Source organism: Macaca mulatta, chromosome 7 (assembly GCF_049350105.2).
Source record: "Macaca mulatta isolate MMU2019108-1 chromosome 7, T2T-MMU8v2.0, whole genome shotgun sequence".
In the NCBI taxonomy this organism is placed as follows: Eukaryota; Metazoa; Chordata; class Mammalia; order Primates; family Cercopithecidae; genus Macaca; species Macaca mulatta.
The window spans coordinates 88,678,442-88,750,530 of record NC_133412.1 but is presented as its reverse complement, the minus strand read 5'-3'; the positions used below and the strand labels follow the sequence as shown (position 1 = coordinate 88,750,530).

At 42.4% G+C, this 72,089-nt stretch overlaps 1 protein-coding gene and 1 pseudogene across 2 annotated transcripts; one reads left to right on the top strand and one right to left on the bottom strand.

Moving 5' to 3' along the window:
- The first annotated feature begins 29,446 nt into the window (after positions 1-29,446).
- FAM169B (Protein) lies at positions 29,447-70,238 on the top strand. 2 transcript variants are annotated; one of them, XM_077938646.1, is made up of 4 exons: positions 29,447-29,537; positions 56,923-57,105; positions 68,013-68,098; positions 69,419-70,238. In XM_077938646.1, exons 1-4 carry the CDS (start codon positions 29,447-29,449, stop codon positions 69,503-69,505), a joined length of 447 nt encoding a protein of 148 aa, XP_077794772.1. In that variant the 3' UTR covers positions 69,506-70,238. The 2 variants fall into 2 exon arrangements, 1 of the variants encoding a protein (XP_077794772.1); XR_013395272.1 differs by lacking the exons at positions 29,447-29,537; positions 56,923-57,105; positions 69,419-70,238 and adding an exon at positions 64,456-64,584 and having other exon boundaries at positions 68,013-68,094.
- LOC715855 (mitochondrial import receptor subunit TOM20 homolog) lies at positions 35,873-36,458 on the bottom strand (annotated as a pseudogene).
- Positions 70,239-72,089: the final 1,851 nt, after the last annotated feature.

Below are 72,089 nucleotides of genomic sequence, written 5' to 3'. Positions count from 1 at the left end.
GTCTGTTTTTGAACTACTTTTTTTGGATTTTTTTTTTTTTTTTTGAGGTGGAGTCTTGCTCTGTTACTCAGGCTGGAGTGCAGTGGCACCATCTCGGCTCATTGCAACCTCCGCCTCCAGGGTTCAAGCGATTCTCCTGCCTCAGCCTTCCAAGTACCTGGGATTACAGGCGTGTGCCACCACACCCAGTTAATTTTTAGTAGAGATAGGGTTTCACCGTGTTGACCAGGCTGGTCTCGAACTTCTGACTTCAAGTGATCTTCCCACCTCAGCCTCCCAAAGTACTGGGATTACAGGCGTGAGCCACTGCGTCCGGCCTCTTCTTGGATTCTTATTAATTGTCAGAAAGTTGTTCCTTATACTGATCCAAACTGCCTCCTTGTATAAATGTCATGCAGTCCATCCAAAAGCCCCAGTTGATCAGGGATGGGCTGGAGGGGATGTGTCTCGATTCCCCCTGGTAAAGAGACAGTGGCTCTCATCAGGTAAGCCTTAAGGCAGGCGTGATTTGGCACTAATGGAAGGATAGGTCCAGCTCAATTATAGCTCAGTTTTCTTTGGTGCTGCTCAGGCTGTGACTGAAGCAAACAGCACTTATCCACAGAGAGTAACAGGGATGATGGATGAGAGGATTCGAAACCTTTTGAGCAATGCTTGAGGAAACTAGGGCTGTTTCACTTTAGAGAAGGAACGCAGGGGTCTAGAAACTCATGGTTTGAAAGGGTGTTGAGGTCATTAGTTCCAGTGTTTTCCAAGATGATTTTAAGGAGGTGCGACTGAATTTCAGATGGAGAAAAAGGATGATCTTTGGGGTTTTAATTTTCAATATTTTGAGGAAAATGATTTTGCTTCCTGCCAATATGCCTTTAGTGCTTGACTAACACTTTTTAATCTCCTTTTTTTTTTTTTTTTGAAAAAAGAGAGTAGGCCTCCCAGCTGAGTACCCTTAGCTAGAATGCTATATTTTGTCTTTGTAAGGTATTTTTATAATTATAGCAAATGATGCCTCATTTATGGCAGGGCTAATAAGAGGACAGGTGGTGTCCAGATGTGTCAAAATCACGAAGGTGCTTTCTGGGAGGCACTGGCCTGTGGTCTGGGCCTCTGCACCCCCAGAAGCCTGTTCTATTTTGGGATACTCTGATTGTTAGAACATACTTCATGAGGAGCCCAAACTGATAGGGCCATATGCCTCTCCATTGGCCTTGTGCCCCGCCGTGGGGTCATCCAGGTAGGTGGGCGTGGCTTCTCCACTCAGGTGTGCCATATTTTCAAAGTCCTCCCATCCACCAGATCACACATCTCCCAGTCTCCAACTGCTTCTCCTGGGATGCAGGCTGCAGAGCTTGTCCCATCCTGGGTCCCTCTTTCAGGTCTAGGCTTCTTTTAGCATGACATCAGAACTTGTGTCATGGGTGCCATTGTGGGAAGCACCTGGGTTTTGGAGTAAGCCAGTCCTGGGTTCAGATCCTGGCTCTGACCTTTAGGAGTGGGTGGCCCTGGTGAAGTTCCTGAGTGTCTCTGAGCCTTATTTTCCTGCCTTGCTACTTGGTAGTGTGGCCTGTGCCCAGCAGCAAGGCATCACCAGGGAGGAGCTGGTTAGAAATACAGGATCTCAGCTGGATGCGGAGGCTCATGCCTATAATCCCACCACTTTCGGAGGCTGAGGCAGGTGGATTGCCTGAGGGCAGGAGTTCAAGACCAGCCTGATCAAAATGGTGAAACCCCTACTCTACTAAAAAAATACAAAAATTAGTCAGGCCTGGTGGCAGGCACCTGTAATCCCAGCTACTCGGGAGGCTGAGGCAGGAGAATCACTTGAACCTGGGAGGTGGAGGTTGCAGTGAGCCGAGATTGTGCCATTGCACTCCAGCCTGGGCAACAAGAGCAAAACTCCATCTCAAAAAAAAAAAAAAAAAAAAAGAAAAAAAAGAAATACAGGATCTCGGGCCCCACCCCAGACCTACAGAGTCAGAACTTGGGCTTTAACAAGATTCCTAGGTGATTTGCAGGCACACTGCAGGCTGCGAAATGCTTGTCTAGAGAACTGTGAGACTAGAGTGGTGGATGGTGAGAGTGTTCACTCTTCTTGGACTGGACATTTTGCTCAGTTTACCTGGGCATTTCCAGTCTAAGTTTGACTCACCTTTACCTGACACTTCACTCACCACTTGCGTGCCTGGCCCTGGGCTTTTCACACGAACTTGTTATTAAGACATATGACTCTCTTTCAAAGTTTGGGTAGTTGATGTTTCAAACCTAAAGATAGGACCTTACCTTTATTCCACTGTATATAAATAACAGCTTAACTGAGATACAATTCACATACCATATAATTCCTCTACTTAAGGTTTACAGTTCATGGTTTTTAGCATACACAGAGTTGTGCATCCATCATCACAACCAGTTTCAGAACATTTTCATTACCCCTAAAACAAACCCCACTCCCTTTATCTATCATGATCCCTCTACCCTCCCCAGCCCCAGGCAGCCACTAATCTACTTTCTCTATGGATTTGCCTATTGTGGACATTTCTTATGAATGGAATCATACAATATATGGCCTTTTGTGCCTGACTTCTTTCACATAGCATAATGTGTTCAAGGATCATTCATGGAAAGCATGTTTGAGTACTTCCTTCATTTTTAGGGCTGAATAATATTCCACAATACAGATACACCACATTTGTTTATTCATTCATCAGTTGATGGACACTTTGATTATTTCCAGTTTTGGGCTATTATGAATAATGCCATTGTGAAAATTTGTGTACAAGTTTTTGCATGGGGATATGTTCTCATTTCTCTTGGGAACCCAGGAGTGGGATTAATTGCGCAATCACATGGTAATTATGTTTAACCTTTTGAGGATCTGCTGTACTGTTTTCCAAAGCTGTTGCGACATTCTATATTTCCTTCAACAATGTTTGAGGATTCCGATTTTTCTGTTTTGTTTTGTTTTTTTTTTTGAGACGGAGTCTCACGCTGTTGCCCAGGCTGGAGTGCAGTGGCGCGATCTCGGCTCACTGCAAGCTCCGCCTCCCGGGTTCCCGCCATTCTCCTGCCTCAGCCTCCTGAGTAGCTGGGACTACAGGCGCCCGCCACCGCGCCTGGCTAATTTTTTTGTATTTTTAGTAGAGACGGGGTTTCACTGTGGTCTCGATTTCCTGACCTTGTGATCCGCCCGCCTCGGCCTCCCAGAGTGCTGGGATTACAGGCTTGAGCCACCACGCCCGGCCAAGGATTCCGATTTTTCTACATCTTTGCCAACACTTATTATTGGCAGTAAGTCAATAGCCACTCTAGTGGGTGTGAAGTGGTGTCTCTGGGTGTTGGTTTGATTTGCATTTTCCCGATGACTAATGATATGAGTATCTTTTCATGTGTTTATTGGCTATTTGTATATCTTCTTTAAAGAACTGTCTATTCCTAATTTTTGCTATTTTAAAATCGGGTTATTTGTCTTTTTAGTACTGAGTTGTGAGATTTAAAATCAGTCTTTATATATTCTGGATACAAATTATTTATCAGCTGTATGATTTGCAAAATTTTTCTCTCATTCTGTGGGTTGTCTTTTCACTTTCTTGGTGGTATCATTTAAAGCACAAATGTTTTTAATTTTTATGATGTTCACTTTATTTTGTTGTTGTTGTGTTTGCTTTTGATGTCATATCTAAGAAACCATTACTTAATCCAAGGTCATGAAGATTTATGCCTGTGTTTTCTGATTATGTTTTACTTGGGTCTATTATTTCATTGTGTTTAAAGAGTTGGTCCTTCTATCCAGTTATATTAGCTCCTTCTTCCTACTGTATAGCTTGTGTCATTTGAAGACATGCATTCACTTTTTTTTTTTTAAGATAGGATCTCACTCTGTTGTCCAGACTATGGAGCTATCATAGCTTACTGTAACCTCAAACTCCTGGGCTCAAGCAATCCTCTAGCTTTAGCCTTCTGAGTAACTGGGACTATACATGTGTACACTATCATGCCTGCTAATTAAATTTTATTTATTTTTATTTATTTATTTATTTATTTATTTATTTATTTATTTTGTAGAGACAAGGTCTCCCTATGTTGCCCAGGTTGATCTTGAACTCCTGGCCTCAAATGATCCTCCCACTTTGGCCTCTCAAAGTGCCAGGCCTATAGGCGTGAACCACCATGCCCAGTCCTGAAGATGTGCTTTCTTTATTTGTAATCCAAGTACCTAAAAAAATGCTGATCATTATTCATGCAATTATTATACCTTTAAAAACACACTCAACCCATTATTTAGCACACATTGCTGGTTCATCCACAAAAAGATTTCAAGAGACTTTATGAAATGAATGCCTGAAATTTAGAGTGCAGGGAAATCTGGTTGCTGAAATTGAGATGGCTTATGTTTAATTGTTCTCCTAACACTAGCCTGGGAACACTCTGAGAAAAGGAGGTAAGGTCAGTTTTGTATCATCTGGTTTTGGTGAATTCATACTGATTTTAAGTCTAGTCTTTCTTTTGTTGGTCCTTATAGACCATCTTTCACAAGTCACTCTAGACCTTTGTCAGGAGGGGATGCTAGGAGAACCAGGTTATCGCCCTATGCACTGGGGTAGCAATGGTTCATGTTTGGTCTTTTTGGCCCATTCCTGTCATTGTATAATTACAGAGAGCGGATTTCAACTTCAGCATCACATTCACAGCTTCTGCTCCCTGGGATGTGAGTTCACTGGGTCTAGAGACTTGAGCATCTCTAAAAGGAGCAAATCTCTAAAAGAATGTCCCCAAGGCTGATTAAAAATGGCAAATCGTAATTGATATGCAGTCGAATGCAGCTGTTTGGGAAATAAACAAAGGCAAGACCCTTGCCTTATACTCCAGTCCACTATTTCCAGTTTCCAACCCATTCCTAATTTGGGGACTATTTGCCTTTCCTGTGAAGATGGTCCTGTGACCATTAGAGCATCTGGCTAACGTGTGTTCTTCCTCAAGCCTCTCCTCTCCGAGTCTAGCCAGCCTACCCAGGCCCCTCACCCTGTTTTTGTGAGCAGTTTCCCAGCCTGCCTGAGCTTACTCAGCGCTCTGGTCTTCCCCACCTTATTCTTTAAGGATTGTGTCAGGCCTGGGGCTCTGTACTCAGTTATGGGCACCTTTGTCCATCCCCCACTGTAACACCTTTGTAACATCTGACCCTTTCTGAATGGACCTCTTTTCTGCAAGCTCCTGGGTCACACCTTTAGTTCTTCTAGATGGAGTCTTCCTGTTGTCCTTGTCAAGAAACTTGCTGATTTGTCTTGTCAGATTTCCTCTTATCAGCTCTCTTTCTGACAACTTTTGTTTTATATGTTTTTTTCATATGAAGCCCAGGGGTCAGATGATCTGAGAGCAAGGCAAAGAATGTTCCAGAGGCTGATTAAAAATGGCAAACTATAATTGATATGCAGTCAAATGCAGCTGTTTGGGAAATAAACAAAGGCAAGACCCTTGCCTTATACAACAACCCAAATGAACTCCAAACAGATTGAGGAATTACATGTTAAAAAACCAAACGAGATAAAATTAAAATCCTCACCCATAATATAAAAATGAATATAAAATTTCTTTCTACTCATGATTTAAGTTTCTGGAGACCTCTGCGGCAAAAGGAATTCACAACAGATCAGCTTCAGCATGTACAGACTAAAGAGTAAAAACAGCAAAATTAAAATTAAACCTATGATAGGAGAGGTATAGATAGATAGGCAGACAGGTAAGGATGAGAAAATATTCATGGTAGAATTTAGGTAGTGAGTGTGTGGGTGTCCAGTGTAACAAATGTTTGAAAACTTTTGTAATCAAATGTTTTAGAAAAAGGAAAAAAATTATAATTGAGTAAAATGACAAAGATATGATGCCACAGTGCTACAGAAATTTTCGAAATAAGGAGGCTCTTGGGTATTGATGGAAGCAGTTGGGAGCCCTCCCTGGTTCTTGGCAGGGAAGTGGCAGTCTGGCCAGTATGGGGGTGTGGAGCCAGGTAAGTTGTCCACTGCCCACTGCCCATTTCCTCAGGACCTCTGGCTCTGCCTCCTGGCGTCCAGGCTTAGTGGTGGTGCCCGCGCCTGGCTCTCGCAGAGGCTGGCTCTGTCCCCAGAACTAGGGGCTGTGGACCTTCGGCAGCAGGCCCTCCCTGCTTGCTCTCAGCCCTTGGCTGCATGGGGGGCATGCTGAAGGAGCGCTGAAAGGAAGCACAGATTTCCAGAGAAGCCTGGTGATGTTATGGGGATGGGTTGGGGATGGGGATCCTGGCTCTGTGTCTTCAGCCCTTGGCAAAATGCCCTATCCATGATTTGAAGGAAGGATGGACGAAGGAAGGACACGCCAGTGAATCTTAAGGAGGCTGCTGACAACCTGGGCAGAGCTGCTGGGGGCTTGCCTGGCAGGGGGCACAGGTTGGAGACACATGGAGTGGATTGAAAGCAACAGTGAGGAAGGTTTTAGCATGGCTAGCTGGTAGTACCAACCATGCTCGGTTATCTAGGAGAAAAAGTGTAGGGCAAGGTCAACCTGAGCTCCCATCTGAAGAGTCTGGGGAACAGCAAAAGCAGGGGGAAGTAAGATTCGGCAGCTAGAGGAAGAGTCTGGGCCTGGATCCCCCACCTGGGTGGGAACCTGTGCTCTAAGCGTGTCTGTGTTGTGGGGCATAACACCTTGCAATTATCACCTGTTGCTATTCCTCGCCCTGGTCATTGCCTGTGATTGTCCTTCTTCGGTAGATTATAATCTCTCTGAAGGGAGGAGTCCTGCCACTTACATCTTCTGGGTTCTGTTGGGTGGCCAACATCCGCAGAGGGTGTTTGCTAAATATTAGTTAGATCTCTGCACGGGGGAGATGTGGGATGGGGAGGCAGCTGGGCTGAGAAACAGAAATCAAGACACTGAGGGAGAAGGAAGGCTGAAGCAATAGTGTTTGCAGTTGTTGACTTCCCTGATTAGAACATCTATCCCTCCAGCCAACTCCCAGGACGTTTTGTGACCAAGCATAGCACTAACCCTTCAAATGACTGCTAATTGATTTACAGTTTTTGGTGATTGCACATCATGTGCACCCGGAGAAAAACAAGCAGAGAATCAAAAAATGATGATTTTTTCCTGGAAAAGCATGCCCGTTATAGCCTACAGGGACAGCAGGGGCCAAGGCAAACATTCAGCTGAAACCAGAGCCTTGGTGTAGCCTGCCTTCCGAATGGCTGTCCTGGGCCTGGAGATTGCGACATGGCGGGGCTGTGGCCAGACCCTCTCTGGGCTGTGCGGGGGGCAGGTGGTGGTCAAGAGGGAACCTCAGGGAACTTCCTTGGGTCCAAGAGGTCCTGTCTGGGCTGCTCCTCTCTGCTGTGTGGGCTGCCCAGATTTTGGGGATGGGTCAGGGATGGAGGGCTGGAAGCCAGTGGGGGTTGTGAATTTCGAAATCCCAGAAGGGGGCCCAGCTAGAGCAGCTCCTGGTCCCTGCTGGTGGGCCTTGAAGGGAGAGGCTGGACCCTCTGGTGGGATGGATGGGTTCAGTGCAGCGCTGACTAGCAGGATGAGGGCAGTTTGTGTATATCTAGTGAAAAAACAAAAAACAACGGGGGTGGTGGGAGTCGGGGAGAGGCTCGCTGACCTAGCGAAGTCTGGGTTTTGGCATGTGGAGCAGTGATTGCAATTTTTCTGGCTTTGAAGTGTGATGGCCCCTCAGGCTCATGAACATAAAGGATGCAGAGTGGAGATTTCCTGGAGCCTGCTTCAGGGACCACCTGGTTAGCAGGCACCCTGTAAACATGCCTGCAGTGAGTGTGTGGACATAGCATCTTTATGTTTTAGTCTGTGCTTTCCTTCTGGATCATGCAAAGGGAAACGTCAGTCTGAGGCAGGTCATATCCCACCCTCCACATTGGCAGAGCCCCGCTTAAGTAGGTTTGACAGTTTGAGGGAAAAGAGCTCTGGCCAGAAACTCAGGTTCTATTCAAATACCTGTGTCCCTGGGCAGCTAAGGTGCCCATGTGGCCGTGGATGTCTGGCCAGTGTTAGGTGGCCCCCAGGTTGAGTAGCGACCCAAGCCACTTCTCATACAACCGAAAGGAGCCCCAAGCTAGGAACAGAGAGATTTGTTTTCTTTGGGCCCTAAATGGTGCGAATTGAAGGGCTGGCTGTTCATAAGGGCAGCAAAATGTTCTGGAAGCACATGTTGGCTAGAGTTTGGGATTTCCCTCTTTATGGCACTTACTGTGAGTTGGATTTAAATATAGGGGAAAACAGCATCCTACATTCTTACCAAGGGACTAATGGTATTTGGAAAACAGGGAAACTCCATGGAAAATATTTCCAGTGTCAAGGACGGAGCCTTGGGCTTGGTGTGGTGGGGGTGGGCTGCTTCTGGGAGGCACGCTGAAGGTCTTATCACCGCATTTGGGGTGCTGTCTGCATCTCTCTTTGCTTCCTCCAAACCCGAGAAACGTGCCAAGCTTGCCTTGGTCCAGCCGGTGATTTTAAGACTCCTTTCCTAAATGTGCTAGCTTTAGCATGGGTTTCTTTTTGTCCCCCAAACCTTGCAGTTCAGCTGTACCTCTGGATTCAGGCACCCCACCTCACTCCATCTTCCTCTAGTTAAAATCTAGACTCATGAAAACAAAATTGCTTAAGGCAAGAAAGGCCTGAGAAACACAGGGAGGCTGATGCAAATCTACTGCAAACCAGATGTTTCCTTCTCCGTGGCAAAGAGGCGCCCAAGTTCATGGGGGCATCTGGGGAAGTGTTTGTCTTTAAGGAAGACATCTGTATGGAAGTGGTAGCCTGAGTAATGCGATGTGACAGTTGCTATGTCGACTCGCGTATTTTTCCCTCCCCTTATATTATTGGCCAGTTCAATGTTGCATAAAAGTCGTGCAATGCCTTGGAATGTGTTTATGTGCTGTCCTCTGCCAGAACTTTTCAGCATTTTTTTTCCTACGTGTGTTTTGCTTTTGGGAAGATGGCCTGTCACTTTGGTTTAACTGTGTTCTTTTTTTGCGGAACTACATATTTCTTGGATTTGTAACCGGGCAGTGGTGACTTAGACTCCAGGAGAGCAATGGGTGGGGGAGCAAAAAGGGGCAGGAAGGGGCGCTTGAAGCCCCTTCCAGACCAGGGCCCAGACATGAACAATTTGCAGGTAGTTTGAGGAGATAAAATGTGTGTGAGTGGAATGGGTCCCTCCTTGGTGTCTGTGACAGCATGGGACATGGACCCTTCTTCTCTCTCTCTTCTCAGCTCCTGGCTATGTATCCAGCTGCCTGCTGGCCTGGCTCACTTTGCCATCTCTATCAGGCATTTGGAAATGCAGCCCACACTTTCCTCCTCTTCCTCCTCCTCTTTGCTTCCTCCTGGTTAAGGCACCTGCAACCTTCTGCTGAAGCTTGAGGGCTGGCTGCACTCGCTGCTACCCTCTTTTTTTCTTTTTTTTTCTTTTTTTTTTTTTTGAGATGGAATTTTGCTCTTATTGTCCAGACTGGAGTGCAGTGGTGCAATCTCAGCTCACTACAACCTCTACCTCCTGGGTTCAAGCGATTCTCCTGTCTCAGCCTTCCCAAGTAGCTGGGATTACAGGCATGCGCCACCATGCCCAGCTAATTTTGTATTTTTAGTAAAGATGGAGTTTCTCCATGTTGGCCAGGATGGTCTCGAACTCCTGACCTCAGGTGATCCACCTGCTCCCGCCTCCCAGAGTGTTGACATTACAGGCGTAAGCCACCATGCCCGGCCACTACCCCCTTCTTTCTGCTGTGGATGAGTCCACTCCCAGCCCATATCTCTTCCCCAGTACCTCCGTCCCAGTCGGCCTGATTGCTGCCGCCCATCTCTCCTCACTTCCTGGCTGCATCCCCATGGCTTCCCATTGTTTTCTCTCCCTACAGGCTCGCCCCCATCCTAATCCAGTCTCCACCCTCAGTCAGTGTGAACCGTTTTTTTTTTTTTTTTTTCCCTTTTAAGACTTTATCTTTTTAGACCAGTTTCAGTTTCACAGCTTTAGGTTTAACAGTTTCAGGCTTAGGAAGGTACAGAGATTTCCCGTATGCCCCCTTCCGCGACACGGATAGGGCCTCCCCTGTGGTCAGCATCTCCCACCAGACTGGGACATTTGTTGCAATTGATGAACCTACATTGCCACATCACTATCACCCAGAGCCCATCGTTTACATTTTTAGGGTTCACTCTTGGTGTTGTACATTCTACGGGTTTGGACAAATGAATAATGACATGTATCCACCATTATAGTATTATACAGGCATGAGGCATTCACTCTGTTAAGGTCTTCCCTGGCTGGCCTCTCTTTTCTCAGCACAGTGCCTTGGTTTGTCCTCTCCTCATCTATTCCTTTCCTTTCTCTTTCTGCTGACCTCTCTGCCTGGGTCTGGCCCAGCTCTGCCCTCCTGTCTTTTGTTCATTCTTCATCTGGGGCATACTGCTTAGAACAGGGGCTTTGGAGCCAGTGAGACCCACTCGGGTTCACATCCAATTCCAGTGCTGCTGTTTCTAGGCAAACAATCTTGAACAGGTTTCTTTCTTTTTCTTTTCTTTTTTTTTTTTTTTTGAGATGGAATCTCACTCTGTTGCCCAGACTGGAGTGCAGTGGCACAATCTCAGCTCACTGTAACCTCCGCCTCCCGGGTTCAAGCGATTCCCATGCCTCAGGCACACGAGTAGCTGGGATTATAGGCGCCCGCCACCATGCCTGGCTAATTTTTATATTTTTAGTAGAGACGGGGTTTCATGTTGGTTAGGCTGGTTTCGAACTCCTGACCTCAAGTGATCCGGTGGCCTTGGCCTCCTAAAGTGCTGGGATTACAGGCATAAGCCACCATGCCCAGCCCTTGAGCAGGTTTCTTAACCCTCTGAGGCTCACCTGGAAAATGGAGTTAGCTATGGTAACCAGTAAATGAGATACTGGAGAACTTGGTGTGAGATGTCAGCAAGATAGCCAACTAAAAGTCTCTAGTGCTTGACCCCCTACAAAGACAGCCAGAACAACAAATAAACAACTACCTATTAATGAAAATAACTGAGAGAGAGTGTGTCAAAGTATATCAGAGGTTTAAGAGAAACCCTGGTGAGCACAGAGACTTGGGATGGCCACATAGAGAATGGAAAGATGGGCCTCCGCCACTTCTTCTCCCAACTGGGATAATCTGGGAACCAGGAGGAGCTTTTCCTACGGCAAGGAATTAGGCAAGGGGATCCCAGAAAACCCCATTACCACCTTGGACCTCACTCCATCACACCTACAGACCTCTCTGCTGGGGTCTCCTGCAGCCCTCACAGGCACTAAGCCCAGCTGAAGGGACTGCCTGGAGTCTATACAGCTATGCTCCCCACAGAGTAGGAGCCAATATTGTGCCCTGCCCCTGTACCTTGCATGGCTAGTGCGTTCTCTTATTTTGGAATTGGAAAGATGGCTTGGGTATGTCTGACTCTGGGGTTGAGTAGCCACAGCTTCCTTTCATCTCTGAGGTTAAGCTGCCACAGAACCACCTCAGCCTGATGGCCTGACATACCCAAGCGAAGTTGCCAGCAGCTGTTACACCCATCCCCATGGGGCCAAGTAGAGGTAAAGTGGCTCCACCTACCACCAGCTCTACCTCCTTGGGCTGGAGCTGAAGCAGTACCCTGCTTCCTGGGAAAATAGTCCTTGGCTGCCCAGAGCAGCCATGCCTATCAGTGCCTAATTTGAAGCAGCACCCTACATCAGGAAATGATATCTTGGCTATCCAGAGTGGTCACACATCCTAATACCTAAGCTGAGGTGATGTCTCACATCCCGGGGAATCGGTGCCTGGGCACCCAGAACAGTCACACCCCGCAGACCTAAGCTGAAGTGGTACATTGCCCTGTGGGGAATTAGAACTTTGGCTGAGCTGAGCAGCTACACATCCCAGGGCTGAGCTGATGTAGTATCCCATGTCCCAAGGAAACAGAGCAGTGACTGAGCTCATACACTCTGCTCTACTGGCCAAATAACTCTAGTATCCTGCTTTCCTGAAGCTGAACTAGATCCCTAGAGTCTGAGTTGCTGAGATACCCTTCTCCTTGGGGAGTGGAGTTATGGCTTTGCTGCCTCCTAACCTCCCCCATCCCCCAGGGCCCAAAGGACAGCTGTGTTCCACCATTCTGGGGTACTTGTTGCTCCTGCACCTGGTCTCATAAAGTCTGGAATACTGGTGAGCCCCACTATCCCAGTGTCTAGAGTCACTACTGCATGGTGTCTTATCTTGTGGGACCCAAGTTGCCACGGAACCCTGTTGACTCAGGTTCCCAAATTGCAGCTGTACCTTTCTCCCCAGGCCCAAACCTTAGAGTATCTCTTCTTCCCTGGAGTTGGGCCGGTTCTGTGCCCTGCCTCCTGTGGGTAGAATCACAGCTACAATGCAACCTTGTGGGCCTGAGCTGCTAGAAGATGCCTCAGACTCACAGATCCTGGCTTTGTGGGCAATCTTCAACCAACCCTGCCACAGAAAGTGAACCTGTACCCCAAGACCTGAGTGCCAAAATAGGTTCGTGAGACCCTGAGCCTAGGATGTTGACTCCACAGTTGCTTTAAGCACCTGAGTCTGGAACCTAGCACCACTGCAACTACTTGTAGGCCATGTCAGACCTGACATCAGAAGGGATCCCCTTGGCTGAGTCTCCACACTGTAGGGAAGATAAGCCTAGGAGGACCCCCAAATCCCTTGACACTGAGGACATTAGCAACCTACACCACTGCTGCTGCTGCCACGAACTGCTACAGCCTAGGCCACTGTGGCACCCACAGTTATTCCTGATGTTGTGCACAAATAAAGAAGCTGCATGGAGACTATAACATTGTGCCTATCTGGAAAGAGTCACCACACCCTTCCCAACTGGCACATTAAAATGCAACTGCAGGTGAAAGTCTTTCTCTACAAAATCTAGTCTAGAAAGCTTGAAAGAGGTGATTCTTCCATCAGATGCACAGACATTGTCTATAGGAACATAAGACATGTGAAAAAGCAAGCAAATTGGATATCACCAAAGGAACACAATAACTCTATAGTAACAGACACCAATGAAAGGGAAATTAATGAGTTCTCAGAAAGGGAATCCAAAATAATGATCTTAAGGAAACCAAAAAAGATAAAATAAAATACAATATAATTCAACAAAATAAGGAAAACAATTCACAATATGAATGAGAAATTCAACAGAGATAGAAATCATTAAAAAGGACCAAACATAAATATTGCCACTGAAGACTTTAGTGAATGAAATAAAAAATATGATAGAGAGCTTCAACAGCAGACTTGATCAAGCAGAAGAAGAAATTTCTGAACTTGAAGAGAAGTCATTTGAAATTAGAGGACAAAAAGGATATCAGAATGAAAAAGAGTGATGAAAGCCTACAAGACTTATGACACGTAAGTAAAAGAACAAATATTCATATTATGAGAGTTCTGGGAGAAGAGAAGGGAAAAGGCATAGAAAACTTAAAGTCCCCAAGTCTGGGGAGAGATATGGACATCCAGATTTAGAAAGCACAAAGATCCTCAAATAGATTCAGCCACAAAAGTCCCTCTCTGAGGCATATTATAGTCAGATTATCAAAAGTCAAAGACATAGAGATAATTCCAAAAACAGCAAGAGAAAAGCGTCAAGTCATATGTGATGGAATTCTCATTAGGCTAACAGCAGATTTCTCCATGGAAACCTTATAGGCCAGGAGAGAATGGAATAATGCATTCAAAATGCTGAAAGAAAAAAAAAATTGTCATCAAGAATACTTTAGAAATAAGGGAGAAATAAAGTCTTTTCCAGACAAGCAAAAAGTGAGTCTTTTCCAGACAAGCAAAACTTTGTAATGTCACCACTAGACTGACATTACAAAAAAGGCTCAAGGAGTCCTACATCTGGAGGCAAAAAGATGATAATCACTATCATGAAAACACACAAAAATATAAAACTTATTGGGAGAACAGATTCACAAAAGAGAAAGGCAAAAGAATAAAATCTTATCACTATGGAAAACCATCAAACTACAATTATAAATAGAGAGGAAGAAAGGAACAAATTACATACACAACAACCAGGAAACAATTAACAAAATGACAGGAATAAGTCTTCACCTATCCATAATAACCCTGAATGTAAGCAGATTGAATTCTCCATGTAAAAGATATAGACTGGTTTAATGGATAAAAAACATGACCCCACTATATGGTACCTACAAGAAACTCATTTTACTTGTAAAGTCACATGTAGACTGAAAGTGAAGAGATGAAAAAAGATATTTCATGCAAACAGAAACTAAAAGCAAGCAGGAATAGCTATGCGAAGATTAAATAGAGTTTAAAAAATGGTAAAAATATATTAAGAAAGTCATAATATAATGATAAAGAGGTTAATTCAGCAATAGGATATAACAATAATAAATCTATAGTCACCCAACTCCAGAACACCCAGATATATGAAGCAAATATTATTCGATCTAAAGGGAGATAGATACTATAATACAATAATAGGTGGGGACTTCAACACCAAACTCTCAGCACTGGACAGGTCATTTAGACAAAATCAACACAGAAACATTAGATTTAAATTGCACTTTAGACCAAATAGACTTAGCAGACATTTATAGTACATTTCATCCAACAGCTGCAGAATACACATTCTTTTCATCAGCACATGGAATATTCTCCAGGATAGACCACATGTTAGGCCACAAAAAAAGTCTAAACAAATTTAAAAGAATTGAAATCATATCAAGTATATTTTCTGACCACAGTGGAATAAAACTGGAAATTAATAACAAGAGGAACATTAGAAATAGTATAAATTCATGGAAATTAAGCATCATGCTCTCAAATGACCAAGGAGTCAATGAAGAAACTATGAAGGAAATTTAAAAGTTTATTGAAACAAATCAAAATAGAAACACAACATACCAAAACCTTTGGGAGACAGCAAAAGCAGTTCTGAGAGGGAGGTTTATAGCAATAAACACCCACATCAAAAAAGTAAAAATATTTCAAATAACCTAACAATGCATCTCAAGGAACTAGAAAAGCAAGAACAAAACAAACTCAAAATAAGTAGGAGACAAGAAATAATAAAAAGTAGAGCAGAATAAAATAAATTGAGACTAAATAAAATACAAAAGATCAACAAATGAAAGTTAGTTTTTTGAACAGATAAACAAAATTGACAAACCATTAGCTAGGCTAACCAAGAAAAAAGAAAAAATATCCAAATAAATAATATCAGAAATGAAAAGGGACAATTACAATTGATACCACAGAAATACACAGGATCATTACAGAATATTACAAACAACTTTACAACAAATTTGAAAAGCTAGCAGAAATACATATATTTCTGGACACATGGAACCTACCAAGATTGAACCAAATAAGAAAGAGAAAACTTAAAGAGACCTATCAAGGTTATTATTGATAGGTGAGTAATGAGACTGAATCAGTAATAAAAAGTCTCTCAACAAAGAAGAGCCCAGGACCTGACGTCTTCACTGCTGAATTCTACCAAACATTTAAAGAATAAACAATACCAATTCTTCTCAAACTCTTTCAGAAAATGAAAGAGGAGGAAATTTTTCCAAGCTCATTCAATGAGGTCACAATTACCCTGATACCATAACTCGGCAAAGACACAACAACAACAAAAAAGGGAAACCATAGGCCAATATCCCTGATGAACATAATTGCACATGTTCTTAACAAAATACTAGCAAACCAATTCAACAATGCATTAAAAAGATTGTTCACCATGATCAAGTGGGATTCTTCTCCTGGATGCAAAGACGGCTCAACATACGCAAATCAATAAATGTGATACATCAGTGGCATCAAGGATAAAAACCATATTAGCACCTCAATAGACACAGAAAAAGCATTGGACAAAATTCAACATTGCCTCATGATAAAGCTCTCAAGTTAGGTATAATAGGAACCTACCTCAACACACTAAAGGCCATATATGACAAACCCCTAGCGAACATCATACCGAATGTGGAAAATTTGAAAGTTTTACATCTAAGATCTGGAGTAAGATAAGGATGCCCTCTCTTAACACTTTTATTCAACACAGTACTAGAAGACCTAGCTATAGCAACTAGTCGAAAGAAAGAAATAAAGGTCATCTAAATTGGAAAGGGGGAAGTCAAATTGTCCCTGTTTGCAGATGGCATGATCTTATATATAGAAAACCATGAAGGCTTCACCAAAAAGGCTCTTAGAACAGATAAACCAATTCAGTACAGTTGTAGGCTACAAAAATCAACATAAAAAAATCAGTAGTATTTCAATACATCCATGACAAACTAGTGGCAAAAGAAATCAAGAAAGGAAATCCATTTACAATAGAGACACACACACATACAGACACACACACAAACTAGGAATAAATTTAACCAAGGAGGTCAAAGAGCTCTACAAGGGAAAATATAAAACACTGATGAAAAAATTGAAGACGATACACAGAAAATAGACGTCCCGTGTGCATGGGTTGGATAAATTAATATTGTGAAAATGACCATACTACCAAAAGCAATCTATAGATTCAGTGTACTCCTTATCAAAATACCAATGGCATTCTTCACAGAAATAGAAAAAAATTCTAAAATTAATTTGGAACTACTAATGACTTCAAATAGCCAAAGCAATACTGAGCAAAAAGAACAAAGCTGGAGGCATCAAACTACTGGACTTCAATATATTCTACAAAGGTGTAGTAACCTAAACAACACGGTACTGGCATAAAAGCAGACATGTAGACCAATGGAACAGAATAGAGAACCCAGAAATAAACCGATGTACTTACAGACAGTTGATTTTTGAAAAATGTACCAAGAACATTTATTGGGGGAAAGGACAGTCTCTTTAGTAAATGGTGCGCAGACAACTGGATATTTATATGCAGAAGAATGAAACTAGGAACCTACCTAGTTTTAAAAGTTTATTGAAACAAATCAAAATAGAAACACAACATACCAAAATTTGTCACCATATACAAAATTCAACTCAAAATAGATGAAAGACTTAACTGTAAGACCTGAAACTATGAAACTATTAATAGTAGAAGACAGCGTAGAGGAAATGCTTCAGGACATTGATCTGAGCAGATATTTTATGGAGAAGATCTCAAAAGCACAGGAAACAAAATCAAAATAGGACAAGTGAGATTATACTGAACTAAAAATCTTCTGCACAGAAAAATAAACAATAGAATGAAGAGACAACTTGCAGAATCAAATAAAATATTTGAAAACTATTCATCCAACAAGAGATTAACATCCGGAATATACAAGGGACTCAATTCAACAGCAAAGAAACAAATAATCTGATTAAAAACAGGGCAAATGAACTGAATACAAATCTCTCAAAAGAAGACACACAAATGGCCAGTAGATATATGAAAAAATGCTCAACACAACAAATCATCAGTAAAATGCAAATCAAAGCCACAGTAAGCTATCACCTCACCCCAGTTAGAACGGCTATTATGAAAAATACAAAAAATAACAGATGCTGTGAGGTTGTGGAGAAAGGGGAATGTGTGTACTCTGTTGGTGAGAATGTAAATAGTACAGCCATTATGGAGAACAGTATGGGGCTCCTCAAAAATCTAAAAATAGAACTACTATATGGTCCAGCAATCCCACTTCTGGGTATATATCCAAAGGAAATAAAATCAGTATGTTGAAGAAATATCTGCACTCTGGTGTTTACTGTAGCATTATTCACAATGGCCAAGGTATGGAATCAACTTAGGTGTCTATCAGCAGATGAATGGATAAAGACAATGTATATGCAAAGGAATACTATTTAGACATAAAAAAGAACAAAATTCTGTAATTTGCAGCAACATGGATGAGCTTGGAGGACATTATGTCGAAATACGAAAAAAAGCCAAAACAGAAAGATAAGTACCACATGTTCTCACTCATCTGTAGAAGCTAAAGTAGTTGAGCTCATACAAGTAGAGAGCAGAATAGTGGTTACTAGATGCAGGGAAGTCTGTTGGGGGATGAGAGGGAGGGCCTAGCTAATGGATGCAAAGCACAGGTTGATAGGAAAAATACATTCTAGGGTTCCATGGCACTGCGGGGTGACTCCAGTTAGCAACAATTTATTCTATGTTTTCAAGTAGCTAGAGTAGCTAGAAGAGTGGATTTTGAATGTCTGCAGCACAAAGAAGGAATAAATCTTCGAGGTGGCATGTAATGATTTGATCATTACATGTTGTGTACATGTATCAAAATATCAAATGTACCCCATAAATATGTGCAATTATAATGTGTCAATTAAAAAGAATACAGGCAAAAAAATGAGATACTACATGTGCCCTTGGCATTGCGCCAAGGGCTTGATGAGTGCTTGGTTGTGCTGTCGTGGTCAATGCTATTATTCTATTTTATTTTTATTTTTTTTTGAGACGGAGTCTCGCTCTGTCTCCCAGGCTGGAGCACAGTGGCGTGATCTTGGCTCACTGCAAGTTCCGCCTCCCGGGTTCACGCCATTCTCCTGCCTCAGCCTTCCGAGTAGCTGGGACTACAGGCGCCCGCCAGCACGCCCGGCTAATTTTTTGTATTTTTAGTAGAGACATGTTAGCCAGGGTGGTCTCAATCTCCTGACCTCGTGATCCGCCTGCCTCGGCCTCCCAAAGTGCTGGGATTACAGGCGTGAGCCACCGCGCCCGGCCAATGCCATTATTTTAAAGTGGTAACTGGATCATGTTCCTATCCTTTTCTGAAGCATAGTAGCTGTCCAGAGTTTGGCTCTCACAGCCTTCCTGATGGGCCTCCTCCTGCCTCCTCACCACTCTGAATGCTGGTGGCTCTGGCATGCTGCAGTTCCTGTCCTTGCCTGTCACATCTCTACATCTCTGTCACCTCCCTCACCTGGCATGGCCTTCTCCCCTTACTTTGGCCTGACTCATTCTTCCCACCTGGTTAGTTCAGTTGCCCTTGGATACTCTCTCATCCTCCATTCCAAATGACCTTCTTCTCCCTTCTGGCCCTCCCACAGCACATAGCCTGGGTCTGATCTGACTCTATTCTGTGTCTTTCTCTAAACTGTAAGTTTCTTAAGCCAGGGTCTAGTTTGATTCCTTGATTGGATGTAATATGTCTTTTGCACATTATAGCTGCTCTATATGTGGGTTGGATAAGCAATACGTGCCACAGACTTGTGACCTCCGGAAGGTCTGTGCACCGCTTTGGTACCTCCTGCTGATCTCTGTGCTGAGGCAGTTGGAGGGGGACCTCAAGCTCAACTTTGCGCTCCACTGTCCCCTGCTGGACGTTGCTACTACATCACACCACACAGCCTGGGTCTGATTTGACTCGATTCTGTGTCTTCCTTTAAATTGTAAGTTTCTTAAGCCAGGGTATAGTTTAATTGCTTAAGTAGACTCCTCCTTGCTGAATTTGTCTGCGGCCTCAAAAATCCTTCTGAAGGCACCACTCATTTTTAGTTGCCACAGCCCATCCATCCAAGGTGACAGGTGACAACCAGGTCTCTCTAACCTGTACTGTGAAAAAGTCATGCTAACTTTTTCAAAAGGATTCCTTTGCTTACTTATAGACTTTAAAAAATCAGATTAAAAAGGTTTGGCTTCTTTAAGAAGTCTTAAGCAAGACATAAAGTTTAAAAAATCTTGTCAGAGGTCCTGTTATGTGTCTGAATCCGGCACAGATGCGTGCCCACTACGTTGGGAGGGCAGAGCGAGGAATGCTGTGGTCAGCTTAACTCCTGATAGAAAAGGGGATGGTCATGAGGAAATGTGATGTGAAAAGTAAACACTCACTGGATGGGCAGATCTCAAGCTGTGAAAGACAGACATTTCTGTGTAAACCGGAGCAGAAAGATGGTTTGGATGGAGATCTCCCAGGGAGAAATGGAGTGTTACAGAACACTTTCGATTGTCTTGTTGACAATGAAAATATTACACAGCCTTTTCATACTTCATTGTAATCCCAGAGCAATGTTGGAAGCAGATGGAGGAACTTTCTAGAAATTACTGGAATGCTTCAAACACCTAAGGAAAAGCAGTTTGGCGAGGTGAACTCTCTCACCTACCTTGCTTTATAACAATAGGAGAGGATGTGATCTCCATTTGACTGGGTGAATCAAAGCTGGGGAGGGGATGGGTTTAGGTCATGCAACTAGTAACTGGGGACGCCAGAATTTGAGCCCTGTCTGGCTCTGAGGTTCCAATTCCTTTTCCTCTTCCTTTACCATGGACAGTATGTAGAGCCGTTTCTAAAATGTGTTGAGTCATCTTACTCACCATTGGCGCTGATATCAGCTGGTGACTTCCGAGTGAATGAAGCCAATGTTTTGCTGAGATGGTGTTTGCAGCCCAGTCTCTTCCATATTTAGACCTTGCCCAGCTACCCCTGCCACTTGGGATGCCCTGAACACAGCCCGGGACTTACAGGACTCTGTGTCTCTGCTCCCGGGTTGCCTGCATCAGCCTTCCCCACCGTCTCTGTCTGTTGAAACCTCACCCAGTGATGCAGAGCTGGTGGAGTTTCTGGGGATGCTTTCCCAATTCCCCTCTGCAGAGTTGACCTCCTTCTCTGGGTCCTCGTGAAACTTGATTCCAGCACCGATGATTCCCTGCCCTGTACAGGAGTAGCTTATTTAGCTCTCTCGTTCTCAGTGGGCTCTCAACTCCAAGAGGTAAGGATGGAGGCTTAATCATCAGCTCCCGGGTCCCAGGACAGCATCAGTCACACAGTGGGGAACTCAGCCATGGAGAGTTGAATTCAGTGAATCATGCTTAGCCTCAGGTGAATCCAGGCCTCTAGGAATTAGCCTTAGGGACCTCCCAAGGTCTCTCTTCTTTGGGAGACCTTGGAGTGTCATAGAATAAAATCCATTACTGACACCTTCCTTGTGGTCCATGTCACCTGCTACTCGGAGACAGGGAAATTGAATTGGCTTGGTGAGGCTGGTTCTTCACAATGCCCTCTGGATGGCTCCCGGCATGGTGCATCTCTCTCTGCAGGTGTCCAGGCTCTTCTCAGTCCTTAGGTGGTGGAAATGATTGCTCAGGACCATACTTTTTCCTTTTTAAAAACAAGGATATTGTGACTTCCATTTTCTAACCCTTGGAGGTTGCTGGCTCCAGTGTCTCAGCAGTGATGCCATGAGGCTGGCTCTGTGGCACCTGTCAGCCCCCCAGAAGCTGTCATTTGTCCTTGCTGAGCTGGGGACTGCCTCTCTCCAAGGGCTGTGCCACCATGTCTCCCTCCTGTGTTCTCTGGACAAGGTATTATACTGCATTGATCAAAAGCTCCTGCTCTCCAGAAGGCTGATTCTATTTTTCAAGATTTGGTTTTGAGGGCAGTTTGTTTTTAACCGTTACATGTGATTGGACTTCAGTTTCATTGTTATGTATACTTAGCAGTTTAAGATGAGTTTTGAAAAAAAAACAACAGTTCAGTCTTATTTGTGACAATTTGTGTGACTAATTAATGGTCTGCAGTGCACCGTGAAACTTGCAAGGCACCACATAAACACTGAATCATAACACATTTCTTGTTTGAAATTGTATTAGCAAATTGAACATCTGTATTACAGCAATACAGCATATTAGTAACTTCAACAGCTTTTATTGATTCACCTTGTTAAGCAGGAAAATAATCCTTGTAGCTTATAAAGCTCCTGGAAGTTCTAGTAGGTGCCATTTTGGAAGTGAATTGGGTCGAATAAATGAAGGCAGATGTCAAGCATTTAATTGGCTCTTTGCTCCCAGCTGACTCTGTCAATTTTGGAACCATTGTCAGAGATGATATAATTCACCCATATGAAACTGACAAGGTGAGTTCGATGCTGTTGGTCTCTAGGGAGGAGGGGCTGGCTATGCAGAGTTAGTGTTTAATACCTGGCTAATGCCACTTATATTAGTCAGGGTTCTCTTAGGGGGACAGAATTAACAGGATACCTATAGGAGATATATGTGTGTGTATGTATATATATATGAGTTTATTAAGTATTTTATATATATACGTGAAGGGGAATTTATTATTATATATATGTATAAAGGGGAGTTTATTAAGTATTAACTTACATAATCGCAAGGTCCCACAATAGGCTCTCTGCAAGCTGAGGAGCAAGGAGAACCAGTCTGAGTCCCAAAGCTGAAGAACTTGGAGTCCGATGTTCGAGGGCAGGAAGCATCCAGCATGGGAGAAAGATGTAGGCTGGGAGGCTAGGTCCATCTCTCCTTTTCACGTTTTTCTGCCTGCTTTATATTTGCTGGAAGCTGATTAGATTGTGCCCACCAGATTAAGGGTGGATCTGCCTTCCCCAGCACACTGACTCAAATGTTAAACTCTTCTGGCAACACCCACATAGACACACCTGGGATTAATACTCTGTATCCCTCAATCCAATCAAGTTGACACTCAGTATTAACCATCACACCACTGTAGCTTGGTCTTCATAGAGTTTTCTACTAAAGTTCCTTCAGTAGCAGAAGAAAGGCTGTGGCAGCTGACCCCGAGTGATCCACAACATTTGTTTTAAAATCTTGAGGCTTATGTGAAATGCTCAATTGCTTTTGTTTTCTACTCCATGTTCACATTTTCCTCCAAATCTCCATCTAAAAAGGTTTGACTGGGAAGAGGCCTCTTTTATAATTCTGTGGATTCTGGAACCCTCAGGCTCAAATACTGGCCTTGAGAGGCAGATATAAAAATGATGATCAAAGGGGTATAAAAAAGACACTAGAAAACAACCAAAGTAACTTTGGTGCTTAAAATGTGATTCTTGTACATTTTAAAATAACTAAAAGAGTAGAATCAGATTGTTTGTGACACAAAGGATGTAATGCTTGAGGGGACATATACATCATTTTTTGTCTTTCCTTTTTTTTTTTTTTAAGACAGAGTCTCACTCTGTTGTCCAGGCTGGAGTGCAGTGGTGCACCCATGACTCACTGCAGCCTTGACCTCTAGGACTCAAGTGATCCTCCAGCCTCAGCCTCTCAAGTATTTGGGATGACAGGCATGTGCCACCACACCCAGCTAATTATTTCGTATTTTTCACAGAGATGGGGTTTCACCATGTTGCCCAAGCTGGTTTTGAACTCCTGGGTTCAAGCGATCCGCCCACCTCTGCCTTCCAGAGTGCTGGGATTACAGATGTAAGTGCTCTGCTGGATACTCCATTAATATGCATTGCATGCCTGTATCAAAACATCTCAGATATCCTATAAATATATACATTTACTATGTACCCACAAATCTCATGCCTGTAATCCCAGCACTTTGGGAGGCCAAGGCAGGCGGATTACTTGAGGTCAGGAGTTTGAGACCAGCCTGGCCAACATGGCAAAACCCTGTTTCTACAAAACACAATGATTAGTAAGGCATGGTGGCTCACACCTGTAGTCCCAGCTACTTGGGAGGCTGAAGCAGGAGAACCACTTGAACCTGGGAGGTGGAGCTCACAGTGAGCCAAGATTGCGCCATTGCACTTTAGCCTGGGTGACAGAACGATAATCTGACTCAAAAAAAGGTAATTCTTACTCATTGGATTTGTCAATATTGGTGTGTATCCTGCTGTGTCCCCAAACATTGGGATATATTCTGTTTTGTGTCAACAACAGGCCACCTCTGAAACATCTGTGAAGCCTGCTTCATGTGAGAGTGGTCAATCTTTCCTGTTCAGTAAATTCAGCTCTAAAAATATCACCTGCTTTCCCCACAAATCATCTTCCTTTGCACCTTGTCAGTGGCTCTGTGCTGTGAAGCTGCCCCTCTGTTGGCCAGTTTGCTGTATGCACATCATCCTCTCTTGGCTTTCTCTCCAGTTGTGGCTGTTTACATAAAGGGAACCTTGTGGTCCACGGAAGATGCACTAGGTACCTCTGATCCTGCAAGAGAAGGGTTGATGAAGGTGAGTTGATGCAATTTTAAATGAACATTGTAAAAGAGGTTTTAAAAGTCACAGTGCTTACTTGATAATTTGATAATTTAAAGCAGTCTAGCCATGTCTTCATTTCCTAGTACCACAGAGTACCACAAAACAGAAATGTATTGTCTCACAGTTCTGGAGGTTGGAAAGTCTGAAATCAAGCAATCGACAGGGTTGTTTTCTTTTGAGGGCTGTAAATGAGAATCTGTTCCTGGCTTCCCTCCTAGCTTCTAGTAACCTCAGGGGTTTCTTGGCTTGTAGATGACCTTCTCCTTGTATTTCCACATCGTTCTCTATGTGTGTGTCTGTCTCTGTCAAAATCCTCCTTTTTTATAAGGACACGAGTCATATTGGATTAGAGACCAACTGAATCCCCTCATGTTGATTGATCAGCAGACTCTATTTCCAAATAAGGTCACATTCACACAACTGGGAGTTAGGATGTCAACAGCTTTTTGGGGGTGATAATTCAATCCATAACACCCTGCTAGCAAGGAAAACAGCACTCAGTGCTATGTATAACAGATATCTGGCTACTGATAAGTCTATTTTACTTTCCCAAGTGGCCTCTCATGTCTAAGTTTTAAAACTTTAATATACACCATCTCTCTGTTGTATGGGAAACTTCTGCTTAGTACATTCAGGTAATGTTTATTGGCACTTAGCATAAGTTAGAATTATAGCAGATATTATCCTGTATGTTACCTCAGCCTCTATAGAGCTTATCTAATGTCAGAACCTTCAAGGTATTTGTTTTGCAGATGAACACATTGAAACTGAGTCACACAGCCAGTAAGTGATTTAGCTGGGTACAAACATCTGTCTCCTTGACATCAGACCTGGTGATCTTTGAAGAGCTGTGCCTCTGTTGAGCAGTTGTAAAGCAGAGACCTGCAATGGCAGGTGTGAAGGCAGGAGCCAGAGGAGCTTCTCAGAGGTCCAGGTGGTGTCCTCTTGGCTGAACTTTGGCTGGGGCCAAGGCTAAGGAGGAAGCCAGTACCCAGCTGAGAGTTTGGACTGTGTGCCTCACATTCACCCATTTTCATTTGACTGGTATATTTATCTTAATTCCATAGGTGGGAAGAAGGATGATGCTTCCCTGCAGTCTTGAAATGTGTGATCTTGTTTACAGTTATCTGGCATGCCATTCGGTTCCCTTCATAGAGCCCTGTAAATAATGAATGAAATATCAGTTTTCTTTCAGGTTCAGTATGGAGAATGGCTAAGAAACAAAATACAATTAAAAGATAAAGAAAAAAAAGTCAAGACCTAAAGTTCTAAAGACAGAGAGGGGAAATAGTCTCAGGCACAACACTTCAAAGATCTCCAGCCTGATGTCAAGGAGATGGAAGTTTGTACCCAGCTACCTCACTTACTGGCAGTGTGACTCAGCTTCGATGTCTTCATCTACACACAAATACCTCGAAGGTTCTGAAATTAGATAATCCCTATAAGAGGTCTCAGGTAATGTTCCCAAGTTGTTAATCCAGGTTTTATTTTATTTTTATTTTTTTTTTCTGCTGAGCAATTAAAAAAAATTAGTTCTTGGCCGGGCGCGGTGGCTCAAGCCTGTAATCCCAGCACTTTGGGAGGCCGAGACGGGCGGATCACGAGGTCAGGAGATCGAGACCATCCTGGGTAACACAGTGAAACCCCGTCTCTACTAAAAATACAAAAACTTAGCCGGGTGAGGTGGCAGGCGCCTGTAGTCCCAGCTACTCAGGAGGCTGAGGCAGGAGAATGGCGTGAACCCGGGAGGTGGAGCTTGCAGTGAGCTGAGATCCGGCCACTGCACTCCAGCCTGGGTGACAGAGTGAGACTCCGTCCCAAAAAAAAAAAAAAAAAAAAAAAAAAAAATTAGTTCTTGATTTTTTTCTAAACAAGAGCTTCATTAAGATAAATTCACACATCATAAGCTTCATTCTTTTAAAGTGCACAATGCAGGGAGTTTTAATATATTCACAACGTTGTATATCAATCACCACTAATTCCAGAACATTTTCATCATTTTAAAAAGAAGCTTTCTACCCATTAGCATCACTCCTCATTCCTGTCTTTCCCCAGTCCCTGGAAACCATTAATCTGCTTTCTGTCTTTATGGATTTGCCTATTCTAGATATTTCCTATAAATGGAATCATATGACAGGTGGTCTTGTGTAAACAGCCTCTTTAACTTGACAAAATCTTTTCAGAGTTCATCCACTGTAGCATGCATCAGTACTTCATTCTTTTTTGGGGGGTGAATAATAGTCCATTGTATGGATATACCACATTTCATTTATCCATTTTTCAGTTGATGGACATTTGAATTGTATCCACTTTTTGATTATGATTAGTAATACTTCTATAAGCATTTGTATGTAAGTTTTTGTGAGATACATATTTTCAGTTCTCTTGAGTATATATCTAGGAGTGGAATTGCTGGTCATGTGGTAACTCTACGTTTCATATATTGAGGAATTGTCCAACTACTTTCCCCAGCAGCCACACCATTCTGTACTCTCAACAGCAGTGTCTGAGGGTTTCAGTCACTCCATATCCTCACCAGCACTTGTTATTGTCTTTTTAATGTTCTCCATCCTAGTAGGTGTGAAGTAGAATCTCACTGTAGTTTTAATTTGCATTTCCATGATGGCTAAGGATGGTGAGCATCTTTTCATGTGCTGATTGGCCATCTATAGATCCCCTTTGGGAAAATGTTTATGAAGATCCTTGGCCCACTTTTTAATTGGGCTATTTGACTTTTTACTATTGGGTTGTGAGAGTTTTTCATATGCAGAGTTTCATATGCAGAGTTTTTCATATGCGTAATCCTTATCACATATATGATTCGCAGTTATTTTTTTCCCATTCTATGAGTTGTCTTTTTTAGGTCTCGTTTTAATTGACTCCATAGATATTATTTTGAAAAGGTTTTTCTTCCAGCACATTAGAGATGGCCTGAGATTCAGCAAGTGAGCATGACGTACCCAGTGTGGTGCTTGGCATCTTGGTTTGCGTTGCTGTCCCAGCTCTGGTGCCGCAGGTGGGCCAGGTGCCACTTAATGATTGACTGTTCTGAATGCTATGAAGAATGTGAATGGCTCCTTAAATAATTTTTTCAGAACAAGAGTTGTTACTTCCTTCATTTGTCATCTCTTCTTCTAAGTTTAAATGAGAAAACCCCCACATTTTCTGAAAATGTGGCCTATATTATGAACAGAAAGAAACTTGGGTGTTATTTCCACTTAATGAACCATGTTGTAAAGATCTATCCTACCCCAGCTGTACAAGGGAATATTTCCTCTCTCTGTAGAACTTTAGGTCTTGACTTTTTTTCTTTTTCTTTTAATTACATTTTGTTTCCTAGCCAGCTTTTCTTCACAAATTACCAAAAAAACCCCCACAAGATTTCTTAATGTTTTTCCTGTTAACTTAATTAGTGGTCCTGATGAGGGATGTGAACTGGAACTTAGTTTTGTGTTTTCAGAAACATTTCTGAGTCAAAAATCACATGTCACATGTTTTCCTCCCCCGTAATGAAATTGGACAAATTAAGTACATTTTCTTTCTCCTCCTTTTTCTCCTGCCAGTTTTTGATTGGATATTTCCCTTCTGCCAGATGCAATCTGCTTTTGTCTTCTGGCTTTCTTCTGAACTTTTTGGTTTTATAAGTTGAAAAATATAACCTCCCCCACGACACCAATCTGGTTTTGTGACTAGCTAGTTATTCTTAATGTCTGAACTTGATTTGGCTGCCGCTGTCTGAGATACAAAATGTGATGGCTTCTCAGAGCCAAGCTAGTGTGGTTTTCACTAATCTTTTTCTCATTTAAGATTTAACTCCAGATGAAGGTGAAATATTTTACATTCTGGCCAATTCATAAGTTTATTGGCACTGAACACTTCTTGCCATTTGCCGCAAGCTGCCTTATTTTTATTACCAGAGCATTTGAAAAACATGCATGTATTTTAGAGACCACATGAAGGATCTTATCCCTTGACTGGAGGGGGAAACCAAGACTCAAAGAGGTTGTGAATTGCTGAAGATCTCCCAGCAAATCCAGGGTAACAACCCACAAACCACAAACGATGAGGATGATAATCCAAGGGTCAAGTATTAAATATAAAATGAAGTATTAACATTTGTATTATCCTCTTTCCCCAAATCTCATTTCTAATGGATGAAGATGAAGAAGGAAATCGCTGGCTGGACTGGAAAGCCCCAGTCTGTTGTTTTGTGCCTGCCTCTGACAGATCCCTTGTCCAGCTGTCTCAAGTCCTCTTTGAAATGAGGCAGGGAAATCAATAAATGTAATCACCCTCTTTGAGCCTCAATTTCCCCACCTATGAACCAGGACCTCCCCAGCGAGGTGGTGAGAATCAAATGGGAGCATGTGGGTGGATGTCATGGACCAGTTAGTGGCCTTGTTGATCTAGAGGTAATGCATAGGATGAAGTGACAAATACACACACGCAGAGGCTGTCACCTAGCAGTGTTGCAGAGTAAATTCCAATACAACAGTATTGTCACTTCGTAAATAGCTGATTGGTTTCACCTCGTGCCACATTTTAGCAGTTGCTCGTGACTGTCTGAAGGGCTGCGTTAAGGAGGCTTCTGAGACCGTGTCCACGCTTAGCTGGACAGATAGGTCTGCTCTGAATCCAGGGGTGGGAGACCTTGGTTTCTACCACCTATTTGCCATCCATGGGCTACACATATGCACAGCATTTTAATAGGCAGGAGTGTGAAGTCATTTTGACTTGCGAAGAGGAAAGCTTCTATCTGTGTGGGCCTGACTTTGACCACAATACAATTTCCTTACTTGTGATAACTTTGCTACAGGCAAGAGATGGTTCAATTTTACAGCCTTAGAAGGGGTGTGCCCCGAGTCCCTGTAATTCTCTGGGATTAGGACGCCAGTGTGTGCTCCAAATCGGTCACAAGCCGTTGAAACTCACTTGCTTTTGGTGTAGCAATTGATCTCCCACATTATTTACCCTCCTTCTGACGGCCAGAATTCCGGGGCCTGCTGTCATGAAAATGGCAGATTGGGTTTATTTCAGGACACATCCAGCGAGTCAGTTGAAATGGGTTGCCCAGTCCCCCAGTGTTAAATTCCTGTTTTGTTACAATGTGATGGATTGTGTTTTGTCGTCTCACATTCCTGGTCCGTGGTCTTGAGGACCCAGGGGCCGCCCCTGGTGTTGTTCTCTGCTCCTGGAGGCCGCAGGGTGTGAAAGGTCAGTGGTGTGGAAGCCTCTGTGAGATGCCATGATTCACGTTTTGGATCTTTGAGCACAAAATGAATCTTCGATGGAGGAGCTCACACCTGGCCCCAATGTGTGGGTCACGTCCAAGCACAGAATTTATTGCATATGATTTTCCTCTCTTGTCTCACGTGATTATTGTTGCTCTTTTCTTTCTTTCTTTTTTTTTTCCCCCAAAGGTTCAGTCATTTGGGGAAAGGATTGTGCTTTTCATTCTAAACGTCATTATTTTTGGAAGACTGGAGAGAAATTTGGATGATGATGACATGTTTTTTCTACCTCACTCTGTGAAGGAACAAGCTAAAATCCTGTGGAGACGTGGAGCGGCTGTTGGGTTTTACACAACCAATATGAAAGGTGAGGGATGCACGGCCACCACTTCAGGCTGGACTGAGGGGGGCTCTCTAGGGGTCTGCCTGGTCTGGAGGGTTCCCTCAGCACCAGCTATGTGGAGAGAATCTTTTCTCGTGGATTAAGTTGGGTGTAAATGAACCCCATGTATGGATTCCATTTCCACCACATTTCTCATCTCAGTGGCAAACATGGTCAAAAGCATGTCCCTTTAATTTCCAGGCAGTGCCATGTTCCCTCTAAAAAACACCTAATTGTAGTTAATGGTATAAAATTCGTTTCTTTCCTTCAGTGTTACTAGTTAGTTGTCAGGAAAAATACCAGTGCTAATAGCTGACATGTGGAGCAAAAGCACCTTGGATGCCAAGATTTATAGACATTACATCAGAAGAGAGGGAGTCCGGCCATGATAACAAAGTTAGGGTGAAAATCTCTGACTCGAAGGCAGTCACCAGTGATAAGTGTGGGACTAGTACCATTTTGCTGAAGGGATTTGTCTCGTCTTTTTTTTTTTTATTTAATTTTTTGAGGCAGGGTCTTGCTTGATGTCGCTCAGGCTGGAGTACAGTGGCACGATCATGGCTCACTGCAGCCTCAACTTCCCTGGGCTCAGGTGGTCCTGCTGCCTCAGCCTCCTGGGTAGTTGGGACTCCAGCCACATCTGGCTAATTTTTGTATTTTTTGTAGAGATGGGGTTTTGCCATGTTGCCCAGGCTGGTCTCGAGCTCCTGAGTTTAAGCCATCTGCCCGCTACAGCCTCCCAAAGTGCTGGGATTGCAGGTGTGTGCCACTGCGCCTGGCCACCGGTTTTTTTCTTTAAAGTTGCTTTCTTTTTTTCATTCTTTCTTTTCTTCTCTCTCTCTTTTTTTTTTTTTTTTTTTGAGATGGGATCTCTTTGTCATCCAGGATGGAGTGCAGGGTCGTGATCATAACTCACTGCTGCCTCAAATTCTTGGGCTCAAGTGATCCTCCTGCCTCAGCCTCCCAAAGTGCTGGGATTACAGGCATGAACCACCATGCCTGGCCTCTTTATTTAATTTTTAAAGGCTGTCAACATCTCTCACCTAACTAATTCCAGCCCCATCATTTGGTTGTCAAAAAGTTCTCAATTTTAACAAAAATCAGTCTACTCAGTAAACTGCCATGGATGTACTATGAGTTAGATGTTTTTCTCCGGGGCTAAAGATGCTGAATTTGGTTCTGAGCCATGTTCACATTGTGTGTGTGCTTGACCTGTCCAGGATGCGATAAATTTGTGTTTCTCACTTTTTTGTTTTTTCCTCAGTGAGATACAGCAGTTTCTCATCCAGACCACTTCTTCATTTCTTGGTTAATTATTTGCAAAGTCAGTCGTAGCTTTAGCCCCTGTGGCTTTCGTCTCCTTTCCTCATGACAGCCTTTGCCCTCAGATTTTGATGCCCTTTCACTTTTTTGAATGGTCATGTTCTTTCGCCATTTAAGATAGACCAAAGGATCTAGAGAAAAATTAAAATGTAAAGGAAGCTTTTTGTAACTCCTCTTTCCTGGGAGACTCATCAGTGGTCATTTTCTACCAAATGGCTGTTTTTGAATCTGTAACCAAATCATTTGTGGTGTAGACATCCTACTAATAATAACAAAAACTGTTAACAGATTCCAGCTTGATGTGTGAAACCACAGGTAGGTGGCAGAAAGAGCTTGACCTTGGTCTTGCCTGGTCCTGCTGCTATTCCTGGAGGCAGTGATACCAAGGGTCCTGATTCTGGGGAGGGACGCAGGGGTTGTCTGCAACTGCCATGCTCTTCCCCAGGCAGATTCAGAGCCTTGGAGGAGAGGGAGGATCTAAGGATGCTGAGCTGAGGCAGGTCAGACTGGGTGCTTGAATTCTGCTTTTTCATTTCTGATGGATCCCACAAATTCAGTGAAAAGTTCCCTGAAGCTGCTTGTGAGGTCACATTATTTTCATCAATGAACTGGTTTTTGAAGTGGCAATGGACTGTTAGTTACTCGGCAATTTAGTGGGTTTAACAAGTGTCAAACGTGTGTTGTGGCTCGTGCCTGTAATCCCAGCACTTTGGGAGGCCAAGGTGGGCAGATTCCTTGAGCTCACGAGTTAGAGACCAGCCTGGGCAACATGATGAAACCCCATCTCTACTAAAAGTACAAAAACCAACTGGGCATGGTGGTGCACACCAGCTACTCAGGAGGCTGAGGTAGGAAGATCACTTGAGCCGAGATCATGCCACTGCACTCCATCCTGAGTAAAAGAGTGAGACCCTGTCTCAAAAAAAAAAAAAAAAAAAAGTGTCAAACCTGTAGAAAATAAAATAAATAAAGCAAATGTGTTTTTCAGGTGTCCATTGCCAACTTTTTTTTACTGCCTTTTTATGGATTAACATTTTTAGGGAGACAGAATGAGGGATGGAATCAATATGTGTATTACCAGCAGCAATGTCTGAGAGTTACAGTTGCACCACATCCTTGTCAGTACTTGGTATTGTCAGTCTTTTTCATTTTAGCCAGTCTATAAGGTGTGAAGTGGTGCCTGATTTTGGTTTTAATTCACATTTCACTATTTCACTAATGATGGATGATATTAAACATGTGCTTATTTGATGGTCATATAACTTGTTTGATGAAGCGTCTGTTCAAATATTTTTGCCCATTTTTAATTGTTTTTTAAATTATTGAGCTTCAAGAATCTTTAAATATTTTAGATAAAAGCTTTTTATCAGATACATGTTTTGAAAACATTTTCATTTTGATGACAGTGGTTGTCAAAGAGCAAAAGTTTTAAATGTTGATGAAGTCTAATTGATCAATTTTCACTATTATTCAGTTGAAAATATTTTTTAAAATACTTTGTGATTTCTAAGGGTTCTTTAAAAGTGAGTTTTTAATTTCCAGATATTTGGGGGCTATCTCTGATGTTTTATTTTTTGTTGATTTCTAGTTTAATTCTGCTGCAGTAAGAGAATATAGTCTGCTATATTTTAATATTCTGAAAAAGAGAGTTGTTTTATGACCTAGTGTGTGGTCTATCTTTGGGAACATTCTGTGGGGACTTAAAAGAGTATATTCTGCAGTTGTTGGGTGTAATGTTTAGAACTGTCAGGTTATGGTGATTGGTGGTGTCATTCATATCTGCAAGGGAGCAAGAGTGGGGAGGAGACATGCTCTTTTAAACAGTTGCTATCCAGCGTCGTTTTCCTTCAGGCCAAAATACTTCTGATACAGGTTGGATATTTGTCCCCTCCAAATCTCAGGTTAAAATGTGACCCCCCATTGTTGGAGATGGAGATGGGGCCTACTGAGAGGTGTCTTGGTCATGGGGACAGATCTCTCATGAATGACTTGGCACCTTCCCTGTGATACTGAGTGAGTCTAGCTGTATTAGTTCATACTAGAGCAGATTGTTTAAAAAAGCATGGCACTTCCCATCCCTCTCTTGCTCCCTCTCTCTCCATGTGACACGGCTGCTCTCCTTTGCCTTCCACCATGAATGGAAGCTTCCTGAGGCCCCACCAGAAGCAGATGCTGGTGCCATGCTTCTAGTACAGCCTGCACAACCAGGAACCAAATAAACCTCCCTTCTTTACAAATTACCCAGCCTCAGGTATTCTTTTATAGCAGCACAAAACAGACTAATACAGCTTCCCTTAATTTTTCAATTGACTTAGCAGCGAATTATAGATGGCAGATGAATCTGAATCACCTTTGTAAAGTCAGTTCTATTGACCATTATTTTTTTTCCTGAGTAAGGGTCACACTTTCCTGTTTCTTTGCATATTTAGTAATTTTTGGTTGAAAACTAGTCATTGCAGCAACTGAATTTTTTTTTTTTTTCTGAGGATTTTGAGATTTTTGTTTTAGCAGGCATTGAACTTGCCTGGATTTAAACTGCAATCACCTCCCTCCTTTGACATGTGGGTATTACAGGTCTCTCCCTTAACATGTGGAGACCACAATTCGAGATGAGATTTGGGTGAGGACACAGAGGTCTAATCCTGTGTAGTTCCATCTTTCAAGAGTGGGTATCTCTCTGGGCTCTGACTTCTTTTTTGCCGGATCCCTTGGGGTCTGCTCCACTCATATGTAGACTAGCTATAAGCCAGATTTGGGAAGTTTATGCTCTGAATTTGGGTCTCACTAATTCTGTGGTTCTCATGCTGCTAGGGCTTCCTCATTAAATTTCTGCTTCTTTTCCCATCCTGAATTCTGATATTTGACACATTTAGCTGGTAAGGCTGCGATTTTTCCCACCAATGTGTTTTTTTTTTTTTTTTTGTAGCCTTGCAGGTGGAATTAATCCTGTGGCTGGTAAACTGTAAACTCACAGGTTCTACCGATTTCGGTTGCAGTTTTCTGAAAGTAAATTTTCCTCTGGCTTCTTTTTTGTTTTTTTCTGAGATGGAGTCTCACTCTGTTGCGCAGGCTGGAGTGCAGTGGCACAATCCTGGCTCACTGCAAGCTCTGCCTCCCGGGCTCACGCCATTCTCCTGCCTCAGCCTCCCGAGTAGCTGGGACTACAGGCGACCGCCACCACGACTGGCTAATTTTTTGTATTTTTTTAGTAGAGACAGAGTTTCACTGTGTTAACCAGGATGGTCTCGATCTCCTGACCTCATGATCCACCCGCCTCGGTCTCCCAAAGTGCTGGGATTACAGGCGTGAGCCACTGCGCCCAGCTAATTTTCCTCTGGCTTCTCTCTGCTTTTGGATGCCTTGCAGTTTCTTTAAATATTTTATTAAATTTATTTTTTTAATAGTTATTATATGTAGGGATTTGCATGACCACTTCATCTCACCAGCCTTATCTAATATTCTGTTCATGTATAGAACATAGAATTTTGTTCCTTGCCTTCCCATCTTTTCCTGTAAGTTGAGAGAGGGATCTATTTAGATGAATTAAAAAACGGTTGCTATGCATGCAGGTAAATTAAACAAAAAGTAATTTTGATAGTGATTAGGTATATTTTGTGATCTTTTGTTATTTTACACATGTAAGTTAAGAAAATTTGCCAGTGAGTACATGTGGTTTAATTGACTATAGGAAGGGTTTGTAGTTCAAAAGTTCAGAACAGTTATTGATGTTTCTTCAGCCTTGGCTCTGTCTTGGTGCCTGCCACAGCGTTATGTGGTGGTGCTGTATTGGTGTTTGAGAGATGGGCACAGCAAATGGCATGCTTCCTCACTTTTCAGTACAACAGTTTCTCTTCATAAGCTTAGATCCATATGATTCAGAATGTCTGTTAATTTAGCCTGGACTTGGCTGAAGTTTATAATTTCATTCTGTGAGGAAAACAAAATGGACAAATTCATTGCATAAATAGTATCACAGGGGCCAGGTTTTACCTACTGATATGGATTGGATTTGTGGCCCCGCCCAAATCTCATGTCCAATTGTAACCCCCAGTGGTGGAGTGGGGGCCCAGTGGGAAGTAATTGGGTCATGGGGTGGACTTCCCCCTTGCTGTTCTCATGATGTGAATGAATTCTCAAAAGTTCTAGCTGTTTAAAAGTGTGTAGTACCTCCCCTTTCAGTCTCTCTTCCTCCTGCTCTGGCCGTGTAAGATGTGCCTGCTTCCTCTTTGCCTTTGGCCATGATTGAAAGTTTCTTGAGGTCTCCCTAGCCATGCTTCCTGTACAGCCTGTAGAACCCTGAGCTACTTAAACCTTTTTTCTTATAAATTACCCAGTTTCAGGTATTTCTTTATAGCAATGTGGGAACAGACTAATACGCCTACTGAAGGGTATATGTTGTTTCTTTTCTTTCTTTCTTTCTTTTTTTTTTTTGAGATGGAGTCTTGCTTTGTCACCCAGGATGGAGTGCAGTGGCACAATCTCTGCTCACTGCAACCTCTGCCTCCCAGGTTCAAGTGATTCTCCTGCCTCAGCCTCCTGAGTAGCTGGGATTACAGACACGTGCCACCACGCCAAGCTAATTTTTGTATTTTTAGTAGAGACGGGGTTTCACCATGTTGGCCAGGTTGGTCTCGAACTCCTGACCTTGTGATCCGCCCTCCTCAGCCTCCCAAAGTACTGGGATTACAGGCATGAGCCACCGCGCCTGGCAGAGTATACATTGTTTCTAAGCATTTTAGCTATACCTTTTCTGTCTGCAAGTAACTTTAAATCTTATTTTTTATTTTTTAGTAACTCATAGTGTATTTATAAAATGAATAAAAAGTGTATAAAATGAATAAAAAGTGTATCTACCAAAATACACTTTTCACTGGGAAAAATAAATAAAATAGACAAATGGATCTACACAAAGTAAACATTAACTTTGGTAGATTTCAGTGTAGTTCATATTTGCCCTTATTCCCCCAGAGCTGCTCAACTACCAAAAATTTTAAATATATTTTTAACTGAGATTTTATTATGTTGACATTTGTTTCTCATTCCACATCATCTTCAGCCAAGCTCTGAGCACTTACAATTCTCTGACTAATTGTTGGGAGCTTAGTCAGAAGCATCTGGAACACTGGTGGTGGAAGAGTTTGCTGTAAGACCTGCAGTAACTGCTGTGGCTGTCCACACACAACAATTGCATTTGTGAGATGGTCTATGCCCTTCTCATGTTCACCTTGAGCTAGTAACTCTTCACCAAGCTGTATTTCTTCAAGGAAGAACTTCTGAACAGCTTCAGCATCTTTAAAGTCAGGTAACTTGGAAAGCCCAGCTCTCTCCTTGGCAAGCTTCTTTCTTCGTTCTCGAAGCCTGTTCTTGAAGTTGGGGTCACTTCGTCTTTTACGGTCGAAGTAGATGCAGTACCCAATAAAAAGAGCTCCGCATACACCGGCGGCGATGGCGCTGTTCCGACCCATCATCTTCTCTACGACGCTGAGCGTGGACGGTGGCGGCAGAGATGGCGAAGGAGTGGTGGGCCACGAACCCTCAGAGCGGTCGGCGCAGCTCACACCCGACGGCCGCGGGCCAGGAACTAAATCTTATTTTTAAAAGTTGTAGCGTAAAATTCATTTTTGGGAGGCTTTACAACTCTGTGAATTTTAACCCATGTATAGGTTTGAATAACCACAACCACAATGAAAGTAAACAATAGTTTCATTACCTCCCCCATACACTTCATCCCCCCTCCCCATAACCCCAGCAACCACTGGTCTGTTCTCCATCACTACAGTTTTGTCTCTTTTAGAATATCCTATATGTGAATCAGGCGGTGTTTAGCCATTGGAGACTGACTTCTTTCACTCAGCATAGTGCCTTTGAGATTCATTCACAATAATGTGTGTATCAGTAGTTTGTGTCCAATTACTGCTGAAGAGCCCAGTCAGTTTTCAAACAAGTGAGTGCCTTTATATAGAATAAATAAGATATTTTCAGGTAGACCCCTCTTTGGACACATTTTGCTAATAGAGTGGTTTGAGTTTCTCCCTTTGTTTGATGGTTCTGTAATTGTCTTTCTTACAAAATATTGACACTTCAGCCATTCACTATTTCATGTTGAAATTTTCCCTAGGTAATTAAAATTGTGAGGTTTTACTTTAACTTTTGCTTTAAAACCACCATTCCACAAAACTGTTAGCATTCAAGGGAAGAAAATACTGGACTGGGGAGTGGAGAGTAGGCCAATTTAAGGCAGAGCTAGTAAGTATTTTGGTTTTGTATAAAAATCTAAAAAGAACACCTTTGCATTTCAGATTCCTGAAAGCCCAACACAAATGATTCCTGAAAGTCCTTGAACAAATACAAGGGCAACACTTAAAAATATTAAACTAGGTGATTTGGAGCCCAGGCAAGCATGGGACCTGTGAGATGACAGTGACACTGTGGAGTGGGACTCAGCCCTGCCTGTCACCAGGGCCTTCTGTTCTCTGTCTTCCCCAGACACCAGGCCCACAAGGACCTCCTGTACTGTTGTCCCATCAAGCAGGGACCCCCTTGCCGTCTTCCGCACTTTAATAGAAGCATAGCAAAAAATGGAGGGGCAAGAGTGCAGTGTTGTTTCAGGTACCAAGTCTGCCACCCAAAGAGAAGGGACTTGCCACTGCAAGGAACAGAGGTCTACTCCTGGAATTACAAGAAGGGAGGGCACTGGAAGAGGGCAGGGGAAGTTCGTGGGGTGCTGCCTGGCTTCTAAGGCCGGGATGGTGACCCCACAGCTGCTAGTGGGGTGCTACTCTGCTAGTCTCTTTGCAGACCAGCTTCCTTTACTTACTGAAGTTTCTTGCTCCCTTAGAATGTTGACTTTAGTTTGCTGTGATGCCAGCCTGGCTTCTAACTGTACTGCTTTCAAGGGCCGGGATCTACTATAGTGCTAGTCCAGCTGGCTGGTGGATTGGTTTCTTGTGGATGGATCATGGGTCCACCTTTTGCTCAACTGTGGTCAAGTGGGCTGGATGCTGTGGATCAGAGACGGCTGTCTAGCCCTGTCTCTTTAACTGAGGCTATGGTGGGGCAATTTTAAAGAAGAGCTACGGGTTTGGCAGATATCCCATAATAATCCATGGAGGAATCCTGGTGGTCTCGCCTAAAAGTATTCTGGTGTCAACCTGGGCTGGAATACTCTTAGTCAAGACCACCAGGCAGCCCTTTGTTGACAACTCTAATTTTTAGAGCCCCCCAGAGGACACAGCTTTGTGCTGCTCATGTAGTGTAGGATACAGGAATTCTGGGCTCTTCCCCAGACTTACTGAATCAGAAACTCTGCAGTGGGGCCCAGCAGTCTGTGTTAACAAGCCCTGCAGGTGATTCTCATGTACTCTAAAGTGTAAGAACCACTGACCTAAGGCACACATTCTCAGCAAGGAGGTATTGCCCCCAATGAGACAGTGATTTGTTCTTGGGGAGCAAAAAAATCCTAGATATTTACAGTGATTTGTGGCTTTTCAAAGATCAACATTATTTAACAAAGTCTTATTTTTTATTAGTATTTGATTAAAAATGTCTTAAAAGGCTACTTGAATTGGCCATAATGAAAAATGTTTAAGAAACACTGATCTAGGGTATATAACTCGAACTGGGCTTTCCACCTGTGGAGTAGGCACGAGTTCAGCATTCCTAGGTAATGACCAAGCTCAACTGTTTTGCTAAATGACTGTAGCCATTTATATTCTCACCAGCAGAAGGTTGAAGGCTTTGTTGCTCCTTATCTTTGCCAACACTTGGTATTGTCCAGCGTTTTAGTGGTTGCTGATCTGATGGCTATGAAATGATATCTTATTTTAAAGCCTTTTTCCAATTGTTTCTAATATATAGTTGTTGTTTTTTTTTTGAGATGGAGTTTTGGTCTGTTGCCCAGGTGTGCAGTGGCGTGATCTTGGCTCACTGCAACCTCCGCCTCCCGGGTTCAAGTGATTCTCCTGCCTCAGCCTCCTGAGTAGCTGGGACTACAGGCACACGCCACCACGCCTGGCTAATTTTTTGTATTTTAGTAGAGACAGGGTTTCACCATGTTGCCCAGGCTGGTCTCAAAATCCTGAGCTCAGGCAATCTGCCTGCCTTGGCCAATATATAGATTTTTAAGTATTGATTTTGGGTTTGTCAGCCTTGCTAAAATCTCCTATTAATTCTATAATTTTTTGGTGGTTTCTTTGCTTTTTGTTCCCAATTTTTTTATTGTAGTAAAATACACATAAAATAAAATGCATCTTACTTATTTTTAAGTGTATGGTTCAATGGTATTAAATATATTGATAATGTTGTATAACCATCACCACTATCCATCTCCAGAACGCTTTCCATATTATAAAATGGAAACTGTACCCATTAAACAATAACTTGCCGTTTCACTCTTTCTCCAGTTCTTGAAATTACCATTTTACTTTGTTTGAATCTGACGATGTTAAGTGTCTCATATAAGTGGAATCACTCAGTATTTTTCCTTCTGTGACTGGCTTATTTCACTTAGCATAATGTCCTCCAGTTTCACCTGTGTTATAGCATGTGTCAGAATGTCCTTCCTTTTTAAAACTGAATAATATTCCACTGTATGTATATGCCACATATTGCTTATTGATTCATTTGTTAGTGGACACTTGGATTGCATCCATGTTGTAGCTGTTGTGAATAATGTTGCTGTAAACTATGGGTATACAAATATCTCTTTGAGACTCTGGTTTAGGCATACACTCAAAACTGGAATTGCTGGATCATGTGGCAATTCTAGGTTTCATTTTTTGAGGAACCGCCGCACTGTTTCCCATGGTGGCTGTACCACCTTACATTCTTACCAACAGTGCACAAGGGTTGTAATTTCTCCCCATTTTTTCTAACACTTATTTTTTTATGGTAACCATCCTAATGGATGTGAAGTGGTATCTCGTAGTTTTGATTTGCATTTCCCTAAAGATTACTGAGCATGTTTTTACATGCTTATTGGCCATTTGTATATCTTCTTTGGAGAAGTATTTATTCAAATCCTTTGCTTATTTTTTGTATTGGTTGTGTGTACGTAATTAAAAAAATTTTTTTAAATTACATAATCTATACATATTTCTTTTTTGCGACAGAGTCTCACTGTTTCACCCAGGCTGGAGTGCAGTGGCGCGATCTCATTTCACTGCAAGCTCCGCCTCCTGGGTTCACGCCATTCTCCTGCCTCAGCCTCCTGAGTAGCTGGGACTACAGGCGCCTGCCACCACGCCCAGCTAATTTTTTGCATTTTTAGTAGAGATGGGGTTTCACTGTGTTAGTCAAGTTGGTCCTGATCTCCTGACCTTGTGATCCACCCGCTTTGGCCTCCCAAAGTGCTGGGATTACAGGAGTGAGCCACCACGCCTGGCCATAATCTATACATATTTCAAGACATCATGTTGTACACCAAAGACATATACAATATTTCCTGGCAATTAAAAAATATTAATTTAAGAAATACTCATATTCAAATTGTGAATTTATCTCAAATTCATACGAAGCAAAATGGTGGTTTCAAGAACTAGAGGGAGAGGGAAACAGGGAGTTACTGTTTAATGGGTACAGAGTTTCCATTTATAATATGGAAAGAGTTCTGGATATGGATGGTGATGATGGTTACATAACATTATTCATATTTAAAGTTTTTTAAATTGACAGATATATATATATTTTTTGGTGTACAACAGGATGTTTTGAAATATGTATAGATTGTGGAATGGCTAAATCAAACTAATTAATATATGTATTTTTTTTTTTTTTTTTTTTTTGAGACAGAGTCTCGCTCTGCCGCCCAGGCTGGAGTACAATGGCACGATCTCAGCTCACTGCAAGCTCCGCCTCCCAGGTTCATGCCATTCTCCTGCCTCAGCCTCCCGAGTAGCTGGGACTACAGGCTCCGCCACCACGCCCGGCTAGTTTTTTGTATTTTTAGTAGAGACAGGGTTTCACCGTGTTAGCCAGGATGGTCTCGATCTCCTGACCTCGTGATCCACCCGCCTCGGCCTCCCAAAGTGTTGGGATTACAGGCGTGAGCCACCGTGCCCGGCCTAATATATGTATTACCTCACATATTTATCAGTAATTTGTAGTGAGAACACTTAAAATCTACTCTCATAACAATTTTCAAGTATACTATACGTTGTTATTAATTGTAGTCACCATGTTGTACAGTAGATTTCTTAAGTCATTCTCCTGTGTATGTGAAATTTTGTATCTTTTGACCAACATCTTCCCAGTTTTTCCCCACCTCTAGCCCTTGGTAACCACCATCCTACTCTCTGCTTCTATGAATTGGACTTTTTTAGATTCTACATGTAAATGAGATCATGCACCCATTTTTAAAATGGGTTATTTGTTTTCTTGCTATTAGGTTGTCTGCGTTCCTTATATGTTTTAGATATTGACCCTTCATCTGATGTATGCTTTGCAAATATTCTCCCGTTCTGTAGGTTGCCTTTTCATTCTGTTGATTGTTTCTTTTGTTATGCAGAAGCTTTTTAGTTTGATATAGTCCCCTTTGGGTATTTTTGCTTTTGTTGCCTATGCTTCAGGATCATATTAAAAAAAAAACCATTGTCCGGACCAATGTCATGGAGCTTTCCATGACATTATAGTAGTTTTATAGGTTTCAGCCTTACATTTAAATCTTTAATCCAGTTTGAGTTGGCTTTTGTATATGATGTGAGATAAGAGCCTAATTTCATTCTTTTGCATGTGGATATCCTGTTTTCCCAACACCATTTAGTGAAATGACTGTCCTTTTTCCAATGTGTGTTCTTGGCATCTTTGTCAAAAATCAACTGATTGTACATATGTGAGTTCATTTCTGGGCTCCCTGTTGTGTTCCATTGGTGTATCAGTCTGTTTTTATGTCAGTTCTATGCTATTTTGATTACTATAGTTTTGTATATGTTTTAAAATCACAGAGTGTGATGCCTGTGGCTTTATTCTTTCTGATTAAGATCACTTTGAGTATTTGGGTCTTTCGTGGTTCTATACAAATTTTAGGATTTTTTTTCTATATCTGTGAAAAATGTCATTGGAATTTTGAGAGAGAACGTGTTGAATCTACAGATAACTTTGGGTAGCAGGGACATTTCAACAGTATTAATTTTTCCAATCCATGAACATGGGATAATTTTCATTTATTTGTGTCTTCTTTAATTTCTTTCATCAGTGTTACAGTTTTCATTGTATAGAATTTTATCTCTTTTGTTAAATTTATTCCTAAGGTTTTTTTTTTTTTTTTTTTTTTTTTTTGTAGCTATTGTAAATGAGATTGTTTCCTTAATTTCTCTTTTGGATAGTTCATTGTTAGTGTGTAAAAACACTACTGATTTTTGTATGTTGATTTTGTATCCTGCAAATTTATTGAATTTGTTTATTAGTTCTAATAGTTTTTTTAACATAGTCTTTAGGATTTTTTTTATATATAAGATTGTATCAGCTGGGCACAGTGACTCATCCCTGAAATCTCAGCACTTTGGGAGGCCAAGGCCAGAGGCTCACTTGAGCCCAGGAGTTTGAGAGACCAACCTGGGTAACATAGGGAGACCCTGTCTCTACAAAAAAAAATCAAAAAGTAATTAGCCAGGTATGGTGGTGTGCCTGTTGTCCCAGCTCCTTGGGAGGCTGAGGCAGGAGGATTGCTTGAGCCTGGGAGTTTTAGGCTGCAGTGAGTTATGATCATGCCAGTGCACTCCAGCCTGGTTGACAGAGTGAGACCCTGTCTCAAAAATAAAAGAGAAAGAAAGGAAAAGAAAGAAAGAAGGAAGGAAGGAAGGAAGTAAAGAAAGAAACAAAGAAAGAAAGAAAGGAAGGAAGGAAGGGAAGGAAGGAAAAGAAAAGAAGAAAGAAAGAGAAAGAGGAAGGAAGGAAGGAAAAGAAAGAAAATAAAAAAGAAAGAAAGAAAAAGAAAGAAAGAAAGACAAAGTAAAGGTTATGTCATCTGCTGCAGAGACAATTTAACTTCTTGCTTTCCAGTTTGGATGGCTTTTATTTCTTTCTCTTGCCGCATTGCTGTGGCTAGTACTTCTAGTACTATGTTGAATAGAAGTGGCAAGAGTGAATATCCTTGTTATTGATCTTAGAGGACTATCTTGCAGCTTTTCACTGTTGAATATGATGTAAGCTATGGACTTGCAGATTGTTTTTATGTTGTTGAGGCTGAATGGTTCTTTATATTTTCTAGATATTAATCCCCACTTTAGTCTGTTTGTGGTGCTATAACAAAATACCACAGATTGGGTAATTATGAGCAATAGAAATTTATTTCTCACAGTTCTAGAGGCTGAGAAGTCTAAGATCAAGATACTAGCAGGTTCAATGTATAGTGAGGACCCAAATGAGTCCTGCCATTTGCCTCCAAATGGCGTCTTGTTAATGTATCTTCCTGAGGGGATGAATGCTGTGTCCTCACATGGTGAAAGGATGGAAAGGGGAGAAAAGGGCCCCTTTCCACTCACTCCCTCCAGCCCTTCCATAGGGGTGCCAATCTCATCCATGAGGCTGAAGCCTTCAGGGCCTAATTACCCTCTAAAGGCCCTATCTCTTAATACTATCACTTTGGTGATTAAGTTTTAATATATGAATTTTGGGGGACACATTCAGACCATAACAATCTCTCTTCCTGATCCAGCATACCATGTTACATTTAGTCCTCAAGTCTCTTTAGTCTACTCTTCCAATCTGAGACCTCTTCTTGGTTTTTCCTTGTTTTTCACCATCTGGACACTTTTGAGAAGTACTGGTCAGGTGATCTATAGAATGTCCGTTAATATATACTTGCCTGATGTTTACTCATTATTTGACTGTGGGGCTTTGAATTTGGGGGAAAAGGGAAGTACCTTTCTCCTCACATCATGTCAGAGAGGTGGGGTGCGTGATATGAACATTACTACTAGTGATAACCCTGATCACAGTTAAGAGAGTGTCTGCTAGATTTCTCCACTGTAAAGTTACTCTTTTCCCTTTTTTATAATTGATATGTTACAATCTTTTTAAAAAAAATTAATCCATTGTATTTTTAAGAAATCAATTTTATTGAATATTTTTGAATAATTTTGAATAATTATTAATTGAATAATTCAATTTGTCGAATAATTTTTGCATTCCATAACATTTGCCAATTATAAGTGTATAAGTCAGTGATTTTTGGCACATTTAGAGAGTTGTGTAACCATCATCAAAATCCAGTTTTAGTACATTTCCATCACCCCTCCAAAAATACTGTCTGTCTGCTGTCAGTCTGTTTCCATCCCAGCTCCAAGCAATCACTGATCTGTTCTGTCTCTACCAACTTGCCTTTCCAGGACAGTTCACATAAATGGAATGATGAAATATGCAATCTTTTGCATCTGGTTTCTTTCTTTATTTTTTTTGAGACGGAGTCTTGCTCTGTCGCCCAGGCTGGAGTGCAGTGGCGTGATCTCGGCTCACTGCAAGCTCTGCCTCCCGGGTTCACGTCATTCTCCTGCCGCAGCCTCCCGAGTAGCTGGGACTACAGGTGCCCACCACCACGCTTGGCTAATTTTTTGTATTTTTAGTAGAGATGGGGTTTCACCATGTTAGCCAGGATGTCTTGATCTCCTGACCTCATGATCCGTCTGCCTTGGCTTCCCAAAGTGCTGAGATTACAGGCCTGAGCCACTGCACCTGGCCGCATCTGGTTTCTTTTTCATTTAGCACAGTGTGTTCTCAAGGTTCATCCAAATTGTAGCATGTGTTAATATTTTGTTCCTTTTTATTGCTGAGTAGTATTCCATTGTATGAATATCACATTTTGTTTATGCATCTATCAGTTGATGGGTTGTTTCCACTTTTAGGCTATTATGAATTGCCCTGCTATAAACATTCACAAACATGTCTTTGCATAGGCATTGTTTTCATTTCTTTTGGATAGGTTCCTAAGAGTAGAATTGCTGGGTCATTGGGTAAGCTTATGTTTGACTTCTTAAGTAACTGACAAACTGTTTCACAAAGTGGCTGTACCATAATACATTTCCATCAGCAGTAGATGAGGGTTTCAATTTCTCCACATCCTTGTCAACAGTTGTTATTGTGTTTTTATTATAGCCATTCTAGTAGGCCAAAAAGTGGCATTTCACTGTGGTTGTAACTTGCATTTCCCTAAGGACTTAGGGTGTGAAATATTTTTTAATTGATAAGTAGTCATTTGTGTGTTTTCTTTGAAGAAATGTCTGTTCAGATTTTCTGTCCATTTTTAATAGGGTTGTTTGTTTTCTTATTGAATTTAGAGTTCTTTATGTATTTTGAATCTAAGTCTTTTATCAGAAATGTGATTTGTAAACATTTTCTTGCAGTCTGTGGCTTGTTTTTTCATTTTCTTAGTGATGTCTTTTCTTTTTTTTTAAATTTCTATAAGTTATTGGGGAACAGGTGGTGTTTGGTTACATGAGTAAGTTCTTTAGTGGTGATTTGTGAGATTTTGGTGCACCCATCACCTGGGCAGTATACACTGTACCCTATTTGTAGAATTTTATTTCTCACTCCCTTCCCTTCCTTTCCCCCTGAGTCCCCAAAGTCCATTGTGTCATTCTTATGCCTTTGCATCATCATAGCTTAGCTCCCACTTATGAATGAGAACACATGTTTGGTTTTCCATTCCTGAGTTACTTCACCTAGAATAATAGTCTCCAGTCTCATCTGGGTCGCTACGAATGTCATTAGTTCATTTCTTTTATAATGGCTGAGTAGTAGTCCATCATGTGTATGTATGTGTATGTGTGTATATATCTCTCTCTCACAGTTTCTATATTCATTTGTTGATTGATGGGCATTTGGGTTGGTTCCCTGATTTTGTAATTGAGAATTGTGCTGCTATAAACACACATGTGGAAGTATCTTTTTTTTTTTATAATGACTTCTTTTCCTCCGGGTAGATACCCAGTAGTGGGATTGCTGGATCAAATGGTAGTTCTACTTTTAGTTCTTTAAGGAATCTCCACACTGTTTTCCATAGTGGTTGTACTAGTTTACATTGCCACCAGCAGTGTAGAAGTGTTCCCTGTTCACCACAGCCACACCAACATCTACTACTTTTTGATTATGGCCATTCTTGCAGGAGTAAGGTGGTATTACATTGTGGTTTTGATTTGCATTGCCCTGATCATTAGTGATGTTGAGCATTTTTTTCATATATTTGTTGGCCATTTGTATATCTTCTTTTGAGAATTGGCTGTTCATGTCCTTAGCCCACATTTTGACGGGATTGTTTGTTTTTTTCTTGTTGATTTGTTTGAGTTCATTGTAGATTCTGGATATTAATCCTTTGTCAGATGTATAGATTGTGAAGATTTTATCTTACTCTGTGTGTTGTCTGTTTACTCTGCTGACTGTTCCTTTTGCCATGCAAAAGTTCTTTAGTTTAATTAAGTCCCAGCAATTTATCTTTGTTTGTATTGCATTTGCTTTTGGGTTCTTGATCATGAAACCCTTGCCTAAGCCAATATCTAGAGGGGTTTTTCCAATGTTATCTTCTAGAATTTTTATAGTTTTATGTCTTAGATTTAAGTTCTTGATCCATCTTGAATTGATTTTTATATAAGGTGAGAGATAAGGATCCAATTTCATTCTCCTACATGTGGCTAGCCAATTATCCCAGCACCATTTGTTGAAAAGAGTGTCCTTTCTCCACTTTATGTTTTTGTTTGCTTTGTCAAAGATCAGTTGGCTATAAGTATTTGGGTTTATTCTGGGTTCTCTATTCTATTCCATTGGTCTTTGTGCCTATTTTTATACCAGTACCATGCTGTTTTGGTGACTGTGGCCTCATTGTGTAGTTTGAAATCAGGTAATGTGATGCCTCCATATTTCTTCTTTTTGCTTAGTCTTGCTTTGGCTATGCAGGATCTTTTTGGTTCCATATGAATTTTTTCTAATTCTGCAAAGAATGATGGTGGTATTTTGATGGGAAATACATTGAATTTGTAGATTGCTTTTGGCAGTATTGTCATTTTCACAATATTGATTCTACCCATCCATGAGCATGGGATGTGTTGCCATTTGTTTGTGTCATCTATGATTTCTTTCAGCAGTGTCTTGTAGTTTTTCTTGTAGAGGTTTTTCACCTTCTTGATTAGGTGTATTCCTAAGTATTTTTTTTTTTTTTTTTGCAGCTATTATAAAAGGGGTTGAGTTCTTAATTTGATTCTCTGCTTGGTTGCTGTTGGTGTATAGAAGAGCTAGTGATTTGTGTATATTAATTTTGTATCTGGAAGCTTTGCTGAATTCTTCCATCAGTTCTAGGAGCTTTCTAGAGGAGTCTTTAGGGTTTTCTAGGTAAACGAGTATATCATCAGCAAATAGTGACAGTTTGACTTTCTCTTTACTGATGTGGATGCCCTTTATTTCTTTCTCTTGTCTGATTGCTTGGTTAGGACTTCCAGAGTTTGGCTATGTTGAAGAGGAGTGGTGAGAGTGGGCATCCTTGTTTTGTTCCAGTTCTCAGAGGGAATGCTTTCAACTTTTCCCCATTCAATATTATGTTGGCTGTGGGTTTGTCATACATGGCTTTAATTATATTGGAGTATGTCCCTTGTGTACCGATTTTGCTGAGAGTTCTAATTATAAAGTGATGCTGGATTTTGTCTAATGCTTTTTCTGCATCTATTGAGATGATCATGTGAATTTTGTTTTTAATTCTGTTTATGTGATGTATCACATTTATTGACTCGTGTATGTTAAACCATCCTACATCCCTGGTATAAAACCCACTTGATCATGGTGGATTATCTTTTTGATATGTTGTTGGATGCGGTTAGCTAGTATTTTGTTAAGGATTTTAGCATCTATGTTCATCAGGGATTCGGTCTGTAGTTTTCTTTTTTCGCTATGTCCTTTCCTGGTTTTGGTGTTAGGGTGATATTGGCTTCATAGAATGATTTAGGGAGTGTTCCCTCTTTCTCTATCTTGTGGAATAGTGTCAGTAGGATTGGTACCAATCCTTCTGTAAATGTCTGGTAGAATTCTGCTGTAAATCCATCTGGTCCTGGACTTTTTTTGTTGGTCATTTTTAAATTGCCATTTCAATCATGCTGTTTGTTATCGGTCTATTCAGGGTATTTCATTCTTCCTGATTTAAGCTAGGAGGGTTGTATCTCTCCAGGAATTTATCCATCTCTTCTAGGTTTTCTAGTTTATGCATGTAAAGGTGTTCATAGTAGCCTTGAATGTTCTTTTGTATTTCTGTGGTGTCAGTTGTAGTATCTCCCATTTAATTTCTTATTGAGCTTATTTGGATTTTCTCTCTTCTTTTCTGGGTTAATCTTGCCAATGGTCTATCAATTTTATTCATCTTTTCAAAGAACCAGCTTTTTGTTTCATTTATCTTTTGTATTTTTTGTTTGTTTGTTTCAATTTCATTTGGTTCTGCTCTGATCTTGGTTATTTCCTTTTTTCTGCTGGGTTTGGGTTTGGTTTGTTTTTGTTTCTCTAGCTCCTTGAGGTGGTGTGACCTTAGACTGTCTGTTTATGCTCTTTCAGACTTTTTGATGTAGGTGTTTAGGGCTATGAACTTTCCTCTTAGCACTGCCTTTGCTGTGTCCTGGAAGTTTTAATAGGCTGTGTCACTATTGCTGTTCAGTTTGAAGAATTTTTAAATTCCCTTTAATTTCATTTTTGACCCAGTGATCATTCAGGAGCAGGTTATTTAATTTCCATGTATATGCATGGTTTTGGAGGTTCCTTTTGGAATTGATTTCCAGTTTTATTCTACTGTGGTCTAAGAGGGTGCTTGATATCATTTCAGTTTTCTTAATTTATTGAAGCTCATTTTATGGTCTATCATGTGGTCTGTCTTGGAGAAAGTTCCATGCACTGTTGAATGGAATGTATATTCTGTGGTTGTTGGATGGAATGTTCTGTATATATCTGTTAAGTCCATTTGTTCCAGGGTATAGTTTAAATCCATTGTTTCTTTGTTGACTTTCTGTCTTGATGGCCTGTCTAGTGCTGTCAGTGGAGTATTGAAGTCCCTCACTATTATTGTGTTGCTGTCTATCTCATTTCTTAGGTTTAGTAGTAATTGTTTTATAAATTTGGGAGCTCTAGTGTTAGGTGCATATATGTTTAGGATTGTGATATTTTCCTGTTGGAAATAAAATTATCATTATTATAATGCCCCTCTTTGCCTTTTTTAACTGCTGCTGCTTTAGTTTGTTTTGTCTGATATAAGAATACTCTTGCTCGTTTTTGCCTGTAATGTCTGTTTCTACCCCTTTATCTTTAGTTTGTGTGAGTCCTTATGTATTAAGTAAGTCTCTTGAAGACAGCAGATAGTTGGCTGATGAATTCTTATCCATTCTGCAATTCTGTATCTTTTAAGTGGACGATTTAGGCCATTTACATTCAATGTTAGTACTGAGATATGAGGTACCATTCCATTCGTCATGCTGTTTGTTGCCTGTATACCTTGGTTTTTTGTTTTTGTTTTTTTAAATTGTATTTTTGTTTTATAGGTCCTGTGAGATTTATGCTTTAAAGAGGTTCTGTTTTGATGTGTTTCCAGGATTTGTTTCAAGATTTAGAGGTCCTTTTAGCAGTTATTGTGGTGGTGGCTTGGTAGTGGTGAATTCTCTCAGCATTTGATTGACTGAAAAAGACTGTATCATTCCTTCATACATTAAGGTTAGTTTCACTGGGTACAAATTTCTTGGCTAATTGTTTTGTTTGAGGAGACTGAAGATAGGGCCCTAACCCCTTCTAGCTTGTAGGGTTTCTACGGAGAAATCTGCTGTTAATCTGATAGGTTTTCTTTTATAGGTTACCTGGTGCTTTTGTCTGACAGCTTTAAAGATTCTTTCCTTTGTCTTAACTTTAGATAACCTGATGACAATGTGCCTAGGTGATGATCTTTTTGTGATGAATTTCCCAGGTGTTCTTTGTGGTTCTTGTATTTGGATGTCTAGGTCTCTAGCAAGACTGGGGAAGTTTTCCTCAATTATTTCCCCAAATATGTTTTCCAAACTTTTAGATTTGTCTCTTCCTCAGGAACACTGAATATTCTTAGGTTTGGTCATTTAACATAATCCCATATTTCTTGGAGGCTTTGTTCATATTTTCTTATTATTTTTTCTTTGTCTTGATGGATTGGGTTAATTTGAAGACCTTGTCTTTGAGCTCTGAATTTCTTTCTTCTCCTTGTTCAATTCTATTGCTGAGACTTTCCAGAGCATTTTGCATTCTATAAGTGTGTCCATTGTTTCCTGGAGTTTTGATATTTTTTTTGCTATTTCCTTGAATATCTATTTTCTGCCTTCACTTCTTGTATCGTTTTTTTGGATTTCTTTACAATGGTCTTTGTCTTTCTCTGGTGCCTCCCTGATTAGCTTAATAACTAACCTCCTAAATTCTTTTTCCGGTAAATCAGGAATTTCTTCTCTGTTTGGGTCCATTGCTGGTGAGCTAGTGTGATTTTTTGGAGGTGTTAAAGAACCTTGTTTTGTCATATTACTAGAATTGGTTTTCTGGTTCCTTCTCATTTGGGTAGCCTCTGTCAGAGGGAAGGGCTAGGGCTAAAGGTTTGTTTTGTCCCACAGGGTGTTCCCTTGATGTATTACTTTCCCCCTATTCCTATGGATGTGGCTTCCTGAGAGCTGAGCTATAGTGATTGTTATTTCTTTTCTGGATCTAGTCACCCAGCAAGTCCACCAGGCTCCAGCTGGTATTGGGGGTTGTCTGCAGAGTCCTGTGATGTGAACCATCTGTGGGTCTCTCAGTCGTGGATACCAGCACAGTATTTAGGGTGTCTCCTGGGTCCTGCAGGAGCAATCTACTTCCTTCAGGGAGCCTGTGGGTCCTCTCAGGTTTCCTGATTTATTCCTGCAATTGTTCTGGAGCAGAAATTAACAATGCAAACCTCCACATGCTGCTCTGTCTGTCCCAGTCAGAGGTGCAGTCTAGTCCTGCCTCCCGTCTGCCATGTTTCCCAGTGGTGTCTTTTGAAACAAAACATTTAAAACATTGATGAAGTTAGGTTTGTCAATTGATTGTATTTTTGGTGTTGAATCTAAGAACTCTTTGCCTAACCCAAGGTTGGGAAGATTTTTACTTTTTCCAAAAGCTTTATAGTTTTAGCTCTTACATTCATGTCTATGATCCATTTTGAATCATTTTTTGTGTGTGATGTATGGGTCCAACCTCACTTTATAAAATACCTAATACACTTAAAAATATGAATAGGCTTTATTTTTAGAACAGTTTTTAGATTTATAGAAAAATTGAACGGCAAGTACAGAGTTCCTCTGTATCCCCTTCCCCAACAGTTTCCCCTATTATTAACATACTGGGTTAGTAAGGTACATTTGTTCCAATTGACGAGCCAATATTGACATATGCATTAGTTTTCTAGGGCTTCCATAACAAAAGACCACAGACTGGGTGGCTTAAACTAGGGGTCCCCAGTCCTCAGGCCATGGACCGGTACCAGTCTATGGCCTGTTAGGAGCTGGGCTGCACAACAGGAGGTGAGTGGTGGGCGAGTGAGCGAAGTTTCATCTGTATTTACAGTCACTCCCATTGTTCACGTTACCACCTGAGCTCTGCCTCCTGTCAGATCAGTGGCAGCATCAGATTCTCATAAGAGTGCGGACCCTACTGTGAACTTCACATGTGAGGGATCTAGGTTGTGCTCTCCTTATGAGAATCTAATGCCTGATGATCTGTCACTGTCTCCCGTCCCATCTGGGGGTGAAACAAGCTCAGGACTCCCACTGATTCTACATTATGGTGAGTTGTATAATTATTTCATTATATATTACACTGTAATAATATAAATAAAGTGCATAATAAATGTAATGCACTTGAATCATCCTGAAACCATCCCCTCCCTTTCCCGGTCCATGGAAAAATTGTCTTCCATGAAACTGGTTCCTGGTGCCAAAAAGGTTGGGGACTGCTGGCTTAAACAACAGAAATTAATTTTCTCACAGTTATGGAGGTTAGAAGTTCTAGGTCAGGGTGTCAGAAGGCTTGTTTTCTTCAGAGGCCTCTCTCTCCTTGGCTTGCAGATGGCTGCCTTCTTACTATGTCCATACTTGGTCTTTTCTCTACTTGAGTATTGCTGGTGTCTTTCTGTGGGTCCAGATTTCTTCTTATAGAGACACTAGTCCCTGTAAGAAGGTTGGATTGGTGCATACCCTAATGGCCTCCTTTTTAGCTTCATGACCTCTTTTAAAGGCCTTATCTCCAAAGATCTCCAAAGAAAATATCTTCTGAGGTACTGTGGGTTTGCAAATGTTGGAGACACAAGGTTCAGCCTATAGAAATAGATTATCATTAACTGAAGTTCATAGTTCACATTAGGGCTTACTCCGTGTTGCACCTTCTATGGGTTGTGACAAATGTTTAATGGCATGTGTCCACTGTTGTAATATCACAGAGTGTAGTTTCACTGCCTAAAAATCCTCTGTACTCTGCCTATTCATCCTTCTTACTCCTAGCCCTGGTAACCACAGATCTTTTTTTTTTTTTTTGAGATGGGGTCTCACTCTTATCACCCAGGCTATAATGCAGTGGCATGATGTCAGCTCACTGCAACCTCCACCTCCCTGATTCAAGCAGTTCTCATGTCTCAGCCTCCCAAGTAGCTGGGATTACAGGCGTGAGCCACCTTGCCTGGCTCATTTTTTTGTATTTTTAGTAGAGACAGGGTTTCATCATGTTGACCAAGCTGGTCTCAAACTCCTGACCTCAGGTAATCTGCCCACCTTGGCCTTCCAAAGTGCTGGAATTACAGATGTGAGCCACTGTGCCCAGTCACCATGCCTCCCTAGTTTTGCCTTTTCCAGAATGTAATATACGGTCATTTGTCACTTAACCATAGGGATATGTTTTGAGGAATGCACTGTTAGGCAATTGCATCATTGTGTGAACATGATAGAATGTATTCACATAAGACTCCATGGCAGAGCGTCCTGCACTCTTAGGTTGTCGAGTATGGCCTGTCCTCTCTAGGCTACAAACCTGTGTAGCTTGTTATTGTACTGATTACTGGAGGCGATTGTAACACAATGGTAAGTATTTATATATCTAAACATATGTAAATATAGAAAAGGCACAGTAAAGAGATTTAAAAACAGTATGCTTGTGTAGAGTACTTAACTTGAGTGGAGCTTGCAGGACTGGAAGTTGCTTTGGGCGAGTCAGGGAGTAAGTGAGTGGTGAGTGAATGTGAAGGCCTAGGACAGTACTGTGTACTACTGTACACTTTAGAAACATTGTACACTTAGGTTACACTAAATGTCTACAATAATAAATGAACTGTAGCTTACTGTACAGTTTTCTTCAATAATAAATGAACTGTAGCTTACTGTAACCTTTTTACTTTACAAAAACTTTTTAATTTTTTAAAATTTTTGACTCTTGTAATAACACTTGGCTAAAACATAAATACATCATGCAGCTGTACATAAATATTTTCTTATTCTTAAGCTTTAATTACAAAAAATTTTTTTAAAGTTTAAAAACTTTTTTTGTTAAAAACACAGAGACAAACACACTCGTTAGCCTAGGCCTACTCAGGGTCAGGATTGTCAATATCACTGTCTTCCACTTCCACATCTTGTCCCACTGGAAGGTCTTCAGGGGCAGTAACACACGTGGAGCTATCATCTCCTAGGATAACAGTGCCTTCTTCTGGAATACCTCCTATAGGACCTGCCTGAGGCTGCTTTACAGTTAATTTTATTGTTTTAATGAGTAGAAGGTGTACACTGTAAAATGACAATAAAAAATATAGTATAGTAAATACATAAACCAGTATCAGTCATTTATTATCATTATTGGGTATTATGTACTGTGCATAATTGTATGTGCTAGACTTTTTTTTTTTGGGACAGAGGCTTGCTCTCTTGCCCAGGCTGGGGTGCAGTGGTGCAATCTCGGCTCACTGCAATCTCTGCCGCCTGGGTTCAAGCAATTCTCCTGCCTCAGCCTCCTGAGTAGATGAGATTACAGGTGCACGCCACCACACCTGGCTACTTTTTTATATTTTTGGTAGAGACCGTATTTCACTATGTTGGCCATGTTGGTCTCAAACTCCTGACCTCAAGTGACCCACCTGCTCCGGCCTCCCAAACTACTGGGATTACAGGCATGAGCCACTGTGCCTGGCCTGTGTGTGCTAGACTTTTATGCAACTGGCAGTGTGGTATGTTTTTTACCCCAGCATCGCAGCAAACACATGAATAATGTGTTGCATTACGACTTTATGATGCCTATGACTATCACTAGGCAACAGGAATTTTTCAGCTGTATTTTATTCTTATGGGACCTCCACTACACATGTGGTCCATTGTTGACCAAAATGACTTTATGAAGCACATTACTGAAGTTGGAATCCAATGGAATGTCATTGTTCAGTTAGCTTCTTTCACTTAGTAATATGTCCTTATGGTTTTTCTATATCTTTGTGTAGTAATAACTCATTTCTTTTTAGTGCGGAATAATGTTAAATTGACTGGATGAGCCACAGTTTGTTTATCCACTCACCGTCTGAAGTACATCCTGGTTGCTTCTAAGTTTTAGTAATTATGAATAAAGCTGCAATAAATATTTGTGTGCAGGTTTTTGTGTGAACACAGTTTTCAATTCTGTTGAGTAAATACCAAGGAGTGTGATTGCTGAATCATAAGGTAAGAGTATGTTTAGTTCTGTAAGAAACTGCCAAAATGCCTTCCAAAGTGGCTGCACCCTTTTGTATTCTGACAAGCAATGAATGAGAGTTCCTGTTGTTCCACATCCACACCAGCATTTGTTGTTGTCAGTATTCAAGAATTTGGCTATTCTAGGCCGGGCATGGTGGCTTATGCCTGTAATCCCAGCACTTTGGGAGGCTGAGGCAGGCGGATCACCTGAGGTCAGGAGTTCGAGACCAGCCTGGCCAACATGGCAAAACCCTGTCTCTACTAAAAATACAAAAATTAGCTGGGCGTGGTGGCACATGCCTGTAATCTCAGCTACTTGGGAGACTGAGGCAGGAGAATAGCTTGAACCCAGGAGGTAGAGGTTGCAGTGAGCTAAGATCACACCATTGCATTCCAGCCTGGGCAATAAGAGCGAAACTCCATCTTGAAAAAAAAGAATTTGGCTATTCTAATAGGTGTGTAGTGGCATCTCATTTTTTAAATTTGTGATTTCCTAATAACATGAGATGTGGAGCATTCTTTCATATGCTTAGTTGTAGAATTACAAAGAGGATTTTGATAGAGCTAGCATTTAGTTTACAGATCATTTTGAGAAGAATTATCTTAAGAATTGAGTCATCCAATCCAAGAACATGGAATTTCTCTTCATTTATTTAGATCTTCTTTAATTTCTCTCAACAATGTCTTGTAGTTTTCAGTGTTCAATGCAATTCTTTTCTTAAACATACTCTTAATTATTTACTTCTTTTTAATGCTACTGTAAATTAAATTGCATCATTATTTAATATTAAACTTTTTTAGTTTTGGAAGACTTCACAGTTACAAGAACATTGCTCTCATCTTCTATATATTGAAATAATATAATTGCAAGCAAGTTGGTACTGTCATCTCAAGCGCATCAAGGTTGAAATCCCAAATATTTTATAGTTACTGTCTCAAGAGAAATGAACTTCCTTATTGGCCAGAGATTATTTTTAAATTCATTTTTGGTATGAAATAGTAACTGCTTATTTAGCTAACAATTATTTTGGTTGGCATTTTAGGCTGAGCTCAGCTGGGTGGTTTTCTAGTCTAGCTGGGCTGGCTATGTATCCATGGTGACCTGCCTGTCAGGTGGCTCTGCTGCTTGGAGCTGGCTAGACATTGACTGGGACCACAGCAGTGCCTGGGCCATATGCCTTTCATGGTAGCAGGTTACCCTGGGCTTGCTTTTGTGGTGTGTTGCAAGGATCCGAGAGAGAACACAGGCCACTGGACCTCAGGAGGCCTAGGCTTAGAGTGGTGGTGCTGTCACTCTGCCTCATTCTGTTGACCAAAGCGAGTCACAAGGCCAGATGGAATTAAAGGTGAGGGGAAATTGATCCCATCTCTTGATGGGAGGAGCTTCAAAATCAAACGCAAAGGGGCATGGCCATAGGAAAGAAGTAATCGTGGCCATTTTTGCAAACAGTTCACCATGGGAGTGTGTATCTTTGCAGTTCAGTCTGGCTGACTAGAATCTGAGTCATATTTTTGTTTGTTTGTTTGTTTGGGAAATTATCCACTTCTGAATCTTGGCAGGGACAAATACCACCACTTCCAACAGGAGCTGAAAATGTTCCTTATTTGTTTTCTTCTTCATTGCATCTAGGGCATGGGCACCTGTGCAGTTTAGAGGTGAGGAAGGTGAGCTAGTAGGCTCAATGTAGAATTGGTGTTCTAGTTAGGGTGATGACAGGGATGCCTGGCTGAAAGGCCACGTTCTCATTGCAGAAATGGCAACTGTGCTGGTGTTGACCTTGGTTGCAATACAGTTAAGTTATGGGTGAAAAGCGGGGAGGGTGCCAATTGTCACCTCTCTTGCTCTGCTGCAGCAGGGCCATCAATATTTCATGAGAAGCAGGGCCTGGTGCTGCGTCTATTTGGGGTAAGTGCATTTTGCTATAATTGGACATGGTGAGCCCTTGCTAGAGTTACTGAAACAAGTGCATACCCTAGAGATGAGTTGAATTGGTCTCTTCAGGTTTCACTTCTGCAGGGAGATGGTTGACATTGCCAGATACTCCTGGTTGGCTCCAAGGGTCTTATTGAACTGTGTGCAGTGAAGGGAGGAATCTGAGGAGGGTGCTGCCTGAGTGGCCTCACTCTGCTTAGTCTCCGAGGTTCACCTTTCATTTCAGTCCAGTGGTCTTGTATCATGTGAGTTTGTAAAGAAAGCTAATCAGTCAACTGGAGAATGATCTGCTATTTTAGCATCACTTGTTTAGCTTGTGAAACTGACCATGCTTCTAGGAGGTACCCATGACTCTGGCTGTGCAGGGGCCCTACAGGGTCCTAGTGGGTGAGCTGTGAGCCCAGGGGACAATATCTGTCTGTTTCTTTCTCTACAGGCAGCCTGTGTGGTGATGGCACTGGTGCATGCTACCTGCTGCCCGTCTTTGACACTGTGTTCATCAGGAGGAAACACTGGCGCCAAGGCTTGGGAACAGCCATGCTGTGGGACTTCTGTGAGACATTCCCAGAGGACGAGGCCCTGGGGGTCAGCTGCCTGATGTCTCCTGCCATGTACCAAGGTAAAACCCCTTGTGTCTTGCAGAAGCATTTGGGTAACGGTGATGGATAACACATGTGCATTCTGGAGGATTCTGCAGGGGGAGGCCCTGGGGAGCCCTCGTGGGCAGATGCAGGCCTCCGCTTGGCAGCACGCTCGTGGGGTTTTCCTTCTTTCTGAGAAATCTGTGGTTGCTGCAGCACAAACTGAGACTTCATGTTTGATCACAAGAAGTGAACTTCTCCCAAGCTGGAAAATAATTGGATTCAGAAACAATCACAAACAAATCAACGAGCTCAGAGAGAAGGGAATCCGGAGAGCTACCGCCATGCTGCGGGCTGCGGGGCTTTGGAGTGCCTTTGCTATTTCACTTGATACCTGTAGTTCCTCACTTTGTCCTTTGAACTAGAAGCCACGGGAGAGCCCAGAAGCTGAAGGGAAGGCAGGGACTGGGTAGAAAGGCAAGCTCTGAATGGACTCAGCTTTCCAGCACCTCTGTAGCTCTCTACGCACAAGACGCCTCCCTCCCATATTCTTTATCCACGTTTGCCAGAGGAGGATGAAACAACTCTGATGTGAAACATCACACTCTAAGGTGACGAGGGTGGGAGGCTCTGGAGAGCATGTCTCTGAGTCCCCTTCTCCCCCATGAAGCACACACACCCTACTTTGTGCCCTGCCTCTGTTCTTGGTGTGCGGCGGTTTTTGAACGCTTAGTATGCAGTTTCTGGCGTCTTTCTGGCTCAAGGGATAGGAGAGAACAGTTAGGAAAGGCAAGGAAGCTTCCGTTGCTGTGAAGTCATAAAGAAAAGCAGGTAAAAACATGCTTTTCCCCAAGTGGGTCTGGCTGTTTCTTTGTATTTTCAAACTCTTAGCCTGTTGTTAAAATTCTGAAGAGCCTTGAATTTCTGCAAGAGTGCTCAAGGCTTCCTGCATTATGTAGCTCACTTTCAGGTGCAGGAGCATTCGGGGGCCCAGGCAGCTGGTCCTCTGCCCATACCCATGTCCTTCCAGGCCCCCTCCTCCTTCTTGCTTCAGGTGCAGGCCACCTCAGGGTTTCAGGAAGCTTTAGCAAGGGAGTGGAAGAAAGCCTTTTACTCAAAGGAACAGTGGGCTCCAAGGCTAAGGGCTGGCTGCTGATCCTGGGCCAGCCTTGCTGAGACCCTGTAGGGCCCTGTGATCCCTCCCATCCTTCCACTGTCTTTGCCTGCAGAGAAAGATCTGAATGTGCTGATTCTGACTCATGCTACTTCTCTCTGGGCTTCAGCCACCCAGGTGTGCCTGTCAGGTTTTTACTGAGTTCAGTGATGCCTTCCAACTGGACAGGAGGGACTCTGGCAGAAGTCCTGGGCCCCATGCTTTGAGCCTTCTTTCAACTGCATCTTCCTCCAAGGGGCGAGGACTTCATGGGCACAAGAGGAGGTGCCCACCTGGCTCATGCTGCTCCTTCTAAACTGGCTCAGGGTGCCAGTACCCCAGGATTCCTGCCAGTGGCCACTGTGGGCCTGAGTGGACCTCATCCCTGGGTCTGTGCTCATGAGGTTGGACCATGCCGCCAATTTGCACATCCTCAGAGCCCAGGGGCGGCTCCTGGGGGACTGTGGATGGCATGTGGGGAGAACGGCCACATTTGTACTCACAGGCCCCGTGAGGTATTGGGGGCTGGGGTGGGAGGAGAAGGGGGTGGACTGCCGGCTGGGGGCCAGCTCGCTTGGTATTGCCACATTCTGGTGCAACACTCCAAGGAGTCCAAGAATTCTAAATTTGAAACGAGCTTCTCCTGTTGTTAGGAAGTTATATTTGTCAAGATAGGAGGGCAGAACGTGTCATATATAGCGCTTTGCTAACTTGGTTTGTACCTTTGGAAGACAGGCATTCCTCATTTCACTGCTCTTCCCTTGATTGCACTTTGCAGATGCTGCATGTTTTACATTTTGAAGGCTGTGGCAGCCCTGCTTCAAGCAAGTCTATCAGGGATATTTTTCCAACAGTATGGTATCGCTTCATGTCTCTGTGTCATGTTTTGGTAATTTTCACAATATTTCAAACTTCTTCATTATTATTATATCTGTCATGGTGGTCTGTGATCAGTGATATTTGATGTTATAATTGTTATAACATCAATTGGAGGCACCACAAACCATGCCCGTGTAAGTCAGTGAACTTATCGATACACGAGCCTGTTCTGACTCCGCTTCCGATCAGCTGTTCCCTCCTTTTCTTCCTATTCCATGAGACACAACAATATTGAAATTAGGCCAATTAATAACCCCACAATGGCCTCTGAATGTTCAAGTGAATGGAAGAATCATGTGGCTTTCACTTTAAATCAAAAGCTAGAAATGACTAAACTTAGCAAGGAAGGCGTGTCAAAAGCTGAGGTATGCTGAACGCTAGGCCTCTTGCACCAGGTAGCCAAGCTGTGAATGCAAAGGAAGAATTCTTAAAGGGAATGAAAAGTTCTACTCTGGTGAACACACAAATGATAAGAAAGTAAAGCAGCCTTATTGCCGATAGGGAGAAAGTTTTAGTGGTCTAGATAGAAGATCAAACCAGCCACAACACTGCCTTAAGTCAAAGCCTAACCCAGAGCAAGGCCCTAACTCTCTTCAATTCTGTGAAGGCTGAGAGATTTGAGCAAGCTGCAGAAGAAATGTTTGAAGCTAGCAGAGGTTGGCTTATGAAGTTTGAGGAAAGAAGCCGTCTCCATAACATAAAAGTGCAAGGTGAAGCAGCAAGTGCTGATACAGAAGCAAAGCAAGTTATCTGCAAGATCTAGCTCAGATCATTGATAAAGGTGGCTACACTACACAACAGATTTTCAATGTAGGTGCAACCGCCTTTTACTGGAAGAACATGCCATCTAGGACTTTCATAGCTAGAGAAGAGAAGTTGGTGCCTGGCCTCAAAGCTTCAAAAGACAGGTTGAGTCTCTTGTTAGGGGTTGATGTAGCTGGTAGCCTTCAGCTGAAGTCAATCCTCATTTACTGGTCTGAAAATCCTAAGGCCCTCAAGAATTATGCCAAATATTTTCTGTCTGTGCTCTAGAAATGGAACAACAGTGTCTGGATGACAGCACGTCTGTTTACAGCACAGTTTATTGAATAATTTATGCCCACAGTTGAGACCTACTGCTCAGAACAAAAGATTCCTCTCAAAATATTATTGCTCATTGACAATGCACCTGGTTATCCAAGAGCTCTGATGAAGATGTACAAAGAGATTAATGTTGTTTCCACGCCTGCTAACATAATATCCATTCTGTGGATCAAGGAATAATTTCAGCTTTCGAGTCTTATTTAAGAAATACACTTCTAAGACTTCCATAAATAGTGATTTCTCTGATGGTTCTGGGCAAAGTACACTGAAAACCTTCTGGAAAGGATTCACCACTCTAGACGCCATTAAGAACACTCAAGAACACTCATGATTCATGGAAGGTCAAAATATCCACATTCATAGGAGTTTGGAAGAAGTTGATTCCAACTCTCATGGATAACTTTGAGGGAGGAGTCCAAGACTTCAGCAAAGGAAGTCGCTACAGATGTGGTGGAAATAAAGAGAGAGCTAGAATTAGAAGTGGAGCCTGAAGATGGGACTGAATTGCTGCAATCTCATGATTAAACTTGAACGGTTGAGGAGTTGCTTCTTATGCATGAGCAAAGAAAGTGGGTTCTCGAGTTGGAATCTCCTCCTGTTGAAGATGCAGTGGACATTGCTGAAATGACAACAAAGGATTTAGAATATTCCATAAATTAGTTGAGAAAGCAGCAGCAGCAGGGTTTGAGAGGATGAACTCCAATTTTGAAAGAAGTTCTACTGTGGGTAAAATGCTGTCAAACAGCATCACATGCTGCATAGAAATCTGTTGTGAAAGGAAGAATCAATTAGTGGAAGAAACTTCATTGCTGTGTTATTTTAAGAAATTGCCACAGCAACCCCACTCTGAGAAGCCATCAACCTTGAGGCAAGACCCTCCACCAGCACAAAGATTATGACTCCCTGAAGGCTCAGATGATCACTAGTATTGTTTAGCATTAAAATATATTTTAATTAAGGTATGTACATTATATTTTTTAGACAAAAATGCTATTGCACGCTTACTAGACTACAGTATACTATAAACATAAGTTTTACATGAATGCGCTAGGAAATTAAAAAATTTGTGTGACTTGCTTTTCTGTGATATTTGCTTTATTGTGGTGGTCTGGAACCAAACACACAGTATCTCCGAGGTCTGCCTGCACTTAGCATTGCACTGTGTAGGTTTCCATCTGTGTTCTTTCCCAGGGCCCCCCAAATGTTAAGAAGAGGGCCTAATGGAGTCCTCATGGGCACCTGCAGAACCAGGAGCAGTTTCCCATTCACCTGGATTCAGGACATTGCCATGTGAAAATGTTCACCCATGAATGTGAGCATAAAAGTGTGGGAAACTTGAGTGGACCCTGGAATCCAGGAGGGAGCAGAGGATAAGCTTGAAGGTTCTTTGGGAGGGAGGAAGGACGGTGCATGAAGAGTGGCCAGGGTGGATGGTGCTGAGGACTGAATTGCGCCCCCCACTCAAATTCATATGTTGAAGCCCTTGGTGTGACCACATTTGGAGATAGGGCCTTTAAAAAGTTAATTAAGGTTGAATGAAGTCCTGAGGGTGGGCCCCTAGTCCTATATGATTGGTGTCCTTGTAAGAAGAGAGGCACCAGGATGGACCCAAACAGAAACAGCCGTATGAGGATGCAGGGAGAAAATGACCATTCGTAAGCCAAGGAGAGAAGCCTCAGGAGAAAACAACCCTGGGCCACCTTGATTTTGGACGTCCAGCCTCCATAACTATGAGAAATAAATTTCTGTTGTCTAAACCAGTGGTCCCCAACCCTTTTGGCACCAGGGACTGGTTTCGTGGAAGACAGTTTTTCCATGGATGGGGCAGAGACAAGGGATTGGTTTCAGAATGATTCAAGCACATTACATTTATTTATTGTGCACTTTATTTCTATTGTTATTACATTTTAATATATAATGAAATAATTATACAGCTTACCATAATGTAGAATCAGTGGGAGCCCTGAGCTTATTTTCTTGCAACTAGATGGTCCCGTCTTGCACTAGATGGGAGACAGTGACAGATCATCAGGCATTAGATTCTCATAAGGAGTGCGCAACCTCGCATGCGAAATTCACGATAGGGTCCATGCTCTTATGAGAATCTAATGCTGCCACTGATCTGACAGGAGGCAGAGCTCAGGCGGTAACATGAGCAATGGGAACAACTGTAAATACAGATGAAGCTTTGTGTACTCCTCCACCACTCATCTCCTGCTGTGCATCCCAGCACTGGTCGGTGGCCCAGGGGTTGGGGACTCCTGGTTTAAGCCAACCGGTCTGCAGTGTTTTGTTAGAGGAGCCCTGGTAAATGAATGCAGATGGGAAGCATGGAGATGAGAGCTCCTCACCGGGAGGAGCCGGGGAGGTGGGTGTGTCCATGGTAGGCAGGTGAAAAAGTGGTTTGAGTGCCGCAGGGATTCCAGCAGAGATCAGGGGGTAGAGGGCTGCTAGAGGACTGGAGTTGCCCGTATCTGAGACCCAGAGAGCTGGCGCAGAGTGAACCAGGGTGAGGTGGGGGACTTCCTGACTCACACTGCGTTCCCTTCTCCCAGTCTGTAGGCAGTTCCTGCTGGTCTGTCCGAAGGAGCGAGGGCGCCTGTGGGAGGTGGAGCCCCTGGGGGCCTGGGGCCAGCACACCAACGTCTGGCTCAAGGTTCAACTTTACCAGGCAAAGCTTCCAGACTGTGAGTAGGACTGAAACACTGCACCATGTCTAGTTATTTCTGGTCTCAATACTAGTATGGATTTACATGATCTAATGAGACCCATGTGGATGTTATTTCTGTTGTGGCAAGAACAAAGGAGGGGCAGGACCTGGGTGGGGACATCTTATCCTCCAACGTTCCCCTCCTGAGTGAAGCACACCTTCCCGTCCTTCTTGCTCAAAAAGATCACCCCCAATTTAGCAGTTAGGAGCTCCCTGGGACTAAGGGACTCCCCTTTTAAAATTAGATAGATTATTGAAACATATAAGAAGATCAGTTTCCTCTGCCTAGCTGAAGATGAGTTGAAAACACTATTCTGAACAGGTAATGAAAGGTAATGTGTGGCTGGGCGTGGTGGCTCATGCCTGTAATCCCAGCACTTTGGGAGGCAGAGGCGGGTGGATCACAAGGTCAGGAGATCGAGACCATCCTGGCTAACACGGTGAAACCCCATCTCTACTAAAAATACAAAAAAATGAGCCAGGCGTGGTGGCGTGTGCCTGTAGTCCCAGCTACTCGGGAGGCTGAGGCAGGAGAATGGTGTGAACCCAGGAGGCGGAGCTTGCAGTGAGCCGAGATCGCGACTGCACTCCAGCCTGGGCGACAGAGGGAGACTCCGTCTCAAAAAAAAAAAAAAAAAAAAAAAACGTACTGTGTGCACTTGGTTGAAAACTCCAAAGGGTTTACTATGAAACGCGAGTCTCCTATGCTCCTCACCTCTGAGGCGACTGCACACATAATGGCAGCGCCGCAGAGACAACGTGCTGCAAAACTGCTGCCTGATGTTTTTCACAGCAGCATAGTATGATGTCGCGTGGACATGATGTCATTTGTTTCCCTGTTGACAGATGTGCACTCCGTCTTCAATTTCTGGTTGCTTGAGACAGTGCCCCAGTGGCAGTTTGCCAGTGGGGTTTAGTGGAGGAAGCACGAAAACAGAGCCTTTGGTGGTGGGTTTCCGGAGGAGGCAGGGGGTGGGAAATCCTTTAAACAGTCAGATGGGAAAGCAGGCTTGCAGTGTCAGGATTTCCAAGTTGCTTTTTTTTTTTTTTGAGACAGAGTCTGGCTCTGTCACCCAGGTTGGAGTGGAGTGGCGCAATCTTGGCTCACTGCAACCTCCGACTCCTGGATTCAAGGGATTCTCCTGCCTCAGCCACTTGAGTAGCTGGAACTACAGGCATGTGACACCATGCTAGGCTAATTTTTGTATTTTTAGTAGAGACGGGGTTTCACCATGTTGGCCAGGCTTGAACTCCCGACCTCAGGTGATTTGCACTCCTTGGCCTCCCAAAGTGCTGGGATTACAGGTGTGAGCCACTGCGCCTGACCTCAAGTTGCTTTTTTGACAGTGAACTTTCCACTTCTTGCAAGTGGGTAACGGCTGCCCATGACAGGTGCTTCTCAGTTCAGTGCTTCTCAGCTCAGCACTGAGAGGTGAGGCCAGGCCAGGGGTGGGGCAGCAGACACCTCCAGGCTGCAGGTGCTGCCATGGGTGGGAGGTGAGGGGGGACAGTTAATTTAAATTAACTGTCCAAAATGAAAGCCCTGGCTCTCCTTCACTCCTAGAGTGGGTGCTCCCATCAGCGTCGAATGCCATTTCTGCGGCTGCAGGTGGCTCATTAAGGGGTTGACAGGCAGCCGAGGTGCCAGGCTTTCTCTCCACGTGGTGACTGATCCACCTTAGGTGTTGACAGGTGAGCGTGCCTTGGAGTTTATTGATGATAATAGTGATCAGTTTTGCTTTTATGCTGGAAGGCTTAATGGATCTTTACAGATATTAATGGGGTGACCAGGCACCCGGGAAGGAGGCATGGCAGGGCGGGGCTGTGCTGTGATCCTAATGAGGCGGTTAAGTGACTTGCCCTGTGGCACTGAGTTAGGAATGAAGGGAAGCCGGTCAGGTCCCTGGGCACTGAGCTGTCCAGCTGTGCGGGTTTATGGACACGCTTCACAAATGAGGCTGTGGGGCCTCGCACAGCCTCTGTGCTTGGATGTTTCAGTTTCTTGGCTGGGAATGGAAAAAGAAAATGTGTTGCATATTGAAATGTGGAAATCGCACAGGCCAGAGGGGTGAGCAGGGACGAGGATGTTTTCTCCTAATTGGGGAGATGGCTCCTCCTGGAGAATTCCACTGGGGCTGTTTCAAGAGCTAGGAGTCAGTGTGGTCTGGGCAGAGGAAACTGAGCTGGAAGTCAGATGCCAAACCTGTCACTTTAATTCACTCTGAGATTCACCAACTCTCGTTTTAAAACAGCAAATGAGGGGACTTGCACAGAGAATGTTCCAGAAGCATGCCTGAGTCCCTTGAAGGAATAAGGGTTATCATTATAATTAGGATATAATTAGATTACTAAACCTCTTTAATTAAAAAAAAAATTCTAAGTTATGGTCTTTTCACTGCCTGTGTAAATCATGGCTAGTTCCCAGTTTCACCCACGTCTTCTTTCCCCTCGAGGGCCCGCAGTCAGGATTTTAATTCACTCAGGAAGGTTTTCAGCCAACCGGCTTCAACTTGCAACCATTATGACAGTTAGTGCTGACATCTCAGGTTTTTTTCAAGTTGGTGAGTTGGGGCTGCAAATGTGATCACAGATTAGCTCAGTGCTCTGCAGTTTCTCATCTGTTTCTCTCTTCATGGAAATCAGCAAGTGTTAGTGGATTAGAACTTCTTACGGGTCACCTAACAATGCAGATTCCGGAACCTTCTCTTCCCTGGGAAACTCAGGCCATTAATTGGATGTTAGTCTTAAATTAGTCAGTGATTCTTAGAGTTACTTTCTTGACTTGTTCTGTTTTTTCAAGTTTTATCTGTTCTCCTTTCTTTTTCCTGACAGTTATTTTGGAGGTATCCTATAATTTTATGTGCCATAGAAATAGAACTGTAAGCAAGAAGCCCAGTGGAATCAATTGCTTCTTGCTCTAAATAAGGCATGAACATTTCACAACATTTCAAAGGGAAATTAACTTGTGCTCATTGCAAATGTTTTTTTAAAGACTATTTTTGAAGCAGCCTGATTGGTGGGCCAGGTCTTTAAAAGTTTGTGCGATCTTGGCTGTTGATAACATCTGCAGCTTATAATGGCCCTGAAAATATTTACAGGTTATGCAGACCTTTTGAGGGAAGGAGTTTGTGGGAAATTTCTTTCTTCCTACATTCAGTTACAGACAAAGCCTTTGAAACTTGACCAATAGGATCATAATTGCTTCTGATGTGATTTCCCGGTCAGCCTAAACATGCCTTAAGTTTCTTTACCAGAGAGAATGAAATTGAATATGTCAACAGTGAAATGTTCTTTTACAAAATTGTTACTGGGGGCAGGAAATAATTGACCACTGCTTTAAAAATTAATTTTTTTTCAATCTATAAGTCATAGTTTTGCTTTCTTTCTCCAGCTGAATTTTTAATCGATTCAGTTGTCATCCACATATACTTTTATTTGCATTTAATTTTTAAACCAGAAGGATTTTTGCATCAAGAGTTGTGAAAAATATGAGATGGGAAGCAGGGGCTACTTTTCTGAAAGTTTAATGCCCAGCAAACTGCAGTTCTGACCTTTTTTTTTAGTTTGTTTTGGTGACTCATACATTATAGAGTACAATAGCAACAGCAATTTTGTGGTGGTGCTGTGTGCTGGGGAGTGCTGGGGGCAAAACCACCATATTGGGTGTGTTTTTTCCTGGCAAATGCTGCTTTTTGACAGGTTGTGTGGCTCCCCTTAGTGGCCATTGTAATCTACTGCAGCCTTGGATGATAACTTACCTCTGTGATTAGGGCTCTGATACCTCCAGATGTGCTTCCAAATTAGTGCGCTCATTTTTAAAGATTTAATGAACCTCAATTAGGAATGAAATACAAGTAAACATTTGATAGCTCACAACACATAAAAACATTAGGAAAGGTGGCAAATTGATAATAGGTTTTCTACTTCATTTTCTCATTCATTCATTCGTGTATTGCTTTATTTGTTCATTCGATAACCATTAATGGGGCATCTACGGGTGCGCCAGGCACTTCCTAGACGTTAGGGATGCAGTAGTGAATAGGGCTGACCTGGCTTCTGAACTCGTTTACCAGCTAACTACATGGGCACCTACTACTGTGTGATATAAAAACTCTGTATGGCCAAGAGAGCTAAAGTGTGCTGATATTTTTAAGTGCCCACAATTAAATTTTGCCAAACCAAATTTTGCTAATTTATGCAGTTCTGTAAATGCATTTAAAAATTTACTTATATAGATAACAACTAAATAATTCATTTGTTCTTTAGTAAACAAAATGTGTTACATAGGTATTTTCAGCTGAAATGTAAAACTGCGTATTTTTTTAGGGATCTGAACACCACACACACATATGGATTTGGGGGCATGGGGTGGAGAGGTGCAAAGGAGGACAAGAAAGTCATCCCTTTCCAAGTCGGTACTGATTTGGTAGGAGAGGAGGGAGACTCACTGAACGTGGGTGATTATGACCTCTCTTGTGAGCAAAATCACCAGTGAGCAAAAAAAAAAAAAAAAAAAAAGAAAAAAAAAAGGATCCAGGACTAGAACTGGGAAAATGTGAGTCCCTTGAATTCCAGAATCGATGGAAGAACAGATCACAATTCCAGCTCAGAAATGCTTGAGTGGAACCATTACTTTGCATCTCCTGACACCTGTCTTCTGGAAAGCATTGCAGCAAATGGCAAAGTGAAGGTCAAGAAGATAGAATTGACCTAACACTTTGGGAGGCTGAGGCAGGAGGATCACTTGAGGTCAGGAGTTCAAAACCAGCCTGACCAACATAGTGAAACCCTATCTCTACTAAAAGTACAAAAATTAGCCAGGCATGGTGACAGGCATCTGTAATCCCAGTTGCTTGGGAGGCTGAGGCAGGAGAATCGCTTGAACCTGGGAGGTGGAGGTTGCAGTGAGCCCAGATGGCGCCACTGCTCTCCAACCTGGGCCACAGAGGGAGACTCCATCTCAAAAAACAAACAAACAAACAAAAAAAGGATATAGAATTGGGTCATGGCTATCAACACGTTTACAAGGTCCCCAGTGTACCATTTCCTCTTTTGATTGTCCAGCCCCTTGGGAGCCACCCTCATTTGCTTATCCTCTTTCTCTTGCTTGGGGAGGGCAGCACACCCAGGAAATTCTGAGGAGAACGTGAGCCGTCATGCGAGGACTTCTCAGAATGACAGACCCAGACAGTCTGCCCCTGGTATGGTGATACTATATCACCCCCATGAACCTCTCACTTTCTTAGTAATCAGGTTGTCCTTGCTCAGTGAAGCCGTGGTCTGAACCTGCCAGGCAGCTTCCTAGATGACTCGGCTGTGGGCTTCTTGTGGCAGCGGGGCCTTGGTCTAGGCTCAGAATCTCTGGGCTATCATGGGAGGGGGGTGTTGCGAGGAGAGGCCTTTGTAATTAGATTTTTTATGGTTCTCTTCTCTAAACTAGACAAGCTCTAACGAAACCAAAATGGAACAGAACACATGGGAATTGGCCGTAACCTTGCATCGTTAAGGAAATATTGAAAAATCTGAATTTCAAATTTTGCCATGGACCAGTGTCTGTCAAGCAGAACAAAACACAAGACAAATTTGTCTTTCTTTCCTCCTCCACTGCGAAAGCTCAGATTGCTGGGATAGAGTGGAATTAGGTATCAGGTTTTTGTATAATCCAGCGTGACTGTAGAACAGAATCTTGAGGGAATATTAAGAATATTTCTTAGAGGCTTGTTGTCATTCAGTATTTCATAAGATTATAGGTTTTCCTGGTTTTCCTGTGGCTAAACCAGACTCTTGCCCACACAGGGTATTGTGAAAATGTCCATTCTCTGGTGCCAAAGGGTCTTTGCTCTCAAATCCCTAAAGAGTCCAAAATTACTTTAAACTCACACTTGTACATCATGGACAAATACTGCTTATTTTGGAAACTATATTGCTCTGAAATAGAAGATTCAACAATGAAAGCATAAAATATCCCAGTAAGTGCTGGATTGTTTTAGAAAGCTGCTTCCTGTCTGACATTAGCTCTAGCCATCTGGCAGATGAGGGCTTTCATTTTCTTTGGTTCACCATAGAAAGATGGGCTAACCTAAGACCCAACAGGCACTGAACAGAGAGCGTAGTACTTGGCCATTTCTGTTGATCCTTGACTTTTCTTTTAAACCTCTGTTAGAGGAAGCAGAAGTGTCCAGGGTACTGTAACGCCCATGGGTGTGGACCTGGGGGAATTCTGCACATTTGAGCACGGAGTGCCAGCTTTGAAAGCAATGCTTCCTTCCCTGCCCTTTCTCTGGTCTCCCCAGGCTGGGCTGTCCTTCAGTTCCTTTCAGTAAATATGTGCTCTTATGCACAAAACCTGATTTCCCCGTGGCTGGCTGGGGCGTCTGAACCTGGCCTATTCTGAATCTCAGCAGGAAGTGAAGGCACAATCCAGACCAGGACACCTGCATGTCCTGAACGTCCAGCCCCAGACTGTGTGGGACAACCCCTTTGCCATGTTTAATTGGCATGCCTGTGGATTCTTTTCTGACTTCAGGAGAGGATGCGTGGAGAAGAATTGGAAGACACAAAGAATGATCCAGAGTGTGGAGTGGAAGAGGAGGATGCCGGGCTGGCGGGGTAGACACCGGGCAAGCTTACAAGGTCCAGTCCCTGACGTCTCCAGATGCCCATCTGGGCTGGGTCCGGAGGCCTGCCTGGGCTCCCAGGTTTCGGGTCTGAGACTTGTGTGGCCGGGAGTGCACCTTCCCCAGGGATCTTTGAGGGGCCAGTGACCCCGCAGGCCCCACATACCTCTGAGGTGGGCTCAGGCTCTAGAATGCCTGAGAACATGCTGTGCTTAGCATGCTACACCATGCAACAGTGAGGAAATATTTCCCTAAGTTAATTGTTGATAGTTCCTAAACATTTCAGAAGCTTACTTGTTAAAACTTATGTGGCTTCTGCTTCTCAGGATAACTTGGTGGGACTTCACCGGAACCACAGGGATGTTTTACTGAATGTACCTCTTTCCTTACAGAAGTTTAAAGATGCTCAGGAAGGGGCCACAACCATTCCATCTGGGCTGTAGAAACCCATTGCAGGTTTGCACATGCCAGCCTTGCTATTGCTGTGAGACCACGGACACCAAAGAGGTTTCCAGGGGGACACATGTCCTTTCCGGGGAGGCTTCAGCCACATCAGAAGTGCCTTGAGGGCCGGGGCAGGGGCTGGATGGTGCCTACTGCAGATCTGGAGCTCTTTTCTGGCCTGGTATACAGGAGGTGCTCAGAGAGGGCTCTGCACAGGCTTCAGCCATCAGCTTAGATGGGAAGCACCAGGTAGGAATTGGGCAGATGGTGCTTCTTTTTTTTTTTTTTTTTAAATTTATTTATTATTATTATACTTTAAGTTGTAGGGTACATGTGCATAACGTGCAGGTTTGTTACATATGTATACTTGTGCCATGTTGGTGTGCTGCACCCATCAACTTGTCATTTACATCAGGTATAACTCCCAGTGCAATCCCTCCCCCCTTCCCCCTCCCCATGACAGGCCCCTGTGTGTGATGTTCCCCTTCCTGAGTCCAAGTGATCTCATTGTTCAGTTCCCACCTATGAGTGAGAACATGCGGTGTTTGGTTTTCTGTTCTTGTGATAGATTGCTAAGAATGATGGTTTCCAGCTGCATCCATGTCCCTACAAAGGACACAAACTCATCCTTTTTGATGGCTGCATAGTATTCCATGGTGTATATGTGCCACATTTTCTTAATCCAATCTGTCACTGATGGACATTTGGGTTGATTCCAAGTCTTTGCTATTGTGAATAGTGCTGCAATAAACATACGAGTGCATGTGTCTTTATAGCAGCATAATTTATAATCCTTTGGGTATATACCCAGTAATGGGATGGCTGGGTCATATGGTACATCTAGTTCTAGATCCTTGAGGAATCGCCATACTGTTTTCCATAATGGTTGAACTAGTTTACAATCCCACCAACAGTGGAAAAGTGTTCCTATTTCTCCACATCCTCTCCAGCACCTGTTGTTTCCTGACTTTTGAATGATCGCCATTCTAACTGGTGTGAGATGGTATCTCATTGTGGTTTTGATTTGCATTTCTCTGATGGCCAGTGATGATGAGCATTTTTTCATGTGTCTGTTGGCTGTATGAATGTCTTCTTTTGAGAAATGTCTGTTCATATCCTTTGCCCACTTTTTGATGGGGTTGTTTGTTTTTTCTTGTAAATTTGTTTGAGTTCTTTGTAGGTTCTGGATATTAGCCCTTTGTCAGATGAGTAGATTGCAAAAATTTTCTCCCATTCTGTAGGTTGCCTGTTCACTCTGATGGTAGTTTCTTTTGCTGTGCAGAAGCTCTTTAGTTTAATGAGATCCCATTTGTCAATTTTGGCTTTTGCTGCCGTTGCTTTTGGTGTTTTAGACATGAAGTCTTTGCCCATGCCTATGTCCTGAATGGTACTACCTAGGTTTTCCTCTAGGATTTTTATGGTATTAGGTCTAACATTTAAGTCTCTAATCCATCTTGAATTAATTTTCGTATAAGGAGTAAGGAAAGGATCCAGTTTCAGCTTTCTACTTATGGCTAGCCAATTTTCCCAGCACCATTTATTAAATAGGGAATCCTTTCCCCATTTCTTGTTTCTCTCAGGTTTGTCAAAGATCAGATGGCTGTAGATGTGTGGTATTATTTCTGAGGACTCTGTTCTGTTCCATTGGTCTATATCTCTGTTTTGGTACCAGTACCATGCTGTTTTGGTTACTGTAGCCTTGTAGTATAGTTTGAAGTCAGGTAGCGTGATGCCTCCAGCTTTGTTCTTTTGACTTAGGATTGTCTTGGAGATGCGGGCTCTTTTTTGGTTCCATATGAACTTTAAAGCAGTTTTTTCCAATTCTGTGAAGAAACTCATTGGTAGCTTGATGGGGATGGCATTGAATCTATAAATTACCTTGGGCAGTATGGCCATTTTCACGATATTGATTCTTCCTATCCATGAGCATGGTATGTTCTTCCATTTGTTTGTGTCCTCTTTTATTTCACTTTGTAGTTCTCCTTGAAGAGGTCCTTTACATCCCTTGTAAGTTGGATTCCTAGGTATTTTATTCTCTTTGAAGCAATTGTGAATGGAAGTTCATTCCTGATTTGGCTCTCTGTTTGTCTGTTACTGGTGTATAAGAATGCTTGTGATTTTTGCACATTAATTTTG

Coding starts and splice junctions, on each gene's coding strand:
- FAM169B (XM_077938646.1), top strand. CDS start 29,447: ATGTTTTTTCTACCTCACTCTGTGAAGGAACAAGCTAAAATCCTGTGG. Junction 29,538..56,922: donor TTACACAACCAATATGAAAG/GTGAGGGATGCA, acceptor CTTTCTCTACAG/GCAGCCTGTGTGGTGATGGC. Junction 68,099..69,418: donor GACAGTCTGCCCCTGGTATG/GTGATACTATAT, acceptor TTCTGACTTCAG/GAGAGGATGCGTGGAGAAGA.